Consider the following 62,750-nt stretch of genomic DNA (forward strand, 5'->3'; position numbering starts at 1 on the left):
GAAATTTTTTTAAGATGTATTATTTTCTATTACTAAAGGTAAACATGTACCTATTTTAGATAAATAGCTGTGCAAGGCTTATATTAAGACGTATACTTCCACACTTTCATATTCCCTAATTTATTGCTTAATTTCAACAGTTTTCCTGTTTACCTCCATTTTTTCTAAAGGACATGCGCTATAGCACTGCTAATTCTTAATTTTTCAATTTTAAAAATTATTAACTTCTTACTAAAGGTAAGAATGTTGTTCTCGAACCTTTTTACATACATATCTACACATTTCCCATTTCTTTCCAATTTAGTTATATATCACAATTTTTAGTTAAATCTGTATTTAGCTTTTACATTATTATGGGTTGAATATTATTCATTTCCTTTGTTGTACAACTTGTTATTTTCTCTAGAATTAATTTTTTTTCCAGCTACCTCATTTTCTAGGTATTTACCACTAATTTGACCCCAAGGCTCCAACTTCAAATCTAAGTCTCCTCTCAGAACAAACAAACCAATCAAATAGTCCGTTTTAACTTGGAAACCTCTCAGAATTCTCTGGCCTTTTCCAGTCAGAACTACGCAGCTGTCATCTTGGGACTTTTCATCTTCTCTCCCATTTCCTGGCTACTATGTCGTCTTTCTTGGTTTACTCTTGGTGGAACCCATCTTCTAAGTAGCTTCCTAAGAAAGAGTTCATAAGGCAACTTCCACCCTCACTCCTGGATTGATAGTTTGGACATAGAATTTTAGTTTAAAAATCATTTTCATTCAGAATTTTAGATTTTGCTCTATTATTTTTAGTTTTCAGTGTTGCCGTTTAGAAATCCAAAGCTATTTTGATGTTTATTCTTGATATGTGACCTTTTTTTTACTTGTAAGAAGCTATTTGGATCTCCTTTTTTCCCACGATATTATGAAATTTTAGCATTTAATAACTCTATCATGCTGGTTTCTCACACCAAAAATGTTGGTGTTATCTTTACCCTTTCTTTCTCTTATTCCTGTATCAGTCCATCAAAGCAAATCCTTTAAGCACTTTTTTCAAAATATTTGGAATCTGATCAATTTTTATTACTTCCAGTTTCACTATTCTGGCCCAAACCACTATCTCTTATCCAGTTATGTAAAGACAAAGACTTGACTTTACTCACTGCCCTAGCAGGTAGAATGGGTTTTCCTCATATCCCTATGAGGTAGATACACATAAAATTGGTGATTTGTAACTAACATCTGGGTATAAAATTCTTTCTTTAAAAATTTTGTAGGCATTTCTCCTTATTTTAGTCAAGAATATTGCTTTGGAGGAATTCGAGGACAGATTTTTTTTTCTCCTGTAATGTGGCTTATCTGTGTGACTGCTCATTTAATAAAAATGACACAGAGTGGTAGAGAAAAATACAAGAGTTTCTAGTAATGAGATAGAAGCATCACCCCCTTCTCTCTTGGAAAGCTGATCAAAAGCAATAAGGAAACAAACAAATATATAGTCCATCTCCTGTGAACTAAGAAATAAAACCCTAAACCCCAATACACTGGGAAGAGCTGCCAAAAGCTATTAAGATGAACTAGGCAGTTTCATAAGGGAGAAAGCAGAGATGATGCCTGTGACTAAAGATTTTAGAAGGAATCAACAAAGTGTATTTCTCAAAGCATACTTTGCACATTGTTTGGAACAAAAAGTAAAATTGCATATTTGCAATATTGTGAATATGGCATACAGATCGGTGGCAGCAGCTTCTCTGGACCTTGCTGGAGTACAAGATGTAAAAGAGGTGTTAAGTGAGCAGTCACACAGATAAGCCACTTTGAAGGAGAAAAAAAATCTGTCCTCAAATTTCTCCAAAGCAATATTCTTGACTAAAACAAGGAGCAATGCCTACAAAATTTTTAAAGAAAGAATTTCATACCCAGATGTTAGTCAGTTTTCTTAGTTGCAAACAGGGAGTCCAACTTTTTCTGTAAAGGGCCAGATACGAAAAATTTTATGCTTTCTGGGCCATATGGCCTCTCACAAATACGTAACTCTAACAGTTTATCAACCATAGAATACATAAATGAGTGTGGCTGTATTCCAGTAAAACTATTTCTGGACACTGAATTTTGAATTTCATAAAATCTTCACATATGAAGAATTCTTAATATTCTTAATTTAAAAAAAAATATATAGGTCGTGGGTCATATTTGGTCCATGAGCCGTAGTTTGCAGACTCTTGGTTGTAAACAGTAGAAACTGGCTTGAAGCAGGTAAAAAAGTAATTTTTTAAAAAAGAATTTTGTTTAGCTCACAATTGTTGGAAGGCTGGTAAACCAAGAGGATAAACTTCAGGGAGGATTTGCTAAAACCATCATGTTAGCACACAGGACACTAGAGGGAAGTACTGCTGCCTCCATGACCCACCAATGCCACTTCTGTACCAAGAACACTGGGAAACAAACCACTGCCCAGGCAGAAAGGTAAAAGAATGTTCCCACCCACACCAAAAGAGCAACAAAGGCTTCCTTATATTGCTGAACGCAGAAGTCTTTTCCAGAAACATCTGATTGAAGAAGGCTTGATTATATGCCCCTTTCATCGAATGCTAGGGACTTTTCTGGGTTCTACTTCAGAAAGGCAGGACCAATAAAGCCAGACTTTCCAGCATGTTGAGAGTTCAAATGGTACTGGTACCATATAAAGCCAACAAACACTTCCTAACATACAAGAACTCCGAAAGTGTGAACCGTTCTTAGAGAATGATTGAGTATTTAAACTCTAGGACCAAAACTTAAACAAATATGAGGATAGAACAGAATGTAAATATTAAGTCCTGATTTTTAGAAGAGGTAGATAGTGTAAATATGACGTCTTTAAAGGCTGAGGTGAGGGTTAAAAGTTATTTACAGCTGATAAAAAGTCTATTAATGGAATTTAAAACATTTTACAAAAGCCAACAGAGATAAGAGCAATCAAGATAAAGTGATAGACATGAGAAGAGAGAAGAGGAAATTTACTAATTTATTGTTCAAAGGAAAAAATATTGTTTAAAAGGTCCAAGGTTAAGGCTATTACATAAAGTTATAGAAAAAAAGATGATATAAACCTAACTCATCAGAAGAAACACTTCTGTGTTTTCTATGGTTCTGTGTTGTCCATTTGGCATCCATTTAATCACAGGCCAGACTAATGACCAAAATTGTTTATGTCTCCCCTGTGATCCAGCTTTGTGGACATAAATACTCCAACCACAAACCCCAATGTTTCATTTCCTGCCAAATAGGGCACTTCCCCACCTAACGACTTCCCACTGCTATAGCAATAAAGGCCTAGGATTCACTACTCTCCTGCCTCCTGGTAGACCTTGGTATATCCCCTTGTGGCCCTCTGTGGCGTGGTGTGCCCCTTCTCTCAGGAGATGTAACTAATAAATTTTTTCAAAGGCACTTGTCTTTTTGCCTTTTTCAACTTACCATACCTGATTAAAACAAATTCCAAGTACAAATTTTAGAACAGAAATATATGAAGCAAAGCAAGAAAAATTATAAAGTTTTTAAAAATAAAAGCCTAACATATTTGTGACAGAAGTAAACCTACACCAAATAATAAATGCAAATGGGCTAAGCTCACCTACTGAAACAAAGACTTTAAGATAAGATCACAAACTCTTATATGTAAGAAACACCTAAAACAAAGTGAGGGAAAGTTAAAAAAAAATTTTTAAGCATATATAAAGGTGTACTAGGAAAATGCAAACAAAAAAAGAAGGGTGTGATCTTAATATAAAAAAGACTGAAATCAGAGCAAAGCTGATTAAACATTTATTTTGCTAGAAGGAGCAATTCATTATAATTATGGCTTTGAACTAAATAGCATTAGGAAGCGGAAACTACAGGAGATACTAGGAAACAGAAACACATTGATAGAAAAACTGGTTCACTTCTCTCAGTTCATGGTAGTCAAGTGAACAAAAACTAAGATTATAGAAGATGTGGATAACATAATTAATGAAGTGGATCTAACTGATAAATACCAGTCTGCACCCCGAAAACAGAATACACCTTTTCAAATACTTGTGGAAATTGCCAATGTTTACCAAAAATAAACCTTAACAAATTCCAAAAACTAAAAATATTAGACAATATTCTCATCATAAAGCAATAAGATATTTAAAATTCATATGTAAATAGATTTGAGTCTAGAAATCAAGACCAAAAATTTCATGACTTGTCTATGAACTAACATTAATCCTGGGAAACTCAGAATATCACTGTAGATCAAAGTTGGGTGGGTGGTGGGTGGAGCTATTGTGAACAGGCAATAAATGGAGTTTGGGCCCAAGTCTGTCAGCGGCCCAATGGGTCCCTGAACCTACCCTATCATTATCTGAGTTTCTAAATGCATAACTGGAATAGACATACTTATTAACCGACAGAATCTCTACTTGGCTCCCTAATTCATGGGTCAGAGCTATTATGATAGGAATACCAAATATTATGATAGATCAGGCAATGCTAAATTCTTGAAGGAATCAGAGATTACTGCCACAAACTCTTCTGGAACATTAAGGAGTACATTATTTAACCCACTTCATTATATAAGATATCTTAGAAAAAACAACAATGGAATATTTTAAAATACTCTGATTGCAGCTGCAGTTCCAAATATAGTCTCTTTATTAGAGCAGATCAATAAGCCCCTACAATTTGGTATGCGGCTATAAATTTGGCAATGTTATTTTCTCTATTCCAATAATGAGAGAACACTGGAAGCAGTCCGCCTTCACTTGCCAAGGAGAACAGTATTCCTTCAATGTCTTATCTTGGTTTTATGACAACTCCGATTTGCTGTCTCAACTTAGTATACAAAGACTGTGACCATCTCACCATCCCATATGGACCAGATGAAATGTATGGACCAGATGACATTCTGGTCCATACATTGATGACATCATGCTGCTGATAGGATGGCAGGTGAACAGGATACTCTAGATGCCTTGGCAAGTCATCCATACCATAAGCTTAGAGACAAACCCTATGAAATTTCAGGGGCCTATCTCCTCAGGGAAGCTTATGGGGTCCAGTAGTCTGGAGCATATCAGAACATACCCTGCAAAGTAAAAGTCAAGCTACTGTACATTGGCACGCCCTTCTGCTCTGAGACACATGACTTTGTCAGCTTCTTTGGATTTTGGAAGCAAGATACAACAGTAGGTATGCTACTCTGATCCATTTATTATGTAACCCATGATACTAGTTTTGAGTGGGGCTCAGAAAAAGGGAAGGCTGGTTGTGGCCACAGTACAAATATCTTTGTGATACAGCTGTGCTGAAGTGTAGGTGTCAGATTATTGTGCAGTGCCTGGTCCAGGCAGGTCTTAATAAGGGCAATCACGACACAGGCCTCTGGGATTGGAACATACCAGGCACATTCCTACCTGAGGGCCTTCGCGCATGCTGCTTGTTTTGTCTGGGATGCCCTTCCATCAGAGAGCCACATGGCTTATCCCCTCAAGTATCATCTTCTTAGTAACATCTCCCCTTGTAAATGCAAATGTCCTTTACAAAGGGTAACTTTTACTTCGTTTTCAGAACTTCTTTTATGTACTAGAATTTAATATCCATAGGTGTATATTATAGGTTCTATTAAATGAATTTTTCTTTCTAAAATCACCCTCATTTTTACCAAAGATAGCCAAATTAAGACCAACTTATTTGCAAAATAAGTCATTTCAATAAACTTGGCTTGATTATATAAGTACAATAAGAATAGCAAGTGATCATTCAGGCTTTGCTGGATTTTTCACAAGGAATCTTGGGATTGAATTTACAAGGTCTCTCAAACCCAGAAAAGCCAAGCCAAAGACTTGCCATGACTTTGCCTGCAATTCCTTTAGTTTGGGTTATTTCCTCATGTCTCAAAGTCCCCAAAATATCCTGAAGTTCCTGTACTTGCCAGGAAGTAACCTTTCTTATTCACCTGGCAAAGTTGCTTGGAACCACCCTGTAAGCAAGGTACCAAAGCTGATTTTTCCAAGAGTTCTATTGGCTCCCAAAGTCAACCCTAGTTCCTTAGAGTTGTCTGGTCATATCCACAACTAGATATGTCTTTCTCAAATATGACATTCTAGACCGAGCCTTAGTAATATGACCAGTTTCCAATTGTGTTCTGTGACAAGGATTACAGATTCTCACTGAATTTATGCAAAGAACAATATTACCATGAAAATAAGAATATTCACTGATTCAGTGGGAGTTTTGAATTATGGAGGGATCAGGTAGAGAGAAAAAGACACAGGTTTCAATTCTGTTTACAAAGGTGTAATTTACCAAATTGCTCTAAGTCATAGATTGTTTAAGAGAAACAAATTTCCCTATATCTGGAAAACACGAATTTTTTAAATGAGCACTATTTCAAAGAAAAGTCATAAAAATTATAACCATCTTCATCAGTTTATTCAGTCTCATATGACCAATTTTTGTTTATATCGAACTTCTATTGGCAGATTTATGAAACCATCAGTCCTGCAAACTTTTATCCAGTTCGATGGCATAATCTCAAATTTTATCAGAAACTTGTATTTTAGAGTGTTAGAGTCCTCTCCATGAATCTCTCTATAAATGACAATGACTAAAATGCCCACCTATATAGTTAAGGGTCAGGTGAGAGTTCATTTTAATGCAATCGATAAGGAAATTTGCTTATTTCTGTGGCATACAACATTTAAGGAAATAACCAGGATGATAAGTGATAACATTATACCAGGACATATCAGAATTTTAGAAGTCCCATACAATTTTGGACCTTATATTAATATTTGCCCATACAATATACCATAGAAGTTTATCTTACTTATTTGACACCCCTTCTCATGCAGTTCAACACACCAAACAAGCCTAATTTGTTTAATATTTGAGAGAGAAAGAAAACAAGCGGGGGGGGGGGGGGCGGGGAGAGGGGGTGGAGAGAGAGAGAGAAATTCTTTGAAATGTTCCAAGGGCTGTCTTTAGGAAATCTCAGTTATTTTCAGGTTAAGAAAAAGACTTTATTTAAAACTTAAATTTTGGGACGTTTGTCAAAAATATATCAAAAGGTTTTAAAACACTTGACTAAATAGGATCATAGGTCATTATGAAACAATACTTAATTATTCATTTAATTAAAGTGAAAATAAAAGATTTTAAAGACAAATAAAGAAGGCTGCATCATTGTTAGCAAAACTCAGCTCTTACTATTGAATAGATTCAGTTTTCTTAAGTAATCAAGGATCTCGTTAAATAACACAAAACACAGAATCTTTGCTTTCTAGACAAAAAAAAACTTTTCACAACATCTTATCAGGAGCGGATCAACAGTCTCAGAAAACACTGTACTTTTATCAGATGAAAGATTAAGTTTTAGCTTTGCACAAACACACCATTGATGTTAAAGCTTAATTTTTAAAATGCTTATAACAGTTCAATTTTAGCCAGCTTGATTATACAAGGTAAAACTCTCTTTCACTTTTTGCACACCCTTAATTTGCCCTTTATAACCAGAAATTCTAGCTTAGACAATATTACTCTCATTTTCCTTAACAAGATGTAACTCCATACCTCATACCTTTTTTTTTTTACTGAAAGTATGTTATTTCTTTACATTCAAAGTTGTTTCCCGTTATTCCTAACAGTCTCAATTACATATATCGGCATTTTTAAACCCTTAAAGCTGTAATTTCTAATGAAAATGAAGTAATTAGCATTCTTTAGACTAGCAAATTATAAATACATTTCATAATCTCTAGAAACGCAGGCTCTTTAACTGGAAAATATATTTAATAATTTTTAGAAACATATACTTCCTCAACGAAGCATAAGACATATTCAATAACAGATACAAATTTATCTTTTAGTTTCTCTGTAATACAAAGCCCCAAATAGGTAAACTTGGACTTACTTAGCAATTAATGTTTCAGTATTTTACCTTGTTTGGAAATTATCTGAATAGTCAATAATTTCCATCACTGAACTCAACTTAGCAACACTTTTAAGGTTTCAAATTGCCAAAAAATTTTGGGTTTTGGGAAACCATTTTTAAATACATAAACTATAACACATACATGTTGCTAACAAGCTTTACCTAAAACCCTTTTATTCTACTGCTATCTATTTATTAATCCTTAACAACTGTTTAGATTATCATGAAAACTTCATGTTAGACCAAGTCAGCCATCATTTTGTTATTTTTGCTGACAAATTTCTAAGCCTAAAAAGTATTATTTACTCGATAACTCTATTTGTTTTAATTAAACCAACAAATTTAAATTTTTAGTTCTGAATATTTTTCCCAAATAACATGAATGTGAAAAGCCTTTGGGTTAGTTTCTGTATTTCTGAGATGTTCTGAATACCCAAATCTTAATTTATATAAGTTTTTGCTTGGTTTTAAGCAAATTAAATGGAGCTCTTTTATAAATTAGCAATACCATTGGGGGACAGAAAAATATCATATATCTACAACACACACACATACACACTTGAACATCTAAATAGATAGTGAACAAAGGTCTGGTATAGTGAGAAAAACACTTACAAATGGGATTCCCCTCTAAAATGTAATTGTCTTTCAAGAAAGAGTTACTTGTAACTATTTTCAGAGCTTACAAGTAAGCTCTTATTGTTATTTGAAAAGGTTTTCGGAGTTTCTCCCATGTCTGTTTCTTGAAATTAACCAGTCTAAAATATCCCAAAGAGGTACTTTTGGTTGTGGCAAATTGCTCTCCTTTAGCAGCAAGAACCCTTCAAATTCAATTTGATACAGAACCAAGAAAAAGTTCAGCAATATTACAATATTAGTGATATCGCGATAACTGTAATGTATAATTACTATATGAATATTTAATGTATGATATTAACCAGTTAATTAACAATAAACTATTACTTTGGGTATTTCTCTAATAAGTTTCTTAACCCCTCTAAGACTAGATATCTTTATCCGTAAAAAAGTAAAAGTAATAATGGAACCTTAGAGTTGCTGAGATTAAATGGGGTAATGCACTATATATAGGGTGGCTATCCTTTTCAAGTAAACAGTAATTGCTATTATCGACATTTTCTAAAACCCATATTTTTGGCATACGCAAAGCTCAGAAGAGGAAAAAGAGCTGGGAGTCAGCACTACTTCCCGCGGACCTCGTTACTAATATTCAAACCTCCTTTGCCAGTGTCCCGAAAGCGCCGCGCACACCTTGGGTCGGGGGGGGGGGGTGTCTTTTGCAGGCCAAGGGTTTGGGAGAGTTTCGTTGTGGAGCCTGAAGTCACCTGACCTCTCCCAGCCAAGTCGACCCCACGGTCACCCCACCCTGGTCGTTCCTAACTTTCTGAACACCTCGGTGCGGACTGTGGCGGTGAGACGCAAGCAATGCTTACGAGTCGCTACCCAAACCTAAAGGGATGAACTACAAGCGCCTCCTGCTGCCGCCGGGGGCGCTGGGGAGCCCAGCGGCGACGGTGTCGCAAAAGTGTCGCGAAGACGTCCGTCCGCCCTTGGCGGCTCCAGGCCACCTGTATAAGAGAGCGTGCTGGGGTTTGAAAACAAGTATGGAGGTTGGGGAGATCCAAAGAGGGTTTGGGTACTCAAGAGAAAAGCGGCTGTTTAGTGCCCCAGGCTGCTGAGCTCTCGGTGCCTGTTTCTGCGCGGCGCGGCCGCAGGGCCATGCTGGCCTCGCGTGTGGCGCGCGCCTCGTGGGAGGCCTTGCGCGGCGCCGCATGGGCGCCGAGGGCGCGGCGGGGCAAGGAGAGCGCCCTCGGGGCCCTGCTGTCGCCCGCACCTTGGTGCCTGGGGTGCCTGGCGGAGCGCTGGTGGCTGCGCCCCGCCGCGCTCGGCCTGCAGCTGCGTGGGGCATTCTCGCGGGGTCACTGCTCAGGCGCGGGGAAGGCGACCCCCGGGCCCACTGCCGGAGGGGGCGCGGCCGCCGAGGCCCGGGGCGGCCGGTGGGGCCCGGCGAGCGCCGCCAGCCTGGTACGTACGGAAAAGGAGGGGCGACCCAGGGTCGCGTGCCGGCTCTGCGGGGCTCGGTCCTGGATGCGAATAAGGAGCTCTGGCCGGTCTGGGTGCTTCCTTCTCAGAACTTTTAAAACGTTACCTGAAACGAAGTTACGGGAAGGTTATTCGGTTGGGATGAATTTAAGGGGTATCAACCGGGTCCACCTTCAGTCTCGGTAGTCAGATTAAAATCCTCTTCTATCCGCACCAGTTGGTGGACTGGCTCCTGGATGTTGCATTGGTAAAAATAGCCTTCACTTGTTTTATTATTAAAAGCCTATTTTTAATTTTCTGAAGGGACTCCCTAAGTTTGGGGCAAGTTTGGGAATCATCAGAAAGTTATACAGGCCTTTTGTTTGCTTTGCAGGTTCGATTCGCTATTATTTGACCTTTGGCAACTTTACATATAAGGTGAAGGATAATTTATGTCCTAATTAAAAGATCCTTTAATCTCTAATTACAAGAAAAGATTAAAACTCTCTCTTTGAGATAATGGAGGGAAATACTTGTCCACTTACCTGTTGAAATACTATCCAAGTAGAAGACACCAGAGCATAAATGTGGGAGAGCTTTTGATGTCATGTTAGCAAGACTCATGCAATTATTACATCTTCAATTGTTAGGTCTTCAGTGGGCCCCTGTACTGCTTTCATCTGTTGTACAGCATGGCTTGAGGTGGCCACATCCTGGCAGGGGTCTCAGCTCCACTAATAGCTAAAGCATGTTAAGGTTGGAATGCTGGATGCTTTGAGGTTGCCATATGCTGGCTGAAGTCCTTCCCAGAATGGCAGTAGTTGGTCGAGTATGCCACAGGTTATCTGGTTGGGTAATCTGAGATTAGCTCTCTTAATTTTAATTTAGAAATTTTCAAATTGAAATGGTTAAAAATTAATGAGGTACTTTATTTAACTGAAATAGTTTATGTGGAGTTTAAAAGAACCCCTTTCACTGTCTGAACAACATTCTATCTGGTTTATTAATTCAAATGAAACGATTTGGCTTTTTGCAACTTTGTGTTTAATTTTTCCCCATGGATATCTCTGAGATTAATTTTGAGCCTCTTCCTTCTGACCCTTTGCTTTGTTGTTTTTCTCAAACTATCTTTTTCCCTCTCTGAGTTGTGACATTGAATCGGTATTTGACTTACTCTTCACCACAGTATAGTTGCAGACTGACTTTTTTCTCTGGATTCTGAAACACTGTCACCTTTGAACTTAAATTTGGAATATGTTCCAAGAATGTTTCTATTTAATTACGGTATGTAATGTGGTCTATTTTTAATAAAAGGTCCCTGAGTAGAGGTTTGTGTTGCTGCTTGTTTGGTGATTGTTTCCTGGATAATTTGAAGTTTTTATGTGGCTTTCGATGACAGTATTCTGCCCCCTAACCCCAGTAACCCCATTATTCCTCCAAACCGAGGTGAACATTTCTTGCTAGGTTCCCTTTAAAAACACAAGCTAAGTATCTTTGGTGAACTCTGTTTCTTTTTACAGGTTTGTTCATGGAATTTTAAAACATGTCTTTTAAAGTAGAAACTCACTTTTTTTAAAAAAAATCAAGATTAAGGTTCAGGCAAATTGGTTACCATTTAAGAAAGGTTATCTAGGGTTAGTTTTGTGCAGAGATAGTCTCATGGGGTAGACTTGGCAGCCTTGAGTCAGTGGAGAAAAAAATCCAGGCTTAGGAAAATACATTTTCTTATTATTTCTGTACCCCATTGTGCTGGGTGTCTTAGCTTCCTTAGGCCGAGGATTTTAAAGTTGAAATACCCTTTCATGAAACACATTATGTTTGGCAAGGAAGGAATGTTCTTCAGAGAAGCTGCCAAGAAGTCCTTTTGTTAGTGCCAACTTCAAATAGCTTGGCTCCAGATGAAGTTTCAAGGAATCATAAAGCTCTCACAGGGGAGGTGTGAAATCTCTTGGTTTCTTGTTGGGGATCTTACTATTTCTATGGCTATTTTGAATACATTACTGAATTTCTCTTTATTTCCTAAGGATCTCAATCCTTATTTCTAGTTCCATTTTCTTCCAGCAGTTCTCCAATTTAGTAGTGAGGTTATGGAATTGAATGTTTTTGTTTTCTTGTCGTTCGTATTTCCATACACACTGTATTTAGTAGTCTTTTGATGGGAATCTGTAGGGGAGTGACGGAGGTTATTTACAATAAGTATTTTTAAACCAAAAGGCCCAGGGTTTATTGTTGTTGTTTCTGACACTTTCTAGACTGTCTACTTGAAGTAGGAGATCTTGAAGTTTCACTTAATCAAGTGTTTTTAGTTTTGAATTCTAATGGTGAAGTCATATATCAAAGGCTTGACTTATGTGGTAGAGAATATGTTTGTTCTTTTTCTCTCTAGGAAGAAAACCTACTGTATATATAGTAGACACTTTACGTTTGGGTACATGACAGATCATTTGTATCCTTTGCAGTTTTAGAGCACATCTGTACAAAACAGAATGGATTTAAAAACTCAAAGTACTAACAAAGTACTAAATTTAAAGTTTATACAGCTTCTAACTCTTAAGTTGATAGAGCGTATTCTTCTAATGTATATAGTTATTTAAAGTATCAATTTGTAGTATATAATTTAAATTTTGTTGCCTTTGTGTTTCAGTATGAAAACCCATGGACAATCCCAAATATGTTGTCAATGACGAGAATTGGCTTGGCCCCAGTTTTGGGCTATTTGATTATCGAAGAAGATTTTAATATTGCACTAGGAGTTTTTGCTTTAGCTGGACTAACTGATTTGGTAAGTTGTGCAGGCACTCCATCTGTTTTGTTCCCCTTCCAAATCCCAGGGCCTCTGCCTCTGCCACACTGAAATAGCACAGCGTAGTCCACTTTTCTTTGTAAGGAAATCCTCAAGATGAATTTCACCTGGTACTTTGTGTAAGGATTTGTCTTTAGCATCTATATGGGACTCTGTTATTCTTTATGTCATTTAAGGAAGGCAGTAGAGATTGTAGGGAGGCATGAGAGGGAGATTTTTACTCTTGATTTTTAACTTTTTCATAAAAGAAAAACTCTTAGAAATTCCCAAAGAATCAAGTATTTGCGTTACAGATAGAAATAGTCTATGGTCATGCCTCCTTGAACAAGCCCAATCCCATCTGATCTTGGAAGCTAAGCAGGGTTGAGCTTGGTTAGTACTTGGATGGGAGACCACCTAGGAAGACCAGGTGCTGTAGGCATAGAAAATAAAAAAGATATAAAGGATTGAAGCTAAGAAGGTTCTTGTAATCTGTAAGGTCAGCCAAGGGTTGCCTCACCTAAAAAAAAAAAAAAAAAAAAAAAATCTAGAAATGAAGGATCTGTGAGACTGTTTTTCTATTTATTGTGATAGAAATACTCTCATCTTCAGCAACAGTTGGTTTTACTGGTGGAGAGGGATACATTGGGCCAATTTTTGTGATCATGGAGGTCGTAGAGGTCAGAGCTCTTTTTAGGTTTATGCTGGTGGGAGGGCATAGGCACCGCACAGATTAGGTCCTTGATTTCTCCCCGCCCCAGTTCACACCCCGTGACCACTCAGCATTAGGCATCCTTCTTCTACTCCCCCAGCAGATGAACAAAGGTGAGAAAAGCTCCTTGATACCACTGTTTGGGGGTGTTATTTGGCCTGTCGCAAATTAGAACTTAGAAGATAATTTTATAACAGAAGGTTGCATTATGTGTAAAAAGGCGTTCATAGACTGACCAGCCATCATGATATATAACATTATTTGTGTTTATAACCTACCTTGTTTCATAAGGGATTTGAAATGGATTATAAAACGACATGTCCTACAAAAACACAGCTGAGAGAAATAGGGAAAAGGTAGAGGAAAAATTTTAAATCAAGGCAAAGTTAGCATGTAGAAATAGATACAATGTATTCTTTTGTAAGACTGGTTTAGATCCATATGAGCACCCAGATAAGCAGTACTGATTTGGTGCCTCTTCAAACCAATTTATGTGTGAAAAGCCTTGCTCAATATTTAATGAGAAAAAAGAGAAACTCACTTTCTATTAATAAAAGTTGTATAGGATCTTTCTTTGTAACATCAGCTGTTCCCTTTGAAGTTCATAGAAACAAAATTCCACCTGCCCATTGACTGGTGAGCAGTATGGAATTAGCTGAAGATTTTGCAGGTAAACAAAGGGAGGGCATTTACTTTGTTATATGGCATTTCCAAATATGCATCAAATATAGACTCTCAAAATGGCTGCCACCTCTGTTTTTCCAGAGTTACCTCCCGTTTGTCATAGCTTCTCCCCATTCTCATAATCTTTTTCTGTGCTTTTATCTCTGAAGCCTGAAGGCCTCTGCTGATTATTAATATATTCTCCAATGCTGTCCAAGGACATTATACCGATAATGGATTTTTTTTTTTTTTCCGTAACAGACAGGATCTTTTTCTTGTACTGGATTTGATCCTTTTTTTTGTTTGTTTGTAGTTTTTTTTTAGCTGCCACATAAGATTGCAATAGTCACTGAATAGGAGAACCCTCATTTACATTTTCTAAGTATGTAAGATGATGTGTATGGAAACCTGAGTTTGCTGGTACCATATTTCACACTTATTCCATGGAAGTTTTGATGCCTCCAGAATGGCCGTTAGGCAGATGGCTGGACTCATGGAGGGTTTAAGCAGGGGAATGACAAGGTTTGATTTATGTTGTATATGGGAAATAAGTGGATTATAGGAAGGCAAGAGCAGAAGCAGAGAGCCTGGTTGGGAGCCTTACAGTTATCTATGGGAGTGGTGGTGGGAGTTTGGAGTGGGAGAGAAGTGAATGGGTTTGAGGTATGTTTTGAAGATAGAGTTGATAATGTTGATAGGTTGGATATGCGGGATGAGAAAAAAAGGAGTTAAATATAACTGGTGGGCTGTTTCTGTTTTTTTATTTTCACCAAGCAGGTACTTGTAGGTTAATATTTTCTGTGATTAGCAACACTTAGGGTAGGGCAGAGTTTGTGGAAGAATACCAAGAACTATTATGGTTGTCCCTATAGAGGTATCAATTGAGTAGTTGAATATGGTAGCTTGGAGTTGGAGGAAGTCATGATTAGAGATAGATTTGAGAGTTATCAGCATATAGATGGTCAAGTCTGGTGAAGTTATCAAGGCCAGCTGTCCCCAACCTTTTTGAGACCAGCGACCCTTGCTCCTATGAGAATCTAATGCCCGATGATCTGAGGTGGAGCTGAGGCAGTGACACTCGCGCTGGGGAGCAGCTACAAATACAGAGGAAGCTTCGCTGGCTCACCTGCTGCTCACCTCCTGTGGTGTGGTCCAGTTTCTAACAGGCCACAGACTGGTCTGTGGCCAGGGAGTTGGAGACCCCTGTTCTAGGCTGTGATGAAAGAGGAGAAGGGATCAGAGAAATGAACAGTTAGTAGAGCATTAGAGAAGGAACCGGTAAAGGACACTGAGGTAGGAATAGCTGGTGAGAAAGGAAGAAAATTAGACAGTGAGGTGTCCCAGAAGTTAAGTGAAGAAAGTGCTTTAATTTGTGATGATGTCAAGCTAAAAATGTAGAATTCATTGGTGACTCTTATGAGTACCATCTTTAGAGGGTGGGAACAATCAGAGTGGGTTAGTGAGCAAATGCGAGGTGGTAATGGTAATAGACATTGCTTTGAGGAAGTTTTGCTTTGTGGAGCATAGAGAAAGAGGGTCAAGGAAAGGTAGTTTTAAAGATATACATACTAGGGAAAATTATGTCGTTAATTAACTAGTTAATTAAATGGGCAGAAAGGGAGAGATTGATGTTGCAAGGGAAGTGGGGAAGAATGGTGGCATCTCATAAGGAGAGGGCCTGGGAACAGGAAAGGCAGAGAGAATGAATGGATGCCGGTAAGTGGTAGATTAGAAGTGGGAATATGATGAATTGCTGACAACCTGTTTTTATTTTTCAAGGAAATTATAGACATAGTAATGAGTTAGAGTAGAGGCTTAGGAGGGATGGAATCAGTTTGAGGTAAGAGCAGACAGTGTGAAAAGAGTAGGTAAACACAGTAAGCAGGTGTAGGGTTGCCAGACAGTATTGAGTGCCCATGGGAGATTTGTGGTCATGAATTTGAATTGCGATCGGTCAACCCATTTCTGTGTTTTCCTTGATCAATGTTCAACTGCTTGGGTTCGGGCTTGTCTGGAATATATGGATAGCCTGCTTAAAGAAGAGTGGAATAGGGTGTGGTAGGTATTTGCAGAGCAGTGATGTTGACTTGGAATCTCATGTAAGTAGAGGAACAGTGAGGATGAGAGTGACGATGGTGAAAAAATGAGAAGTTAAGTTCTCTGAGATTAGAAACAGCTGAAAGCCACATCTTCCAAGGCCCTGATTCCAAGTTCTAGACACTGTCTGTTAGACAGCGTTACATCTAGTCTGCTTAGGAAGAAAATAGGTTGTTTAATTTGTGGTAGTAATAGCTAGTAACTGCTTTTTTGGAGGGTTTACCAAGTGTCAAGTACTGCATAAGTATTAATCACATTATATGCTGAAGACAACCAACACCTCTGAGGTAGATAATACTGTTTCTGTTTCACAGATGAGGAAAACTGAGGCTTAGAGAGGCCAAATAACTTGCCCAAGGTCACAGTAAGGTGGAGAACCAGGATGCGAACCAGTTTTGTTCTGCTGCAAAGAGCAAGTTCTTAACCATTGTCCTGAGATACTGCTGTTTCCTCTAACTCAGATATGGAGACGTGGAAGACTTATTTATCCTATGAAATGTACCATGTTAAATTACATCTAAGTTAATTTGACATTTTCCCTCGGAAATAGGACTAGAAAATTCAAACATTTCTTGAAGCTTAAAGTTAAAAAAAAAATGAGTAAAAGCCAGGTAGGGACTTGGAAAACCAAAGACTATCTGCCTTGTTTAATGAGGGTAGGCAGTACTTGGATTCAGTCCATTTTGTGGCCCCAGGGTAGGCCTGGAGATCTGGGGTTTTTTTTTATGGTAAGACTTTGAATATTTAAATTTGGCAACTAATTTATATTTTTAAAAGCTCTGAGCAGGTCATATATAAAACTAGCCTACAGGCCCCATTTGGCCCATTGGCAATCAGGTATGACCTCTGGTTTAAAATATTTGTTTCTAAGAATAGTGAATAAGTACTTTTGTACCAAAAATTTAAAGTAGGCCAGGTATAGAGGACTGAATTTTTTCTTCAAATACAGGTCATGCTAATATAGCCAGTCATGGAATTAACAGTAGCACTTAAAAAAAAAAAAAAAGAAAATAATAAGAGTCGAAACTTGGGGATTTGGATCACATCACAGAAAACTAGGTAGGAGTTAAAGAGTCTCACAGGTAAATGGTAGTTCTTGCAAGTAAAAGCAGCTGTTTGGGCTGCATTGAAAATTCAGCCCAAGGCTCAAGAGGGGCTCCTTGTTCACTCTATCAGTCATGCTTTCGGTGAGTTTTTGGGTTCATCCCACAAAGGGGCATTATGAAAACCAGAAATATAAGAAGGCTTTGAAAAAGAAAAGTACTGTAGAAAAGTGAAATTATTTTCAGACCAGTTGGGAATTTAAAAGCTAACCATATACCAGTGAAAGAGTGAAAAGGTTTGGGGGTAAGAAATTGAAGATTTTATTCACATATTTTGAAAGTATAGCTGTTATTCTGGTATCTCTTCAAGATATCTACTCTGTACTTATTGTGACATTTATTTAAAAAAAAAAAACTTCTATTTTCAGTTGGATGGATTTATTGCTCGAAACTGGGCCAATCAAAAATCAGCTTTGGGAAGTGCTCTTGATCCACTTGCTGATAAAATACTTATCAGTATCTTATATGTTAGCTTGACCTATGCAGATCTTATTCCAGGTAAGAACGCCGTCATGCGTACTTTTTAATAGCACAGGGAAGAATGACAGTAAGCTTAGGATTTCTCTTGATGGACAAATAATTTTGTTTCAAAAATATAATTTTCAACTTTAAATTGTTTCCCTAATTTTGAACTATTGAACTGTTTGGCTCGTCAAGCTTTAGAGTTTATATCCTTGTTATACTAGTAGAATCTGATGTTTTCTTAATAAGATTGTTTATAGTTAAAATTGAGTAAATATTTCTCAGTGCCAATTCCTATTAGTCTAGAATGTTTTGAAACTGTTATATTTTCTTAGTGCCTAGGTTTTTGAAAACAATTTAAAGTTTTCCTAAGTACAATTTAATCGTAATAATTGAGAGCTCTGAAACCGTTAAGATTTTTTTAAAATTTCACATTATTATTACTTAGACACTATTATGCAGTTTCAAATCATACATATAGTATGTACATTATATGAACACTCTTTTTAACAGAATTTTATGATCTTGCTTTGTATTTCGCATGTGTTTTCCTGGTTGTTCATTTTCTACTTTAGCTGTATTTCTTAGTTTTTCACCCTCCTTCAGATTAAACTCTTTATTTCCAATATTTAAAAATAGAATCTGAGAACAAAAAACTACCACATGGTCTTTAAATAGCATGTTAGATTGGCATTGGATAGAAAGAAATGTAGGGGTGTTTCAGTCAAGTATAGTTTCTTCAGTCTAGACATTCTGTTTCTCTTCTATCTGTAGGCTTTTAAATTTCCATATTAAATTTAAAAATAAATTAGACTTATATTTATGTGCTTCTTTGAAAGTCAGAGTTGTGTGTATATGATTGGGGGTGTTGAAGGGGCAGGGGTAGTCTCATTCTAATTACTATAAATAATTTGTAGGAGAAATGGGAGCATTCCGTTGATATTTAAAACTCCAATGATTTTGTGTACTTTTGTGCCTCCCATTTTTCAGAATTACTTTCTTTTCTTTTTGTATTGTTTTACAAAGGTTAGCCAGGTATTTCCCTATTAAACATAGCATCGTTTCCAGGTTTTGGCATTATGGATAATGTTGCTGTGAGCTTTACCTAAGTAATGAGTGTAGATTGTTTTCCAAGATGAAACTTCCCTTCACTATCATTCTGGAGATTTCCATTCTCTCTTTTCCGTGTTGAGTCTATTTTTCCAGGCTTCCATGGCTTCTTTGCTAAGGTCCTGCTTTTGGTGGGTGGAGTGCAACCATTGTTTCTTGTGCAAGATTGCAGCATGGCGGCCAAATTTTTAGAGCTCAAAAATATCTTTATTTTAAAGACATCTGAAACGTTTGTTACTCTACTCTCCATACTTGATTGAAGTTCAAACTGGGCATAATTTTCAATTGCAGATTCTTTTCACTGAGCATTTTGAAGACCCTGTTCTGTAGACTTAAAGATTCCATGTTGTTGTTGGGAAGTCTCATGCCATTCTAACCTTTTCCTTTATGTGTGATTATGTTTTGTATTGGAAGGCTTTTAACATTCTTTTTTATATTTTCCTAGTTGATGTTTAAAAAAAAATTCTGTCTCTTAAAAATTAATTTTTGAACTGCTTCTGAGGTTAATATTAGCACTTTTTATTGAAAAGTGTGTACTCTCTTACTCTCTTCAATATCCATATATACATGGGTTCATATCTGGGTCGTCTCTGTTTTCCTCCATTGATTGGTCTATCTTTGCACCGATACCATCCTTAATTATGATTACTTTGCTGAAAGTCATGATATCTGGTAGAGTTGAATCGTTTCATTTTTGATATTCTTATCCTTTTCCATTTGTATGCAAATTTTAGAATCAGCTTTTCAAATTCTCCAGAAAATTTGTTGGGATTTAATTGGAATTGCATTGAACTTATTAGATCTATATGGAAGAATCGATATATTTGTAATATTGAATCTTCCATTCCACAAATATGAGGTATCTGCTCTATTTAGGTCTTTTAAAAATGTCAAAATGTTTCCTTTTGAAAGGTAGTATTCTTAGATTTATTTCTAGGTACTTGATAGTTCTTAATGTTTTTATAAATGGTAGCTTTTTAAATATTTCATACAGTAATAACTGCTAATCGATAGGTAAAAATCACTTCTAATGTTGATTTTTGTGTCTGGTAAAACTTTTGAACTCTTATTCTGATGATGTAAATGTAAAAGTCTCTTGGATTTTCTGTATCCTAAGTTACATATTGTCTATAATCAATGACAGTGTATGTCTTCTTTTCCAATCCTTTTACCTTTTCTTTTACTTGCCTTACTATGCTACATGGTACAGAGTTGAATAGGAGTGTGGTGTCTGTGTCTTATTCCCATTCTCAAAGGGAATGCTTTCAATATTTCACTATTATATATGACATTTCCTGTAGGGTTTTGTAGATACCCTTTTTCAGGTTAAGAAAGTTCACTTCTTTTGGGAGTTAGAGTTATTATAATAGGATATTGATTTTTATCAAATTCTTTTTTCCTTCATGTATTGTAGTCATATTTTTTCCCCTTTAGGCTTTTAATATGTGGTGAAGTACATTCTTGATTTTCAAATGTTAGGCCAGCCTGAAATTCTTGGTTCAAATCTAACTTGGTCATGATATATTTAAATATTGCTGGATTTGATTTGCTAATACTTTGTTGAAGATTTCCTATTTAGATCCACAAGATTGTCCTGGAGTTCATTTCTCTGAACACCCTTGTTAGGTTTTAGTATCCAGTTTATACTAATCTCATAAAATGAGTTAGAGAGTCTACCTTTTTTTTTTGTCTGTCAGGAGACGTTTGTGTGAGATTACAATTATTCTTTCTTTCAGTGTTTGGTAGAACTTTTTTGTTTGTTAAAGCTATCAAAGCCTGGAATTTTCTTTGGGAAAGAATTTTAAAATAGGCGATTCAGTTTTTAAAAAAATCATAACAGGATGATTCATTCCAGTTTTCTGGTTCATGTTCTGTCTGTTTTGTACGTTGTGATGTTTTTCTAGAAACTTGTCCATTTCAGCTACGTTAAAAAAAAAAATTACCAGTAACCATTAATAGTATCCACATTAATTTTTTATGTTTATAGATGAGGTAGTGTGTCCCCACTTTTAACCTGATTATTAGTTATTTGTCCCTTACGTTTTTTTCCTGAATTGTCTTGCCAATGGTTTGTCAGTTTTACCAACCTTTTCAAAGAACTAACTGGGCTTTGTCATGGTTCTCTGATATGTTTACTACTTCATTAAGTCTTACTCTTTTATTTCTTTCTCCTCTTTCTTTGGGTTTCCTGTGCTGTTCTTTTCCTAAATTCTTTAGATGATTTTGTCTTGTAGAAATATAATGGTAGTCATATATGTAATTTGAAGTTTTCTAGTAGCTGTGTTGAAAATAAAAAGAAACAGGTAAAGTAATTTTAATAACATTTTATTTAACCAAGGAGATAATACTGTCAGTTCAATTGTATTCAATAAAAAAATATCGAGTTTTTTTGATGCTGTGTCTTTAAAAGCCAGTGTATAGTTTTCATTTAACAGCACCTCTAAATTCAGACCAATCACATTTCGAGTGCTTATCTTCATGGCAAATGCTGTTGTATAGTATAGGAGGATATTTAACTCATTGCTTTTCAATTAATCTTTTCTAAAGTTTGCATTTAAGGCTGTATATTTTCCCCCAAATACCCCTTTTACTGCATCTCTTATGTTGATAATAGCATTTTTTGTCATTATTGAGTTCAAAATATTCTGTTTTCATTATGACTTTTTCTTTAAACTGTGTGGCAATAAAAATGGATTCTTAATTTGTAGGATTTCTTAGGTATCTTTTTTGTTACTGATTTCAAGCAAAACTACCTTGTAATCAGAGAACCAGGCTCTAATTGTAGGTCTTCAATCTAAGTATACAGTCAGATTTTATAAACATTTAAAGCATACCTCAAATGAATGTTTATTCTGTATTAGTTAGGTATGATGTTATATATGTCCATTTGGTCAAGTTTTTAATTCTGATGTTTAAATGTTTCTTCACTGACTTCCGTTTTTTTTTGAGTCTGCCTGTTCTGTCATTTACTGAAAGAGTAGGTTAATGTTTCCTACTGTATGTCTAATTTTTCATTTTTCTTTGTACTGTTTTTTGTTTTGTGTCTTTTGAAGTCATACTATTAAGTGTATATAAATTAAAATTGTTATGCCTCCTTGGTGAATTGAATGTTTTTACTTGGAGTAACATCTATATCTGTAATAATGAGTTTTGCTTTAAAGTCTCTTTTGTGAAATATTACTACATATAGTTACACTAACTTACTTTTGATCATTGTTTGCATGATGATAAATATTTTACTTTCAACTTTTCCATATCTTTATGTATTAGATATCTCTTATAAATAATACTTAGATAGGTTTTCTTTATTCTTTTCCAGTATAAAAATATTTTACTTTTCAATCAGAATATTTAATCCATTAACATTTACTGTGAGTACTAATATTTGTGTAGCAATCTTCCATTTTATTTTATGTGTTTATTTGGCCCATATGTTCTGCCCTACTTTTATATATAGTTTATCATTACGTTTGTTTTCCCTGTACCAGTTTGAAAGTATTACACTCTTGTTTTCGTTTAGCTATTCTCAGAATTATAACATTCATCCTTATATTGTCAAAGTTTATCAAACTTTGTGCTCATTATGGGTACTGGAAGGGCCTTAGAATACTTCACCTCCCTTTATTTCTTTCTCAACTTAGGTTATTGTTGTCATACTTTAATTTATGTATTTCTTAAACCCTCATAATATTATTTATAAAATCAGTGTTCATTAAGATTTATCTTTATATTTATTTTTTTTGGAGTTTATTTTATTTGATGTATTTTACACCTTCCATGTGGAATCATTTTTCTTTTGCATAAAGTATATCTCCAGAAATTCTTCTAATGCAGATCTAGTACAAGTGGCACATTCTTGTCTATATTTCTCTGTAAATATTTTTATTTTGCCTTTTTTTCTTTTTTTGTTTGAGAACATTTACATTCTATCCCTTAAGCAAATTTCAGTATAATAGAAAGTTATTAACTATAGTCACTGGTAACAAATAAAGATTTGAGGCTTTAAAACAGATTAAAAATTTATTTGGGGTCTTAAAGGATTCAGATTTTAAAAATGTAGATTAAGTTAGCAATCCAAACTGCACTCTAGAGAGAGTAAAAACAGGCAGAATTTATTAAGGCAAAAACCACAAAGTGTATCTTTTATTCAAATGAAGGATTCAGCTTAAGTTAACAAGGATTGGTTGATTCCAATATGTAAATGAGGGAGGCAGAAACTACAAAGAAAGTAAAATTTATATGTGTCTGTGTAGCAGTTGTTATTCCAGGATGTTTATGACTTGACCTTGAGCTGAGTTTAGCAACATGGTTAGCAATTAACTAGCAGCAAGTAGCTCAGAGAACTAAGGTATAAGATGTGTATACGTCACACTTCCCTAATAGCCTCCTGACTCTATTTTAAGTGACTCTCAGCAATGTTTATTATTCCGTTTGTTTTTCTTATTATCATCACCATGTTGTACATTAAATCCTCAGACCTTATTCATCTTAAAACTGAAAGGTTATACCCTTTTCTGCCCTTTCCCTGTTTCTTCCACACTCATCTCTGACAGCCACATTTTTACTGTTTCTATGAGTTCAACTTTTTAATTAGATTTCACTTATGACACCATGTAGTATTTGCCTTTCTCTGTCTGATTTTGCCTCTATTCCTGAAGGATATTTTTGCCAAGTATGCAGTCCTGGGCGGGTAGTTATTTTCTTTGAGCACATTGAACATATTATTGCGTCATCTTTTTATATCCATTGTTGGTAACAGGAAAACTGGTAGTCCATGTCTTTTTTGAATGAAATCTTTTTACTTCGACTGCTTTTAAGATTTCTCCTTTGTCTTTGGTTTTCCACAATAATATTTCTGAGTATGATTTTTTTTTTATTTATCCTGCTTGGAATTTGTTGGGCTTTTTAATCTGTGGATTGATATTATTAATCAGTTCTGGAAAATTCCTTGCCACAATCTTCAGATCATGCTATGCCAGTTTTTTCCTCCTCTTTTCAGACTGCAGTGTACCCATGTTAGACTTTCTCCAGTGTCTTTTAAGTGTCTTAGCCTCTTTTCTGTATGTTACTTCATTTTATCTTTCTGGGCTCCATTCTAACCTCTTACCAATGTACCCGCTCATTCACTTCACTAATTCTCTTCAGCTGTGCCCAATTTTTCTTCTGTTTTTCAGCTATAGAATTTCTGTTTTATTCTTCAGACTTACTAAATCATCTTTTATAGTTTTGAGTTCCCAAATGAAAATTTTGTTTTTATGTCCCTTTGAACATAGTAAGTTTAGTTGTTTTATAGTCTCTTATAATTCTAAAATCTATCTTTTGAGGGTCTCTTTCATTTGTCTACTTTATTGAGTTTATGGTAGCTTGTGTCTTTGGTTATTTTTGACTGTTGAGACATTGAATTAATGTTCAAAAAATAATTTGGAGAAATATTTTGATGTCTAGGATGATGGTATTACTCAGCAGAGAAGGTTTTTTTGTTCAGTTTTGCTAGGTGCTTTGGAATGCTAAGAGGCTGGGACCACCTAGGCTGTCAGGTGATGAGGCATTCTTATGAGGCCTAATTTATTTGGTAATATCTCCTCTCCCAATCCTGTGGGAATAGTCCTTCAGATCCTGGCTCACAGTTAGGAGTGGTTTATCAGAGCCCAAGGCTGACAGCTCTGGGCTTTGACTACTATCTCCTAGACTCCATGAGGCTACCACCACACATTATACTCTTGTGTGTTCCTTCTATGTGTTGGAATAATGGCTTTGAGTGTCTAGGCTTATTTTTCTGAGTTTTTTGCCTGATACCTTCTTAGCATCATGTAAGCCTTTTGCTTTCAAAACAATTTTTTTTAAGGATTGTTCCAAATTATCAAGTCTGATGTTAACGGAAGCATAATCCCAGGATATTTTTATTATTCTTGTGGTTTTCTGAAATTATGCAATGGTATATGCTCTAAATTTTACTCCAGTTTGGTGTGAGTCTTTCATTTTGCTGAGTACTTAGTAGGCCTCTTCAGTCTGAAAACTCATGATCTAGTTCTGGAAATTGTATATTATGTCTTTAATAGCTTTCTACCCTGTTTTCTTGGTTCTCTTCTTTCTGGAATTTTTTTTTTTTAATTAAGTTTATTGAGGTAACATTGGTTAATACAATTATATAATTTTCAGGTGTACATTATCATTTGGCACCTGTATATTCTATTGTGTGTTTACCACCCAAAATCCAGTTTCCTTCATCTGCCATATATTTGATCCCCTTTACGCACTTCACCCTTCCCCTTTGCCCCTATGTTTGACCTCCTTTACCTTGTCCACCTCCCCCCTCCTCTTCCACCCCACTAGGAACCACTAGTCTATAGTCCATGTCCATGAGTCTCTGTTTGATTGTCCTGCTCATTTATTGCTTTTAGGTTTATATCTCACATGTAAGTGATATCATGTGATTTTCAACTTTGTCTGGCTTATTTCACTTAGCATAATTATTTCGAGTTCTATCCATGTTGTCGCAAATGGCAATGTTTCATAAAAGAGTCTCCTTTAAATTTCATAGATGAGTGTTATCATTCAGGATATCTTCTACCTACCTATCTGTCCTACTTGTTTATACAGTTATGTAAAGCATAATAATGTTTCAGTATACAGTTATGTAAAGCATACTAATGTTTTAGTCAGTGATGGACCACATGTATGTAACAGTGGTCCCATAAGATTGTAATGGAGCTGAAAATTTTTTATCGCCTAGTGATGTCAAAACCATCATAATGTCATAGGGAACAACACATTACTCATGTGTTTGTAATGATGCATGATGCTGCCGTAAACATATCTATTATGTTGCCATTCATATAAAAATGTAGCAATACAATTAATGTATAGTACATAATACTTAATAAAGAACTATGTTACTGATTTATATATTTACCATTCTATACTTTCTATTATTGTTGTAGAGTATATCCAACAAAAATTTGCTGTCAAATATTATGCTGTGTTACACTGGCCACAGCCTCATACATCTTGTGTTTATTGTGTCTCTTGATCACATCATTTCCTCTTGTGCTTGTTTTGTGCAGTAAGTAACATGCTGTAAAGGCTTGTAGCCTAAGAGCAGTACCATATACCATATAGCCTGTGTGTGAAGTCAGCTATACCATCTAGGTTTGTATAAGTACACTCTGACGCTTGCACAATGGTATTGTCTAAGGACACATTTTTCAGAACGTATCCCTGTCATTGAGTGGTGCATGACTGTATGTATTTATATTTTTGAGAGGTTTTTTTTTGACCCCCCTATATTGTATCTGTTTCATTCGTTTTCTTTGTTTGTTTTGGTCTTGCTTTTACAGTGGAGACTTTACTGAAATATCCGATGATCCTTGGCTGCTTGCTTAATTTTAGTAAGGCATAAAATGTTAATTGAGCTCCATCTGGGCATTGGTGGAATTTGTTGGGTGATGTGCTCTCTGCTAGGGTGAACAGGCGGGAACCAGGCATGGCTCAGAATTCTCAGTACTTTTAGGTCTAGTCTATAAATAAGAGCTCTTTTTGCCGCCAGTGTTTTAGGAGCTAAGCTATGAGAGGAACTTGGGAGGAGGGAGAGGTGTCTCAGTGTTCAGTATGTTGACCTTAACTTAATCCCACCCACCAGCACTGTTTCCATCGCCATATCTGTTGCCTCCTTTGCCATCTCTGTGCTTCTCCTGAGCATCCCTTTGTGAAGGACTTAGGTTTCAGCTCTTCCCACTCTATTAAGGTACTTACTACTAGAAAACGCAGTCAAAACTTCGAAATTTGTCTCCTCTACCTATTCTCTTTGTCTTTGTGACTTTATATTCTTTCATTCCTTTACTGTCATTTTATATGGGTTTTGGAGAGAAAGATGTGTATATGTAGTCTTGTATCATCTTATATTTACGCTGCTTTTTGGTTAAAGTTCTGTCTACTTTGATTTGAATAGCCTTGCTTCAAGAGTAAGACATTTTACTTTTTTCCTCAGCTAGATAGTAAATAATTCTGTTTTTCTTGCTTTTTCTCTGGAAGGGGAAAGGAGGATGGAAACAAACCCTTTGTTTTGTTACGTTTATAATAGTATCAGATGTGAGTCCAAGTTAATTTCTACTTATGTGCATTTTTGTCTTGCCACCTTTACCAGGTAGTGGTTCCTTTCCATGTCATTATGTTGTTTACAGTTTACTATACAGCAATTCTTATTGTTGGTTTAAATCAATTTCTGGAATGATCTGTTAACTTTATTATTTTCAGTATAATAGCCCATGATACTGATAATGACCACATTTAATTTGTAAAGGTGACTTGATTTTATTATTTCCCTTTAACACTACTAAAGTTTGACCATGATGCACCTCCTTGTGGTAGACATGAACTATATTTCAGACCGAGTTAGTAAGTAGGAAGGAAAACCTTGGAGTAATCTCTTACAGATTTTATACCCCACTGCCTGCACTAACATGCTATCATACTCTGATAGGCAAAATGAAAGCTACTTTAGTCTTGGAAGCAAAGCAAAGGGAAGGGAAGGCTGGGAGAGATAGCGGGAGCTTAGAACATTCAAAAGCCTGGAAACTGGATAAAATTGCCCGAAGAAGCAAAGTAAGAGCCCGAATATATATTGTCGGTTGGCAGAGGCCTTAGAGATCACCTGGTTCTGCGAGATCCCAGCCTGACTGTGCATCGAATCCCCTAGGGTGCTTTCATCTGTGCTTTTATGAAGCTCTCTCAAGGTGATTCTCTGAAGGACATCAGTTTGGGGAACCCCTGATCTTATTAACAACCTTTCTACCACCATACTGTTACAGATGGTAAACTGAGTCCAGAAATGCTAATTCCTAGTCACATTGCTGTGTTGGAGCCTAATGCAGTGCCCTGAGCATGGGCTATAAATTCCATAGACCCAGGTTGTATTCCTAGCTGTACTACTTACTAACTGATGACCTTGGCCAAGTTATATCATCTGCCTGAGACTTGTTTTCCATATTTGTAAAATGGAGGTAATGATGGGGCCTACTTTTTGGAGTTGATATGTAGGTTAAATAACAGTGTATGTATGAAATGCTTAAAACAATGCCAGATGCTCAGTAACCCATGGTAATTTTGGCAGTTAATAGAACTAGAATCCAAGTCTTTGAATTGTCTTATTTCCTCTTATGCAGAAATCTCTCGTTTAGAATTAAGTCATATTCTTTTGCCCTGGTGGTGATGAAATACATTAGCAGGTGTTTGTTTTCTTCCAAAGTTATGGTTAGGAGATTTACTGTATGTAATTTGCATGAGTTTGCTGCATTTCAAAATCTGATTGTTAGATTTTGCCAGCTAGTGATTGCTATAGAAAAGTTTTTTTTTTATATGCACAGAAATGCTTCTAAAAATCATGGCTAGCTGGCTTGTTTTGTTATTTAGCTCATATAGTTGCATCTTCTGTGTGTTCCAAATACCATGACTTACTTGAGTGGATAAGCATTTTCTCTTGGAATAGTCTTGTCACCCAGGACTAGGCCAAGGATCAACACTTACATCATGGCTATGATCAGATCAGAATTTTAAATGCGTAATTAGTGAGATTTTTCTCAAGTCACACAATCAGAATGTCAAAACTGGAGAGGACCATAGTATAGCCTCAAAAGTAATTCACAAAAGAGTTGTTTGAAAGTAGTATGGAAGGGATGTGCACGATCCTTTTATTTTAGTAATTGAAACATTTTGAACTGAGTTTTAGTCCTAGGATTGTTTCCCCTTTATTTTAAAAAAAAATTTTTTTTCTTATAAAAATGATACGTTTCATGGTTAAAACTTCTGCAGTGGAGAAGGATATAAAAGTGAAACAAGTCCTCTGCCTTTCCATTCTCATTCAACAAAAGAATAAGTAAGTAAGGTTCCTTAGGTCTCCATCTGAAATATCCTCTGCTGGCTCAGAGGTCATGTTGTAGAGTCTAAGGAATAATGAGAAAACTATTGACAAGTTTAATTCATGTTTAGTTAAGAATTCATTGAACGAATGGTGTAGGAGAAAAATTAGCAATTACTTGGGTAGGAACTGGCCAGACAAGAATGAAAATATTTTGTTTCTCCCCAACAAATTTTACTGTTCATAAAATAGTCTAGAATGCAGAAGCAATCAAAGGTCCTGAGACGCCAGATTGGTTGAGTCCTGACATCCTTTGCACCCTCTTTACCATCGCATCCCATGTAATTCCAGTGAGCATAGTGATCTTCCTTCCAAACTCACAAAGCTGAGAAAGAAAGGAGATAGTGGGACTGAGTAGAGCTGATACTGATAACTGCAGCTTAAAAACATATGCAAGAAGAAAAAAAAAGAGGCCTTGAAGATCAACATTCTGAATGGCGTATATAGATTTTAAAAGCCTTAGTCTGTTCTTCACTTTATTTTGAGGGATGGTTAAAGAATATAAAAATCAGTGGTTCACTGTAAGGGCCATAAACCATCAATAGGTGTTTATTGTTAAAATTTTTACTTATGAGAAATTCCAGTTTATGGTAAGGCTGAATGAGGAGTTTCATTGTATGTGTAATGTCTCAGTAATTTTTAAAATCCCAATCAGAATTATTTTATATTTGATTTTCAGTTCCACTTACTTATATGATAATTTCAAGAGATATAATGTTGATTGCTGCTGTTTTTTATGTCAGATATCGAACTCTTCCAACACCGGTGAGTTTGTTACAAAAAAAATATTCTTTTATTCTTCGTTATAACTTAAGGTAAAAAACAAAAAGCACTCCTTTGTATACTGAGTTTCACTTTATGGGAATAAATTATGGCAATTATTTTTTGATCCATTTACAAAGAATTTTAAAAAACAGATTAACTGTCATCTCACTGTGGTGGTTGTTCAATGAACACATAAATAATCAGTTTTTAAAAAGCATGTTTTTGTTTTTAGTCAAAATTTTTTCAGTTGAGAGCACATAAAACCCAGACCAGCGAGCCCCATCCCTAGCAACAAACTGTTAGGAGTTTTTGTATAACCAGGCCTCCCGTGCTGTCTCATTTAGCCTCTATTATGGATTATTTAGAACTGCCAAATCACAGTTGTATGATCATAGAATGGGTTGTTCGCATATATGTTCATTGGTTCTACTAATGTCTGAGCACGTAAACAAAGCATAATAACCTCATCTTTCGGTTCTCAGGCCGCTAAAAATAGCAGTAATGTATTCCTTTTTGTTTTTTAGTTTATAAAAGAAAATAATGATAAGGATTTATTGAGTTTGATTTATAAAAAGATATAGTCAGGCAGACTTTATGATGGCTACAGTGTTAGAATTTTATAGGAACTGAGAAATCTGTAAGTTTTAAAAATCCATTTTCAGTAACCCATGTATAATTTATAAAGAATGTAAATAGTGCTCAGGATAATAAAAGAAAGTGCAGATAAAGGGTTTGTCTAACATAGATTCAGGCATGTTGTAAGCACTCAGTTACGGTTACCTACATGTAATAAAATGTTTGTTTTAAACTTGAATGATAAATAAACCTTCTCTCTTTTGTCCTCTCCAGCGAACACTTTCTAAGTATTTCAATCCTTGCTATGCCACTGCTAGGTTAAAACCAACTTTCATCAGCAAGGTAAGAGACACCCAATGTCCTTTTAAGTTATTCCCTTGTAAATTTTTATTACAATGAATATAAATCTTATTCTAGAGCAGCCAAAAATGAGACAGGTTTAAGTGCATTGACTATAGAGGATAGAGAGTGGGGTCATTACCCAATTTTTTTGTCCTCCAAGCTTTTCGGCTCTTTAGTATATGCATGTGTTTTGTATTGTTGGTCTGAGAATTTAAGTCTTTGAATGAAGTAATAGGGCCACTGTTTAGGGAAGGTGGAAGGAGAAGAAAAGTAATTGCATTTTGATTGAGATACAACACAGATTATGAAAGTGTCTTTCTGGTTTCACTAAACCCCTCCCTGTGGTGAAAACATCATATAATTAACAAGGTCTTTGACTTTCCACGATCTGTTGTTACATGCAGAGGGGTAGGAGAAAGTTTAATTCACCAGTAAATAATTGCTATTCTTAGTTGTCCATCCAGTTTTCTGAGCCCTCCGTAGAACAATAACTATATCCAATCTTGGTACACAGAGAGGACATTATTAATGCCTCTCTAGGCACATTTGTTTTTCAAGTGGCCTGTTAAGTTTGCCCTAATCATTCTTCTGTACCATCCCCTGTGGCAGAGGTTTCACGGTTAGGGATGCCAGTCATCTCTGGCACAGAGTGGTGAGATTACTTATACCGCAGACTTCTTGGTATGGACTTTAACCTACATACCTGGGATTTTTTTTTTTTTTTTTTTGATTCACATGACATGCTTGTATCAAGCACAGCAATTTGAGTGTACTGCTACATAGAAAGTAGCTCAAAGAGGTACAGGGGCAGATGCCTCAGATCCTTGAATTTGCAAGGAGTTCTCCAGACAGTTTTTAATTACTTTTTAAACTAATTGGAATCCTTGTAATTTTGCTGCAGAATGAGTGATAGAACATAGGTGTTTCTCCAGCATATCACCCACTGATTCATACTTCACGTGCTCCCCCCAACACTTCTCTCATTGAGCAGTGAGAGTCTCCAGTGTTTGGTTGTTTTCTTTTATCCTCACTGCTGCCTTTTAGGGTAGAGAAACCTACTCATTTCCTCCAGAGAACTTCTCTCATGGAGATGAATGTATTTGATTTTTCTGACCTCATAGGTTTGACAGGTAAGCAAATGAAGGGAGCATGGAATAAAGTGCCTGGAAATCTGGGTTCTAGATTGGGATCTTTAACCTGCTCTGATTGCAGGCAAGTGAAAAAGTGGCTTAATTATTTGCATATCCACAGGGCTGTTTTAATGAGCAACATTAAAATTTAATGTTGCAGAGAACTTTGCAACATTATCAAATTGCTATGGAAATTCAAGATAGTGGTTATTTTCTGATAGTTGTTCTCCTCGTCACTGTAAAAAGCAGCTGTGCAGACAGATGGGCCAGTTAGTGAAGTTCACCCTTTCATGGGAATGCCAGCTTCTGTGGCAGGGATGTTATAACATCAAGCATGCTGAGGGTATGTTGTGTTACACTGTGATGGGCTGGCTATGCCTTTGTCTCATGAGCTGGAAACAGGATCTGGCCGGCACTGTTCATATATGACTCCATTTTTTTTTAGGTAAACACGGCAGTCCAGTTAATCTTGGTGGCAGCTTCTTTGGCAGCTCCAGTTTTCAATTATGCTGACAGCATTTACCTTCAGATACTGTGGTAAGCTAAATATAGAATTACTTTGTGAGAATGTCAACAAAATGGCTAATGTTGGCAGTCCTAGAATTACTTTGTTTTTATAGTGTTTATTGAGCACCAACTGGGTAAAGCTCTGGGGTATATTTTAGGATCAATATCATTCTTAAGCTTATTATTAAATATAGGATGTAGAAGTTATAGAAGCTTTCATGCAAGTTAAAAGAGATGAGAAGTACAGATAATGTGTTGGGGTTCAGAGGAAGGAAAGAGTTGTAGTTTGGAAGAAGAGGGAAAACTTTAGGAAGGAAGTGGCATTTTGAGCCATGATGTCTAGGTGAACTTTTTACAGGAAAGGCCATTCAGGGGAAGGACACCCTGAGCAAAGTCAGAGGGTGGCAGAGTCTAAGGGAAAGTGCATCCAGTCTAGTCAAAGGGGCAGAGTGAGGGAGACGCTTGGAGAAAGGAGTTTGAATTTCATCTTATTGTGCTTAATTGTAGCCTTGAAAACATGTCAAATTCAGATTTTTTCTTGAATGAACTACGTAATACAACCTCTCTGATTTTCATTTTCTGCTTCTTTAAAGTGATATAAGAATTTAAGACATTTACAAAGCAATCTGAGTATAGAAATTTTCTAGGTTTCTTACCATATTCTCCAGTATTTTAACAAATATATTCCCTGCATATTTTGATAGTAATTTTTTTAGCAACTGACCTTGTTATCCAAGTTTTTCTAGAGCATCCAACTTAGTTTTCAGAAATAGCAACTTTTCCTACTTGTACATTTTGTTGGCTTATGAATATTAGTTTTAGAATATTAAACTGGCATGAACAGCTTTAGGATCAAATGAAAATTGAATCTTGATGGTCCTACACCTCACCTGGTAGAAGCAGACGTACCTGGTGCACTAAAAAGTTAGCCTGTTAGTTGCAAACATTCAGCAAGCTGTGAGCATCACTGATGTAATTTCAAGCAAATCTGGTTGCACTGGTAAATTCACTTAAGAAAAATCAGTAAAGAAAGCTGAAATTTATTTTAAATGGCTTAGATATTCAGGAAATAGAGTCTGATACTCTAAGCAGCATGGAGCAGTAGAAAGAGCACATGGCTGTAGAGTTGAAGCCAAGCCAGGCGCAAATGTAGTTCTGTGGCCCTGAGCATGTTCTCTGGGGCTCCGTTTCCTCCTCTAGAAGGTGAGGTGGTTGTGAAAATAAAATGAAAGACACCTAGAGTGATGTCTGGGTAAAAATGACAGTTGCTAATATCTTTAAGGGTTATTAACTAGATTAATGATTTGACATTACTGATTCAAATGAAGTCTTAAAAGCAGTGTATTTAAATTCTTGTAGTTAAAAAAATTACACCACATAGCCTTTTTTACTTTTTAAACTCTTTTAAATGTATTCTCTATCATTCTCATAGTTATTGATTTTTAGACTTGACAACTAAATTTCCTTTCCTTTCATTAAAGGTGTTGCACAGGTTTCACCACAGCTGCATCAGCTTACAGTTACTATCATTATGGTCGGAAAACTGTTCAGGTGATAAAAGGCAGATGAAGGTCACTCATCATCCTTAGCAAGGAAGCAATACACATCATTGGCACCGGGGCCCATGGAAATCTATAGGAGTTTCCCTAGTTTGGTGTTCAGCTTGAAAAAGGACTTGTCAGAACAAACCATGTCATCACAATTTAAGTAATGTGCATTGAAAATAAGTTTGATCATGGGCATATGTGAAATTTCCAATGTATTTTTAAATACAAATAAAACTATCATTTAGAATTTTTTTATCATAGGTTTCTTGATTAACTTTAAGGAACCAATTATTCCAATTATTGTCAGTCACTTTTTAATATTAAAAAAAAAAAAAAATAGACCCGAGCATGGAAGCTGGAAAATTGCCACTTTTCTTCAATAGAATTTAGACTGCTCACAAAGCACTAGGGAATTTCCTGGATTTAAACATATATCTTCCACAACTCAGCTACACAGTTTTATGTTTAATTTGATCGGTGTACATATTAACAGTTCATATGGTTAATATTTAATCATTTAGGATAATGACAATAAAGGTAGCTTAGTTGTGGATGAAGTAAACTTGTAAAGAGATTATAAATGCTATAAGTTTTGAAAATATTGAGATCAAAATAGAAGATATTGAAGTTCATGTCGAATAGTCTTCCAACCTCTCAGGTGCCTAGTTTATGTATCAGGATAACAACAGAGGTAGTTGGATTATGAAAACATATCCATGAGCCTACATCCTCCAGGAGGCAATGAATTATGCCTTTCCACTGTATTTCTAAAACAGAAGTGTTTGTATGATATTGGAACCTGTACTCATATGTTCTTGTAAATAATATGAAACTGTATATTTTTCAAAGGTTTTTTAAACTTTGGGGAATATTATTTTGTTAAGATGTTAAAGAAATAAAAAAGCTGGGGAAAAAAAAGTGTTACCTTTATCTTGGGCTGTTTGTATAGCATACTATAAGCCTCTGTCGTGTAAGTTTTCGGATTCATAAAGTCATTCCACATACATCACTAGCACTTTTATTGCTGCCCATTGTCCCAGTTTTTAACCCAAGATGTGGAATCGTACGGCAGGATCATCTAAACATAGCCTGTTGCGCTGTTAAGCAAAATTCATGCCTCTTGGCATCAGTTTAGTGTCCTGTTGCCTCCTGGTTCTGGCTTCCTTTTTCCAGACTAGTTACTAAGCAGCCCTTGTCTTGGAACAGACTGAAACCCGCAGGCCCGGGACACTGCCATTGAATCAAATGGAGGTTAGTGGGAGGGTAAAGAAGGGTGGCATGTAGCTGGTCTTTCCTTTTGGAACCTCTTGTGTAGTCATCCTGGGAGGTGATGAGGCTGAAAGTAGAAGCCTGGACCATCCAAGAGGTACACTTTACACATGTCAGCACTAGCGAAGTGTGAACACACAAAAATGGTGTTCAAAAAAGAGAACTTGAAATAGGGTAGTTATGGGAAAGATTAGGATTTTATACTTTGTTATGTTTATCTGTAGCTATCAATGCTACTGTTTATCAGTGCTATTGGTGTGACATGGGTTGGACTCATTCTCTTTAGAAAAGGTATTATCTGGTTCTGGTTATACTTTGACCACCTCAACCCTTAGAAAAATAATCCAAGTTTCCTTGGGTTTTTGGATCCTGCGTTGTTGTAAAACATGTAAATTCTGAGTTTAACAAAACATCGGAATTATATTAGGCATGTTTGAGTGTATATTTATGCATGCAAACTGAAAGCATGGCAGAAATTCATTTTGGTGCCCCTACATAACAGATATTAATCTTAGTAAGCTTAAAAGGCATGTCTGAAAACTATGCTAATTAGTCACATTTTTGGATTTCATTGTGCTTTTTTTTCCTTTACAGTTTCTAATCGGGAGCTGGTAGACATATTTTAAATAGCTTAGTCCTTGGAGTTTGGGGAAGCTTTTTCAAAACTTCAAACATCTAGAAATATATAGTGGTTTAGTTATTCAGGTCAAACTTGAATATGCTGTTTCTGCAGCAGGGTTTTGTGCTTGTAGCACTTTTTGAAAACAAAAAAAATACATGAGACTCAAACGTGATTTTTTTTTTTTTTTACAGTAGAAATAAATGCTGTTGTGGGTTTGTGTCTCCCTGAAAGATATGTTCAAGACTGACATAGTGTGTTACATGTCACATATCTCAAAGCTGGGGGAAAATAATAGAAAAGGGAAATTTGGACACACACAGAATGTCATGAGACAACAGAAGCAGAGGTCGGAGTGATATATCTGCAGGGCAAGGAACACCAAGGATTGCCAGCAGCCACCAGAAATTGGGAGGGGCATGGAACAATTCTCAAGTCTCCAGAAGGAACCAACCCTGCTAATACCTCGATTGTGGATTTCTGTCCCGAACTGTAAGAGAATAATTTTCTCTTGTTTCAAGGCACCCAGTTTGTGGTAATTTGTTATGGTAGCCACAGGAAACTAATATAAATGCTAATGTAAAAAAATTAAAACCTAGCAATATGACCCCATTAGAGTTTGATAAAATCACCTTTTCTCCTAAATTTGAACAAAAGTGAAAAAGTGTAGTAAGGCATATCCAACACTCAGATACAAATCATAAAGGCATCGTTTAATGCAATTGCGAGCAGAAAAATGCTTTGGTCTCTAGTCAGAGCCTTGAGGTTCTCTCACCCATTTCTTCTAAGAAAAATTTCCTGAGAGCTCATTCTGCTTCCTTAAAAAAGAGTTCACAGTTCCTTTATCCATTTAGGTGAAATTCAGTAAACACTTTAAGGACAGCCTTTTCCTGTGTTTCACGAATGTACCCAGAGGACTGTGGTTTTAACTAAAAGCTAGAGAAGCACATTCTTTGCCATATCCTAGAATGCAACTACGAAACCCAGAGGTCCTCAGGAAAAATAACCAGTTCTCTTTTCCCTTACCCCCACTTCTCAGATTAAGAATCCACTGGAGTTGATTCCTTGAATATCACGTGCTTTGCCTATAGGCTTGACCGTGAGTGAACTTCCCTAAAATGACTTGAGGATGTTCCTTTCAGTATAGTATAAAGCTGGATTGTGGAATTTGTTTTATCTCTTCCACACACAATACTAGTCTACTAGACACTGAGAGGCTGATTTCTACAAAAGCAAACAACCAAATAAAACAACACACAAGAACGCCCCATCACAATAGAAGTCGTCTGGTGTAGACTGCCACATTTTTGGAAACAGGCAGTGAAGTAGAAGGAAGACAAGTTCCTTAGACTGAGAAACTAGCCTGGCAAATTCTGTGTGTGTGTGGAAGGAGTGCCGGCTTCACAAGAATTACAGACGTTCAGAGCTGATAGGATAGGGCATTGTTTGACTCTGTGTCGTCTTTTCTGCACACCAGCAGTTAGTTCCGCAATTCGACTTCAATTGGTGGAGGGAACTGGGCTAATTGAAGGTCTGGAGCTTCAGCGGATAGTCAAAGGCTGGGTTCTTGTAAGCCACCAGGTGTGTGTCATAGTGCTGCCGGCGTGTCGCCGGGCCCCGGCCCCGTCTGCAGAGACACGCGGACAGCAGCACGGTGCTGACGAGCAGCAGGCCGCTGGCCGCGCACAGCCCCGCGAAGACGAGCACGAAGCTGGGCTTGGTGGTGAAGGCAGCGCACGGCCGCCACGGGCCCGTGGCCTGCGGCTGGCTCAGGCCGGCTCTGTTGGCCGCTAGCACACACACGCGGTAAGTGGTGCCTGGCGAGAGCCCGTACAGGGGGTGCTGCCGGGCAGTGGCGTAGATGTCCCTCACCACCGACTGGTTCCCCGGCCAGCCCTCCAGAGAGTAGTGGATCTGGTAGCTGCGCACCACTGAGTTGGGGGCGCACCAGCGGACGAGTGTGGACGTGTCCGTGGTCTCAGACACCCCCTGCAGCTTGGGAGGGTCTGGGATGGTGTCTTCACTGCTGAGGCCTGGACACCGGCACCGCAGGTGCCTCTGCAGCTCTGCACAGGGGGTCTGGAGGTGCTTACAGGGGTGGTAGTCACAGGGGACGTCCTCTGGAGGGGCTCCTACCTCCTCCTTCTTCCTCTCCTCCTCCTCCTCACTGGAGTCATCCAATAGCAAGATTGGAATTTCACCTTCGGAAGGTCTCGGGTGGAGAGCCTGTGGGGTCGCCTGTGTCCTCCAGGCGGGCTCGGGCGTGCTCACTGGGTTTGGGGAGGCAGGGAAGAGACTGGGGTGTTTGCCGGCCCATGGGGTGGAAACAGCTGAGACATTAGGGTCAAGGACAAGCCAGGTAGCATGTTCTCTGCGCTCTGTCTCAGCTGTGTTTGCGGCCCTGGGCGGATTGGCGGAGTTGCTGGAACCTACTGTAGAGATGGTAGTGGGGGTGGTGGCCCCCTCTCCAACAAGGCTGTGCGGCCATGTAGCTTGTGTGGGGGGCCCCACAGCGTGGGAGGGGGCCTTGGTGACACTCCGTTGGCCTCTTGCAGCTTGAGGGGAGGGGACCGTGCCCCGCAGGATGGAGGGACCCTGTGTAGATGGCGCATGGGTGGAGCGGACAGAGGAGGGTGGGTTGGAATCAAGGAGGGTAGTGCTTTGGTCAGAATGGCACACACTGGGCAGCTGGGAGAGCAGGAGAGGGGCTGAGAAGGCACTTTGGGATCCTGCAGCTGGTGCACACATAGTGTCTGCTGCCCTAGAGGGGAGGCCAACCAGTTAGAAGGTGTTTGGCATCAGGGTTGCTCCTGTGCTGGGCTTTGAGTCCTCAGTGCAGACTATGCTCTGCCAAAACCTTGTCAACACATCTTCCAGGTACCACATGCCAGGTACACACTAGACACGTACTACCTCTCTCTGCCCTTCTGGGCAACCTGTGGAGGAGGTGCCTATCATCACTCCCATTGTGCAGGAGGAAACGGAAGTGCAGAACGAAGAACTAACTGCCTATATAGCATGGTCAGCAAATGGGGGAAGGACTGTGAAAGGCAGGCCCAGATTCTCTAAGTACAGTGGGCAGTTCTGTTCTCACCTACCTGCTCCCGGGCCATGAATACTAGTAACGACACACATACCAACTAACATTTTCTGAGTGCTTACCACTTGCTAGGGACAATTGTTAGCACTTTACTGTATCGGCTAATTTAATTTAATGAAGTAGGCACTATTATCCCCATTTTACAGATGAGGAGGTAGAGACCCAGAGAGGTTAAGTAATGCAGCCAAAGTGAACAGTAATAAGTGGTGTCGAGAGCATGCACTCTGAACTTTTTCATTAATACAAAGCGAGACCCTTCACTGCAAAAGGCCTGGGTGTTTGACTTCAGAGATAATGTGAAGGGGCAAGGGGGGCAGACTGAGCCTTGCTTGATATCCAGGCTTGGGTGGGAGGTAAGAAAAGAACCCCCATTGAATGAGAGTGAGCTGCAAAGAGGACAGGTTAGCTGTTGGAACTGGTTTGACGGTGCTCAAGACCAGAGATGTCCCCAGCCCCATCCTTTCCTGGTGGCTAGCCTGGGCATGTCTCCCCACTGCAAAACTAGCTCTTTCAGCCAAGAGCCAATGAGAAGTCTTCATAGGACTCCTGTCCCATGGGAGCTTTGTAAGCTCACTGGCCTTGAACTGAATGACACAGGAGGCCAGGTTCTGTTTTGGGGACCTAGGAGGGTCCAGTGGTTAAGAGCACAGTTTTGGAGGAAGATGAATTCCACCTTCTCCGCCCAGCAGCTGCATGAATCTAAGCAAGTATCTCCCCCTTTTTGGGTCCCAATCCGTCTGTAAAATGGGGCACTGCTAACATTGCTTCGACATTGACAAGCCAACTGTTCACAGAGTGCATTTCTTTTTCCTACTGGGCACAGAGCTGGACTACATTTCCCAGTGTCCCTTGCAGTTAAGCGTGATTTGCTGACTAATGTTCCATCAGGATATGTGAGTGGAAGTGATGAGCACCACCTCCTAACCTGGCTCATTAAAATGTCCTATGTCTACTCCTCCCTGCTGCCCGCCCCTCTGGCTGACTGGAAGGGAGGCAAAGCCTCCATCACCTGGGTTCCTGAGTGTGACAACATGGGGGACAGCTGCCCTGCCCGATACTGCCAACCTTCCCAGCATGGATATGTGAGCAAGACATAAGCTGCAAGAACTTCAGCTCTGGGGGGCTGACCCTCACCCCTCAGTCACCTCTTTTGTAAATATGTTACCTGCTCAGGACAATTCTCTTTGCATCCAGGAGGAGCCAGGACAACTCACAGCTGCAAGTGAGGGGGTTGCCAAACAAATTGATGGATAGGACCTGGGAGGAGTGCAGGGTCCAAGGAGGGAAGGAACTCAAGTTGCAGCTGAAATACACAGAAAACCAGTTAAGTCAGCCTTTTACGATCAGGTCAGAACTATTCCCAGAGTCATGGTGGTGCCATGGGGGAATTATTCTGTTAGGAGTTAGATATTACTTTGGGCAAAAATCTTAATGACCTTGGACTTCCTTTTTTTGTCATCTGTAAAGTGGAGACACCAACCCAGTCAATATCATCCATTATATGAATGATATAGATGATATGGAGACAACTCCCCTGCCCACTGGTTATATTAAAAAGAGTCTGTGATGAAGAAATTGTTTATAAATGTAAATCTCTACACAAAAGTAAAATATTGTTATTATAGACTAGTCTCAAGGAATGGCAGGAATTCTTAATTAATGAGAATCTTGGACATGTACCTTTGCAGTTGGACTGTAGCTGATGGCCCGCCACACCTGTCCATTGGAAGATAGCTCACTAAAAAGTATCTGTTAGCTGTTGCTAAGTAGAGAATTTCCCCCAAACTTAGTATATTAAAACAATAAATATTTATTCTTTTTCCTGATTCTGTGGGTTGGTTTAGTGGTTCTTGTGGTCTGGGCCACCTCAGCTGGGGCCAGAAAATTTAGGATGGCCTCACATATATGGACCTTACTTAACTGGGTTTGCTGGGGCCTCTCTCCCTGTGTTTCTCATCTCCCAGGAGGCAAAGGAGAATCTGGCTCACGTCCTAGTGCATGTCCCCCTTTAGGGGTATTCTGCGTCTGAACTGACACAGCCCTAGCGTGAAAGAAGTTTCCGTTTGTTCTTCCAAATAGTTTTTTATCTTCTTTGCAGAAATATTGCAAGGGCTTTGAGCATGCGGAGTTGGCAGAGCCGCCAGGAAGGCTCCTATCTGCTCTTCAGAGGGTGCTGGCTGTACCAGGGCACCAAAATGTCACCCACTCTTTATCAGATAGCCTCCCAGGGGAGGAAAGTGGGTGAGCTGAGGAAAGCCAAGATTAGGCCAGGCTGAGGGGGCAGAGAGGGAATCCAGCAGGGAAGGTAGAATTTAACAAGCTTCAGAGGCTTGAGAGTAGCAAGAAAGGAAGAGGCTCCCTCCTCCCAGCTGGATCACTGGTGGTGCGAGGTGGGGCCCAGGATAAGCCAGCCAAGAAATGAACCTTCTTCAAGCCATGAAAAGTACTAAAAGGGTTTCATTTGGCAGGAGGCTTATAATTTAGACCTCCAGGCTGCATGTAGTGACTGGATTTAAGGGTTCTTAACCTGAGGTCCACAGAGACAGGTCTGTGAACATGGATGGAGGATACTACATTTCACTGTCAAAATTTACCATTTGCTTTAACAATGAATGAAGGCAACAAGCCATGGGCGAATATCCAATAGAAATCATAGGTATTTCCATATCACTTTTCAGTAGTTTCTTGTCATTTATAATCATCAAAATTATCGAAGATATTAGATCTGCTGCTGGATTTTGTTATTTAAGGTATTAAATAAAGAAGCACACCACACACACGTATATTCCTAAAACACCATTTAGAAATATTTTTATAACTATAATTGGTTTCTTTGTAAGCTTATGTACTTTATTTTATGCACATAAAAACATTCTTGAGAAAGGCCTATAGGCCGTACCAGCCTGCCAAAGAAGTCCATGGCACAGAAGCGTTTAAGATCAACCTACACTGAAGGGTGGGTCCCTGAAGGCAGAGTCCCTGGTTACAAGGCCCTTGGTAAGTGGGGTAGGAAATGATGAGAACTTAACCTAAAGCTGGGAAGGGGCTGTTGAGACCAAGCTGGATCCAGTGACAGGGAAGCCAAACTTAAGAGCTGTTTACACCAGCACTGACTCTTGAACATACATACTCTCCTCTGGCTCCACTGAGAATGAATGTCACCAACACCCAATCCTAGGGTTATTCCTCTGTCCTCAGATGACTAGGCCTCTCAAGGGCATTCAGTTCTGCCCACCACTCCCTTCTCCGTGAAACTCTTTTCTGTTGGCCTCCAGGGCATCACACGCTCCCAGTTTTTCTCCCCTCACTGGTGGTACATTCGTGGTTTCTTTTCCTGGTTCTTCCTCTTCCTGATTTTAAAAGTTTGGGTTCTTTAAGACTCAGTCCTGGGCCCTCTTCTATCTAAATTTCTGATCTTACTAACATCTATGGCTTCAAATTTAATCTTTATACTACCAGATTTATATCTCTGGCTCCAACTACTCTTCTGAGCTTTAGACTCATGCAGTATTTAAGTTTATCAGATGTGGAACCAAATTGCCTGGGCTCAAGTCCTGACTCCACTGCTTACTAGCTAGCTGTGTGAACTGGGGCAAGTTACTTAATGCCTCTTTGGCTCAATTTCCTCATCTGTGAAATGGGGATAATGACCATATTCTCCCCACTTTGAATTGTTGGGAGAGGAAATGCTTTAATATGTGTCTTAAAAATTCCTGGCACAGAACAAAAGGTTCAGATGATGATGATGATGATGATGATGATGATGATGATGATGATGATTTCTGGGCATTCACACTGGATGTCTCGTAGGTCTTTCAGCATCTAGACAGTTAGATGTATGGGCGTGGTGCTTATCAAAACGCTTGAGCTGGAGATACTTAACTGAGTGTCTACAGCACAGAGATGGCAAAGGAGGCAACAGATATGGTGATGGAGACAGTGCTGGGTCAGCATGTATGGTGAGAAACGACATGCAAAAAAGTTGGAAATGGAAATAGCCAAGGACTTTAAGAGGCCTATACAGGAAGGCTGGAGAAGCACCAGGGCAGCATTCCGAGGTGAAGAAGACAGAGAGTGTTGATAGGGAGGAAAGAATCAACAAGAGGCTCAATGGACAGAGCAGTATCCACTGTATTTAGCAGCTGAAATGCCACTGGTTCCGGAGCTGAAGTGGGTGGTCAGATTGCAGTGAATTGAGAAGGGCAGGGATGAGAGAAGGTGGTCACCACTTCTGAACCAGGCATGCCTGTTTGTGTTGGGGTCTGGGTTGTCTTTCTCCTCTGGCATTCATCTGGTGAGTTTGAACTCACCTTTAAAGATGTTCTTCTACGATCTGATGGAGCTGATCATTAGCCCTACTTGTCTTATAACACAACATGTGGTGTGTGCCTCTGTTACTGATCATAATGTATTATGACAACTGGCAGATGTCTGCTGCCTACACTGAACTATGAGGTCCCTGGAAGCAGGGGCTGTGCTGTCATCATCACTGCCACCATCATCACCAAAACCATCATCACGATTAACAACGTTATTATTGCCAGTACCTCCATCCACCACTATCGCCAGCAGCATTATCGCTGTATGTTTCTTCCACCATCTCTGGGCTGAAGACTCTCAGGTATCTCCAGCCCAGGCCTTGTGATAAGCTCCAGGCTCACATATCCAATTGCCTGCTGGATACTAAAAGACCTATGAAACGTCTAGTGCAAATTCTCATTAATAATAATAATCTGAAACTCTTGTTCTGTGCCCGGCATATCAAAGCATTTCCTCTCTCAACAATTCAATGGGAGAGAATTCGGCCATTATCCCCATTTCACAGATGAAGAAATTGAGTCATAAAGGCATTAAATAACTTGTCCCTTAAGCCGAGGCAGTTTGGCTCCACATCTGGTGCCTTATACACAATGCTGCATCAGTGTAAAGCTCAAAAGAGGAGTCTGAGCCAGAGATGATTTCATTCTCATCAATGTCATCGCCACCACCATCATCATCACCATTACCATCACTATCATCAATTCACCACACTATCAACATCATCACCATCACCATTACCACTACGACTGTCATTGTTACCATCTCCTTCACCACGAACCACCATCATCTTCATTAATGCTATAGAGCATGCACCATGTGCCAGGCACTGCACTAAGCTCTGCATGGTCTGTCTTCCTACTCCTCATAAAAAGCCCCAAAGTGAAGTACTGTGATTAGGGTGGGAACCAGCAGAGTAAACAAAGTGGCTACATTGAGAGTAATGGTGGGGCAAAGGTGCCTCCTTCCCAGGACCCAGATGTGGGTGCCTAGGAAAGGAGACAGCCTGGGGTCATCTTCAAAGGGATGCTGCCCTTCCTGTTAGAAGTCAGGAAAGGAGGGTGGATATAGTGACACTTTGGACATCGCTGGGACATAGGGCACCAACCCTGGGTCCCCACTGCAAGTAGGACCTTCCTACCCTCTCACTTTTTCTCCCTAGACCCACTCAAACCCTGGAAGGGGCTTTCTTCCCACAGGGGAAAGCAGGTGGATAGAGAAATAGAGAATGCAATGCCCTCATCCCCTCTTCCCAAGGTTTCTCATCTGGGGCTTAAGGGAAACCTTACATGCATGAGAGTTTGGAGTTTCCATATTACCCTAAACAAGACTGAGTTACATGATATGTAGGCTGGACGGACTAGCTGGGACCTGCCTAAGATATTACCCAAAGGATGAGGAAGAACAAACACCCAGAAAGGATTTAAAGGAGCCATAGGAGGAAAATGAAGGTCTGGTGTGTTCTATAAAATAGTTACACCTGTTCAACATAGTGTAATGGGCATAATTCGGCCATGTGATTTGGAAACACTTACTTCTGGAGCAGAAGGAGCTGTAGGCGGGGAGTGTCTTGAAAGATGTGTGTCTGGACAGAGGTAAGTGCTGGCGAATCTTGACAATCCAGCTGTTGCAGGTCAGGGGTCATCTTGAAAATGTCTCCCTCCAGGCTCCTCAGCCTGGGCATCTTCCTCAGGTGAAGGGATGAGAGCTTCGGCAGGTCTTTGATCCACCCTGACTGAACTGAAACACAGGGGAAACTTCCTACCACTCAGGAAGGCATAAACCCGGGAGGCTGGCGCAACCTTAAGGAAACACCAAGAGTGACGGGTGAGTTTTGAAGGTCACCATTGAGCATGGGCACAGTGGCAGCTTTGCGAATCTCAGAAGCATGGGCTGTTTTAGCCAGAAGGGCCCTCAGAGATGACGGGTCCTTTCTTCCTTTCGACCTGAGGCAGCTGAGGCCAGAGAGGAGAATGAATGGCTCAAGGTCACACAGCTGGGAAAGGATAGAGCCAGGACTCGAACCAAGGGCACTGTCTCCAAGTCTGCTGCTGACCCACCCTCTCCACACAGAGACACCCCAAACTTCACACAGATATACCCCACACTTCACTCCGGTGGTTGCCATGAGTGGGGGAATTTTTGAGGAAGGTGAGGAAGAAGGAGAAGAGGAGCAAGGCTCAAGGAGGTCCAGAAATCTAACTCTGTGGCTCTCCTGACACATGGAGAAGTTTCCCTTCCCCTTGGTTTCCAGTTTTCGCTCTTTTCTTTCTTTGTCTATGGTGGAACAGGTGATCATAGATACATGAAGTGTTTTGTTTTTTTTTTTTTAAATAATAACCCGAGAACCAGAGTCAGAACACACTAAGTACAAGAGAACTGGTATTCTCACCTTCCTCTTGTGTCTTTTTTTTTGAAGGAGTCAACATTTACAGACACAAGTTTAGTCAACTAAGTAGAAAAGCCAACGAGTTCACCCTTAGAACACAAACTGCTCCACATGAACTGCGTGTTCAGTGCTAAGACCAAGACATCCCCTTCTCCATCCTAGGAGCATTTATCGGTGTGCCGGTAGAATCACGTGGCTAAAAAGTTTGCGCTCTAGACCCAGAAAGCTCACTTAATAAGCTGTGAGACTTCGGGCCAGTCATTCACCTTCCTGTTCCCACCTCTTGGAACTCAAGGAGTTCACGTCTGTATGGCGCTTTGAACAGGGACCACTTGGCTGGGGAAATGTAGCTAGGATTATCTATGAGCGGCACTGCGAGCTAGGATCTAGGTCACCACCCCTGGAGGAAGTTGACACCCCTGGAGGAAGTTGAGAGCATCCCCAGCATGCTTCTGAGAACCCAGGGCCTCGGGACTCACTCTGCGTGAGGAACGTGCTGCTGAGGTCCAGGACCTCGAGCGTGGCCAGGGGCGCGAAGGCGGCGTCGGCGATGTCCCCCTGGGTGCCGTGGCCCAGCGCGGTGCAGGAGAGGTTGAGCAGGCGCAGCGCTGGGAAGCAAGTGAAGGCCTTGGGCGGCAGCGTCTGCAGAGGGTTCCCCGCGAGCTCCAGCACATGGAGGCTGCCCAGAGAGGGCCCGGCGCACAGAGGCAGGGAGGCCAGCTGGTTGTAGCTGAGGTCCAGCGTGTGTAGCCCCGCCGGCCCGCCTGGGCCCCAGCGCAGCGCGGCGATGCGGTTGTGGCGCAGCGTCAGCACCTGCAGCTGCGGTAGGTGGCCGAGCTCCCGCGCGCTCAGGGCGCGCAGCAGGTTGTGGCTCCCGTCCAGGCTGCGCAGCGTGCGGGGCAGGCAGTTCGGTAGGCGCTCTAGGCTACGGTTCGCCAGGGTCAAGGTCGTGTTCCCCGCTGCGAAGAGATCCTCGCAGGGTGAGCCCGTGGTGTTGCTGGCCTCGCTCCCCCAGGGCCCCTGCTGAGTGATCCAGAAAAGAGGGACCCTCTCCTGAAGAGGCCCTGCCCTGCTGGTGCGCAGCGCCATTGGCGGCAGCAGCAGCAGGGCCCACCACATGGCGCGTGCCTGGGGAGAGAACAACGCGACAGCCCATTAAATCCAGCGGAAACCACCGAAGGAAAGGCAAATGTTCCCCCTACCCCCAGGCTCTGAGGGGGACCACAAGCCTTAGATGCTCCCTGGGAGGCAGTGGACTTTCCTAGCGTTACTGGGTGTGCAGTGACTTTGCCCCTACCTGCTTTTCCCCATCCCCTCCACACATAGGCCGTGGCACTTCCTGCCCTTCCTTCTCCCAGTGATGCCTTTCCCTCTAATTCCGTCTCATTATGTGGATGCTAATTCACCGGGGACCTTTTGCAGAAGGCCTCCCCCATCTATCCTGTCTGGGCTTGAACCTCCCGGTAACTCCCTTCATTTACTTGTCCTGATCCCATGAACTTCCCCAGGGAGGGGAACATGTCCTTTATTCCTGTAAACTCTCCCCAGGTGTGCAACGAATGACTTCAGCCAGGGAAAAAGTTCTGCTGGACTATAAAGATGGGACTAGAGGAAGATTTTGTCAATCCCAAGGAAATTCAGTTGCCCCAATTTTCCCCCTACAACTGATGAGTTGCAGATGAGTTGTGGTTTGCATGTGGTATGGTTTGCAGGTCACATTTTAAAATAAGATCTTGAGTTTCTTTCTTGGGAGGGCACAACTCAGAGTTGCTTTCAGGGAAGAAAGGAGCTCTCAAACAGCTGTGAGGCTTGGGAACCTGGAGTCAGACATTTTTTGGTCCCAACAAAAGCCATGTCTCCTGAGGTCAGTCATGCCCAGGAGGGACGGCTGAGGGCTACTAGGCATGGAGTTTCTGGAGTATCCAGGATTGTACAGGGCAGCTGAGAGATCAGGTGGGGGTAGATCAGGCAGCCATGGGCTGGTCTGGGGGCTGCAGAGCTACTTCTAGCAGGTCATGGCCGTGAGGTCGCCCCTTGATACTCCTTCATTTCTATAGGTGTGTACTCATTTCCCAGCTGTCTCTGCTGACCATTAGGTCTCTGGGCAACCACCCCAGCCTCCCTCTTGCTGGTTAGGGGTCAAGGCAGCGAGAAAGATCCTGGAAACTAAGGCAAGGAAGCCATGTGTCCAGCAGTATGTCATACTCACCGGAAGCTGACCTTTTAGAATCTGGGACCTCTGGATGCCCCTTTGCAGTCTTCAATCTTGTCTTATAGATTCCAAGAGCCAGTGACTTAGACAGCAGCTCAACTCTGAATTCCAGAGGGAGGCCTGTTTCCCAGACGCCCCTGCCCTGCAGCCCCACCCACCGAGAGGGCCTGCGATACCCCAGTTCCTGCAGCCCCTCCTTTCTCACACTGTGGTCTTTAGCCAACGCCTTCATTTGCTTGTCTCCTCCTCTCACTCTGGACTTGAGCCTGCCCCTTTGCATACCCAGCACCTCCTCCCAGCCCTCTCCCATCTTCACTTCACCTTACTCCTCCTTTCCAGGCTGAGAAACAGAGGGAGTCAGCTCTCCCTGGCCAAGGGGAGGGCTGAGCGCTAATGGGTACAGTGAGGCAGAGGCGCAGTGTCACCTCCCAGGAATCTGATCCTCTTGCCATGTGGTTCCCATTTTCCGGGATGGTTGGATGCTGAATGGTGAGCCAGTATGAGGAGGAAGCCCCATACCCCAAAGGAGGAAGGTACCTCAGTCCATTCGAAGGCCTGCAGAGATTTATGGGAAACAGCGGCCAGAGAGGGGGCTTCAGAGGAGTCTGGGAGAGAGGCAGGCTCAAACCAGATCCAGGGGACACAAGAAGAGCTGATTTGGTTTTTCTAGGAGCCAATTCCGATGTTTGTCTCTCATAAGTGGTGGGAATTAATAAAAAAGGCAGACATGCAGAAAGAGCATTCTCGACTCATGGTTAGGGTTATTGATCCTGGTTACCAAGAGGCCCAGGTCTCCCTGAAGCTGTAGTGATGCTGGATGAGCTTTGTTTAGAGCACATTTGTTTAGAGCAGACAGCGCCTTTCTCCCTTCCGACTTATAAAACTGTTCATTTAGTCTGAGGACCTTTGATCTGCACCTTCCCTCACCCCCAGGCCAGGGGCTGTTCACTGCCAGCCTCCTGAACACTGACCCTGAGATCAGAACTGCAGGGGTCTTTCCTCCAGTCAATCCTTATCTGAGCAGCCCTGAAGAACCCCAGGATACCTCGGAACTGGCATGTTGGATTAATTGGATAATTGCACATTCCTGGGGATCTCTTTGAGGCCTTCTCCACCCAAAGCCTCAAAATAGCCTTTCAGCCTCAGTGCCAGCCAGGGCCTTGCTGCTCAGAAGCATTCCTGCATCCATCCCAGGTTGGGGCAGGGAGGGGCCTGTTCTGTGCAACCCTGTCTGGGGCAGTGCAGTCACCACCCAGGGAGCCCAGGCCCCAGAGGTGGAAATGCTGCGCCATGGACAACACAGGAGGCCAAGTGAGAGGGAAAGGTGGGGAGGTGAGAGGACCAGTGTGTGGGTCAGGGGTCAGCCTCAGGTGAGTCCCCACCTCTGCCTTTGCTTGGTTCACCGGGTACAGAGAACACCCAGCAGGTCAATTAAAACATCAACTTCTCTCTGAGTTAGAGCTGCCAGGTCTACTCTAGGGGCAATGGACCATCTGAGGCCAGCAGAGGTCTCGGAAGTTCAGGCAGGGCTGCCCAGATGAGAGGAAGCCGAATCCATGGAAAAACTCCTGTTTGAACAGAGAGCCTGAGGATGAAGTAAGTTGGCTCCTCATGGAAGGCTGCAAAAGAGGACCCCAGGGGGTGATGTTGGAACCTGGAGAGGCCCTGGTCTTGGAACTCCCCTGAGGTCATCACCCTGCACTTGCCTAGAGCCCCAGGCCCTCTGAGCCAACTTCTCGTTCCCACTGCTTGTTGGCTAGTTCACCAATGGCAGCAAAGGGCCTGGCTGGACAGGCGGACCTATTGTCCAGGTTCGGCCCTCTGGACGGCTCTGTTGTTCTGGCTCTGGTCATACTCAACCCAGGCAGACACACCTTGGGTGGCCTGCCCAGTTAAGCTTTTGAGCTGGGGAGTCTGGTGGCAGACCTTGCATAGCAGAGTTTGCCTACCTGTCTCACTCAGGTGGCAGGTTGGCCTTGCCCCAGGGGGTGTTCTCTGCTTTTCAGCACAGTCACACTTTTTAAATTGAACACTGTCACAGTCAGAGCCTAAGGTCCTGTGCATTATCATACTGAATCCTCACCAGGTTCTGGCTGATATTCCCATGCTATAGATAAGGAAACCTCGGCTCACAAAGGCTGACTAGGCTCTGAAGCACTCAGCTAGTTAGTCTGTCTGACTTAACCACTGCTTTTACATTGTCTTCCATAGGCTTCAGCATTTGACACTGTAATATTTCCTATAAGCACAAGAGCACGTTTTCCAAATATTTAGATAGATCCAAATCATGCAAGAAGCCAGGCGGGTTGGGAAATTTCCTTTCACAGATGAGCAGTTCATTCTCAGAAGAAACAGGGCCCATTCCTTGGGGCCCTCAGGGCCCAGAGCTGAAGCAGATGCCTGAGTAGGGCCATTGGGCACCTCTTGGGAAGGCGTCGGCCACCTTCTCTTCCAGCACCTCTGAGAGGTCACAAAAAGATGAATGAAGTGTTTGTCCCCTGCAGACAAGGATGCTAAAGTCCCACAACAAAGTCCTGGGACCAAAAAGTGTATGTCCTCCAAATGCCACGCCATGCCAAAAGCCATTCCACCTCCTGCCTGCCATCACTTTACCTAAGCGGCTCTCTCTCCCCCTTGACCATTTCAGCTCACCCTCCATACCTCCCGTGGGTTCCCTCAAAAATTGACCCTGAGATGGGGACTGAGGTGCAGGTAGTTTATTTGGGAGGTGATTCCAAGCGGCATGGAGAATGAGTAAGGAAGTGAGACAGAGAAAGGAAGGCACCGTGTTAATGAGCAGGTCACTCGGCTTCTCTGGGACCCTCGGATCTTCCTGTGGCTTTCACTCCTGAGCTTGCCTGGCTTGCTCTGAGCATGGATCGAGCAACTCCAGGGAGGGCTAAAGGGATGGGCACCAACAGCCTCTGCTGTAGCACCCTTTAAGATTTTGCCCAAGTAGGCTCTCCCTTGGGGCTCACTCCTAGGTGACCTGGGCTGACTGTCATCAGGTGGATGACATGGCTCCCTAACTTAGTACTAAAATTCCTGAGAACTGGGCCATGCCATTCTTCTTGGTAGCCCGGGTGACCAGGGTGCTGTCTGGTACTTGGGACAAATGTTTAACAAATGAATGGGAAGAGTACGTGGTAAGTCAGAATGTCCTTCATGGTGCCCTGGAGTGGATGGGGCAGGATGCAAGACAGTAAACATTACATTCAAGTGCCTGAGGTTCGCAGCCCAGGTCCCTAGCATCCCAGCCTCGGAAGGGCTCAGGTGAGGGTTGAACTGGGGCACAGTGGGTGGGGTGGGGATGGAGGTGGAAGGAGAGAATTAAATCACAAAGAAATTTCTCATGGATCTTTGGGAGAAAGATGCTGTGGAAGAAGATCACGAGGTTAGAGTGTTAGTAGAACCATAGCCTACAGGGGAAAAAAAAAGAACCAGTAATTATATGCTTGGCAACACTTCTTTTTTGGCTTTAGATCAAAATCAGAGTCATGGATCCTTGGCCTTAGAAGTGACTTTAGAACTTATCTGGTTTCCTCCCTGTCCATTTTAGAGGGAGAAAACTGAACCCCAGAGAGGGAAATTGATTTGTCTGTGGTTACAGAGATGAGTCCCAATTATCTAGTGAGTAAGAGGGGTGATCTAATTCTCACTATTCTATTCTGGGCTCTGGCTTATTTGCCCGGGAGACCAAGTCTCACCTTCCCTGGCATTAGCATTGTGGGCCTTTTTCCCACAGGTGTGGCAAGGAAACATACCTAGCCAATGTCAGGTCATCAGTCAGAGTTTCAAGGGGTTCTGATCCCTGCCATTCTCATCCCATTCCCAGAACTCCAGAAATGAATACCCCTAATCCCAGCTGCTCCAGAGACTCAGAACTGGTGCTTTCCGAGGGGGTCCTGTCCAGGTCTGTTCACAACTCTGAAACCTAGGGTGGAGTGAGGGGGGCTGGCCTAGATGACAAGTGACTTGCTCAGCCCGCTGCCCCCACCCTGCCCTCCAGACTGACGGCAACTGGCTTTGCTGAGGGCTCTTCTTCTAAGTGCAGGAGTTGGAATGTACAAATTGAAAGCTGCATTCTTCTCTGACACCAGTGATAAGCCCAAGGAAGGGGAGGGTGATTGTGGGAGGATATGGTACCAGGCTGTCAAGTCTCCGGGCAGCCAGCTCTTATGGAATGGTATGCAGAAAAGAGGCTTTTCAGGTGGTGAGGACCAAGATATCTGAGTGGGCTCCGCTGATGTGGCTGAACTGCCTGTGGGGAAATGATCTCGAGGGAATAAAAGTCATGGGTTGAGACTCATGTTTATTTTCCTGTTGAGGCGTCACTCAATAGTAGCAAGGTTTCGGCACGAGGATTTGCAGAATGCTTAGAATTTTAAAAAATATTATTTGAGATCCTTTTAAAATCTGTAACAAAAAAGTTTCAATCTGAAATGAGAGGTCAGACTTTAATCTGCCACTTTATTTTGCTCGTGGCTGTAGGAAATGGGACAGAACAGTACATGGGCTGTTTTTATAAACCACATTCTGGAATTTACCACAGCCAGAGATAGCACATGTGTAAAAGGTCGTTAAACTGAGACAGAAAACTGGATTTGCATCTGGAACACCTCTACTATTCTATTTGGCACAATGTCTATATTCTTAAGCTTTTGTCTGTCTTGTATTTTTCATCTGTAAACTAAAGGAATTGGTTCAGGCTTAGCAATTCAGCACACATATCCCAAGAACATGCCAGTATGTGCCCCAGGCTCTCAGTATAGAAAATGGGGACTCACAGATTAACAAGACCTGGACCCTGCCTTTGAGTAGTTCCCAGTTTAGGAGGGGTAGAAGAAAAAACCATCACAAATAGTGTGAGCGCCCGATCATGTCGCCGAGGTCTGGTTTTAGAGCTCTGTTAGCCTGGGGGCTGTGTCCAGCTTGTTCCCTGCTGCATCCCAGTGTCTGGTACTACCTGCACATGATACATGCTTAAGAAATATTTGCTGAATGAATGAGTGTCTACTAACTGTGCCTTCTGCTTTTTCTGTTACTGGTCAAATATATTTTCTTATTTGGGATCTTCTACAGAAGAACAGTCAGAGTTTGTGTTGTGTTTTGTTTTGTTGTGTTGTGTTGTGTGTTGTTTTGTGTATTGTGTGTTGTTTTAAGCCATCAGGTTTGTGGTAATTTGTTACGACAGCCATAGGAAACTAATGCACGAAGGATGAGAGAAAAGAAGGTATCAAGGATGATCCCTAGGCTCTAGGACCTGAGGACTGGATGGATTGAGATTCATTCACTTGGGTAGAGAAATCCAAGAAAGCTACAGATCTAGGGTAGGAAAATCATAGGCCCTACTTTGGCTTTATTAAGTTTGAGATATCTGGGAGACCTCTGAAGGTGATGTTGAGGAAATAACTGGAATTCTGGGGAGAGGTCAGAGCTGGAGAGTTAAATTTGGAGGCATCATCATATTGATGGTGCTTAAAGCCAATAGATTGGTTGAGGCCATCTCGGGAAAGTGCATAGAGAGGGAAGAGAAGGGGACTAAGCTGACATTTGAAGGAGCTAGCAGGCTGAGAAGGAGTCACCAGGGAGGTAGGAGGAAACTCAGGAAAGTTTGGAATCATGAAAGTCGAGAAGTTGAGAGAGAACAGTATTTTATTAAGGAAGGCATGGACAAGCAGGTTTTGAGAGGCTGCATAATGGAGGACATTTTTGACCTAGATAATGGTAGGGTTTTGGGGGGATTAGGAACAGAAGCCAGAGAGGAGTGAGTTAAGGACATTAGAAAGTGTGTGTTAGTCTTCTTAAATTTTTGGAGAAGTTTTACTGAGCAGAAAAATGGGGCAAGGTAAAGTTCAAAATCTAAGGTGAGATATACTGTTGTAGTTATTGACTGCTGCCTAACATGTACCCCAAAACTTAGTGGCTTAAGCAACAAAGCTTAGTGGTTTATATTCTAGTCCATGATTTTCGTGGCTCAGGAGTTTGGTCCCAGCATGGCTGGATGGTTGTTTTGCTACACATTCCATCAACTAGAGTCACTGGTAACATTCAGCTGTTAAATGGGCTGGTTTTGAGGGTTCAAGATGGCTTCACTCCTAGGTCTGGCACCTTGGTGGGGATGACTAGAAGGCAGGGCTCCCCTGGGACTGTGAACTGCAGTGCCTAATTGTGACTTCTTTGGCATGGTGACCTCAGGGTAATTGAAGTTCTTATATGGTAGCCTCAGGGCTCCAAGAGAGAGTGTCCCGTGAACAGGACAGAAACTACACAGCCTTTTGTGACCTGCATTTAGAATCCACATAGTATCACTTCTTCTGTAGTCTATTGGTCAATCCAGCCACAAGCCCACCCAGATTTAAGGGAAGGGGAGAGACCCGACCTCTTGATGGGAAGCAGTCAAAGAATTTGCAGCCATGTTTTAAAACCCTCCTAGACAGAAAACAGGTTTGCAGGCTAGAATGCACCAGGAGACAGGGATAGGTGAAAAATGCAAAATAAAGATGAAACTATAGAACTAAAGTTTTTTGGGGATCACAAGGGGATAATACTCAGAAGGCTGGAGATTGGACACTTTTCTCATTGAGGCAGGAGAGAAGACAGACACAGAGGGCAAATGCAGAGTGAAAAGAGGCTGTTCCCATCTGATGACTTCACTCTGCTCAATAAAATATAGGTGAGCTCAGAAGCTGAGGGCAAATGTTGAGGAAGCTTGAGAAGAAAGTATAACGTAGTGATTTCAGAGAGTTAGAATATTAAATATGTTTCGAAAAGCAAATTTTAACAGTGGTGGCTTTCTGTCATTACTGAAAATAATATAGATCATAAATAATGATTTATTAATCCTTAATAAAATTAATACAATTAATTTATTGGTGATTATTAATTGTCAGGCATTTGGATAAAAACATTCACTGGCTCTCTCTACTAATGGCTCCATCTGCCAAGCTTGATCTAATACCCGCCCTTTTCCCAACTTGGCAAAGTCATACTCATCCTTCAAGGCCAAGCTTAAATGTCCCCTTTCTGTAAAGTCCTTCCTAATTTCCTCCTGATTCTAACAAAATCAATTATTCCCTCATTTTTTTTTGCTCTCATGTATCTTTTTTTATATCAAGAATAATACTTATTATACAGCATTTTAGAGTTATTTGCTCAGACATCTGTCTCTTGGTACATTACAAACTCTGTTTAATATACCATCCTTAGCAGCTAACATAGTTCCTGGTACATAGCACGTGATTATGGCTGAAGGAGTTACTTGTCTCTCAATATCTATTACTATCTTCTTTACCACTGATTTTTAGTTGGGCCCATGGCTAATTTGAATAAAATCCAAATATTTCAACCTCCCTTGTAGCCTACTGAAACCATGTGACAAAATCCTGAAGATAAAGCAGCCATGTTTGACCATGAGTTGACTTTGTGAGTGGAAGCTGTGCATGGCAGAGTGAAAAGATAAAAGGATGTGGGTCCTTGACGTGTTTTATGAGTTTTAGGTGGAAGAGAGAAAAATCTCTATTATTTTCAATTTTCTGTCCCTTGTAGCTAAGCAATTCTGATAGAAGTCTATACATTATATATTTAAGTTATATAAATTATACAATATTATTTAATATAAATTACAGATATTTACATTATGTAGGTAGGGCCTGTCTCACAAATCTGTGTGCTCTCATGTCTGACAAACTGTACCCATGTACCTCGCCTATCCTCAAATGTATTTTCATTTGCAGCTCCTTATCCTAGAGTGAACTTTGCTTAGTTTTAAGCAATAAATTATTTAACAGCTTCTTGCCAAGTATTTGGCTGCCCATTTGCTCTCCTGATGTCTACCTGACTCAAAGAACCACTTATAAAAGGAAGAAAAGGTCAGAATAAGAACATTTTACTCAGTGTCTAAAAACTGAGCTCAGCCCCTAAGGAAAAGTTACTTCTCTCTGGTGGGATTGACATTAATCATATAAGTAATGGCAAGACCGGAGCCAACCAGTCATGGGGATAGGGATAGATGGGGTTGTCTCCAGTCAAGGTCTGGTGTTTGTTCTGTTAAGAAGGAGGAGCTCTTTCTTCCCCTCCTGAACCCTAACTCTGACCCAGATTTGCACTCAAATATCATTATTATTGGACAAGTGGACCAAGAGTTGAGGTCTGAATTTTTTTTTTTTAGTAGAAATTTTCACTCTTTTGGCATTTGAAATCTGGTGTAATATAATTGGAGGAAGAAAAATATGTCCATGGAGTTTTGGTAGTCCTTACCCGACTATGTTCTGGGAAAAATCACTTCAGGTGTATTATCGCAAATAAAGACAACCTCGGGTTCTTGGCTCCAGAAGCCTTGCTGTTCACACAGAAATATCAAGAGTAGTGCTAAAGAGCATAGCTTAAGTCAGAAGGTCTGAGTCCAAATCTTCACTTAGCACATTCTAGCTGGGTGACCTTGACAAGTTGCTTGACTTCTGTGTACACAGTTCGGTTCTAGTTTGTGCTGTAGCTGGCTCATCCCTGTCAGAAAGCTGAGTGTTTGAATCTCTTCCTAATTCTGTGTTCACTGATGTCAAATAGTGTCATGTTGGCTGTGGTGGGAGTCTTACACTGGGAAAACTGGAAAATTAGGTCTCCCTCTCATTCATAGAATTATTAAACATTAACCAACACACCACTGAACATTTCTTAATTTTTACACTGGGACTGATGATGTCTACTTTACCCAGAGGTTGAATTGAGAGGACTCACGGGAAGCCCAAGTAATAGCCCTTAATATGATTTAGCTTTCTGATTCTTTTGGCCATGTAACATTAGCTCTATGACTGTTAAGATTACTCTTTGGGAAGGCAGAAGCCTGATTTCACTTGCTCTAACATTGGTTGGCATAGCCATTTAACTTCTTGGTATCCCCTTTTCCCCTGGGGTATATTTGGCTGTCATAACCACCTGTCAATCTGCCCTGAAATTTGAGTTACAGAACTATGTGGTCTGACTCAGATAATGGATCAGTGTTGGCAGAGCGATGCCAGAGATTTGGAAGAAAATTATATGTATGATGCAAATACCCTAGATTATTACATCATAGTGGGGGATGCATCTCAACCTGGTTATGGGTGAAAACGTACCATAATCAAAGAATGCTGGAGTACAAAGGGCTAGAAGAAACCACACAATCCAAACCTTGTTTTACAGATGAGGAGACACACATTCAAACTGAGGCTTGGATTTTCCTCTACTGTGGTTCCGATTTCCTTTTGGACCAGGCTAATTCTCTTAGCTTTTGGCTGTGGTGAAAATATGATCAAATTCAGAATCTGTATAAGAATTTTCTGGATAGGATCAGAAAAACAAGAAAGAAAATATCTTAAATGAGGATACAGATTGGTGCAGCCACTATGGAAAACAGTATGGTGTTTCTTCAAAAAATAAAAGTAGAATGATCATACCCAGCAATTTCTCAGCTGGGTATTTATCCAAAGGAAATAAAATTACTATCTCGAAGCTATATCTGTACCCCATGTTCATTGTAACATTATTCACAAGAGCCAAAATATGGAAATAACCTAAAAGTCCATCAACAGATGAATGGTTAAAGAAAATGCGATACACACACACATACACACACACACATATATGTATGTATATATATATATAATATTATTCAGCTATAAAAAAGAAGATTCTGTCATTTTCAATAACATGGATGAACCTAGAGGGTATTATGCCAGGTAAAATAGTTAGACAGAGAAAGACAGCATATGGTTTCATTTATATATGGAATCTAAAAAAAAAACCCCACGAATTAACAAATAAAACAAAAACAGATAAATAGAAACAGATCAAAATGATGGTTGCCTGAGGGGAGGGGATTGGAGGATGGGCGAGAAGGCGAAGGGGAATATAGTCAATAATATTGTGATAAGTTTGCATGGTGACAGATAATTACTAGACTTAGTGTGGTAATCACATTGTAAGGTATAAAATGTCAAATCACTGGATTATATGCCTGAAAATAATATAATATTGTATGCCAACTAAACATAAATTTAAAAAATACACAAAAATGCCCTGGAATACAGGATTTTATAGACTGGAAAGACATGTCAAAATGTCGACAGTATATGTCTTTGGATAGTATTAGTGTGGATAGATTGTTTTTTCTACTTTTTGTAATATTCCACCTTGTGTTAGTCAGCTATTTCCCAATAATGCTGCTTAACAAACTAACCCAAAACTCAGTGGCTTATAATAATTAGAATTTATTCCCATACCAACAGTCCGTGGGTCAGTTGATCTAACTAGGCTTTGCTCCAGGCCGTGGTTTAGGTTCAGATCCGCTGCATGTGTCTCATTCTGTGCCCAGGTGATTACCTGGGGGACTTGTTCTCACAGAGGGTGGCAGGAGTGCAAGAGGCCAGTCAAATTGTACAAGCACATTGGAGGCCTCTGCTCACATCATACCCTCTAACATCCTATTGGCCAGAGGAAGTCATATGGCCAAACCCACATCAATGGGGCAAGAAGCCCACAGTGGGAGGAGAGCGAGTATTTGCTGCACAATAATTTATCACACAAACTATCACACTTCTTTGAAAAAAACTACATAAAATAAAAACAACTAAATTTTATAAATGAAAATACGTTCTCACTAAAGATAATAGCACTTCACATTTGTGTTGCATTTTATAGTTTTTAAAGCATCTTTACATCATTTTCTCATATATTCTTTCCAACAGCCCAGTGACATGGTAAGGAAGGCAGCATCCCCATTTTTAAAGATATGAAAACTCTGGCTGCATTTTTTCCCTAGAACTGCCATGACAAATTACCACAAGCCTGGTGGTTTAAAACAAAAATGTATTCCCTCAAACAGTTTTGGAATCTAGAAGTCTAAAATCAAGGTGTCGAAAAGACCATGATCTCTCTCTGAAGGCTCTTGGGAAAATCCTTCCTTGCCTTTCCCAGCTTCTGGTGTTGCCAGCATCCCTTGGCTTACAGCTGCATCACTCTAATCTCTGTCTCCACCATCTCCACTATCTCTACCATCACGTGGCCTTCTTTCTCCCTCTCCCTGTATATCTCTCCACCTCAGTCATATTAGATTTATGGCCCATCCCATTTTGTATGACCTCATCTTGACTTGATTACATTTGCAAAGTGCCTATTTCCAAATGAAGTCTCACGTTCACAGGTTCTGGGTAGACATGAAGTTTTGGGGAACACTAGTCAACCCAATACATTGGCTTGCAGAGTTTATGGCATTTGCACACTTCCTTGACAATTCCTCCAGTGTCTGGCATCCTCCCTGCCAAAGCCATGCCACAAGTCTTAAGCCAGAGCTTCTCAAACTTTACTGTGTACACAGATCACTTGAGGGTCTTGTTAAAATGCAGTCTGATTCAGAAGGTCTGGGTAGGACTCGGGGGCTGCAACTAGGGTGAGGCAAGGAGGTGCCTGGAGTGGCATTGTGTGGCCCTTACGGTGAGGGCCTCCTTAAATGCTGTGCCCTGGGTGCCTCACTTGACTCACTCTGGTCCAGGTCCTGTGAGATTCTGCATTTCTATAGATGCCGCTGGTCCAAGGACCACACTTTGAGTAGCAAGGCCTCACATTGCAGTCTGTGAATGTTCAGTATTCAACTCTCAGTAGCAATGGGGGTACTTTCTGTTTTGAAGCTGATTGTGTGGGCTTCATAACTTCTAGAAAGAAACACTGGTTCTGCTACACTATTTAAGATAACATTGGGTCATATGGGTTGGCCTGGCTGCCAATACTGGCTCTTTGAAAACATTTTAGGAAGTGGTAGCACGGAGATCCAAGGCCCCTTTGTAAGCACCTTGTCAGACCTCCACTCCCTCCCGGTTCCTGGAATACCCACTGTTAGGGCACTGGCTCCCTGAGCTTCCACAGTGCTGCCTGCTGAATATCCTTGTTCTCTCCTATTGGTCATAGTGGGTAGAAGTGTGGTTTCCTGCCAACCCATCACCAACACGTGTACATATGTATTGAGCCCTGACCCCAGGACCTCTTGCAACCCCCTACTCTTTTCTCAAATGTCTCTGTGTGTATATACATACATATTCACACGCATATAATTTCTAGACATTTAAACATTTTTTGTAACCTCACTTGCCTTCCTGTTATGGCTCCTGTTTGGGGCCACCAGGATTCTGAATCAGACTACACAGGCTTTGAACCCTCCCCTCCCTCCAGGCCCTGGGCTCCTCTCAATGGCTCTGTCTCCTCCCCAGGGCATAGTTTTGTGTCCTAGGGGTTTCAGGGAGCAGCTGAAGGCCTCCTGCTTAACTTTCTCTGGCTGAAATCATATCCTGCTAAGTTTCCAGACAACATTTTATGTTTGGAGGTCCCCTAAAGGGAAGTGGCTACTGGATTTTTCCTCTGTAACAATTGAAGAAACAGAGGCATACAGGGACACAGGGGAATTATGGGTCTTCAAAGTCATGTGGCAAGTCAGAGGAAGGAAGTAAATCTGTTTACGCTAAAGAATCTTTTTCAGTTATTAGTCAGGAGCATTTGTGATTCTAAAGAAAACCTCTAATTACCATTGTGCTTAGCCGTGTTTTAATCTATAGGGGTTCAGGTAATTGAGTCTTGATACATCAGGAAATGTGTGGGAAATGTGGAGAGACTAAAGGAGGCTTTTCCTAATTTATCTAATCTACTGTTATCCAAAGTGACTTCCTTGGAATTCTGGGTTTTTATTAGAATCCTAACTTTCGTTCAGCGAGAAGCATTCCTCTTTAAAGAAGTCTGAGAACCTATTATCCCAATGACAGTGGGAGTTCGAGGTCAGCACAGGCATTTTTGAGTGCAGATAATGGGAGCAGGCTAGGCTGTCTTTTTATTTTTTCTTTTGGTAGCACTCAGTATTTCCACATTTCAGTGAGGTAAATGGTGTTGAGAAAGCGGGTGGGGAAACTTTAACATAAGAAAGGCCCAGGTGCCAACCTTTAGTTTTTCCATCCACGATTTCTAGAACTCAACAGTCCTTGGAAGTAGGAGGCATAAAGGGCAAAAAGGGGCAAAATAGCAAAAAAGGGCAAAATAGCAAAAAGGGTGCTCCCTCCCACCCCTACCCCTTTGGAGAGATTCTGGTGTGTTAGAGGGGGAGGGCAGGAGGAATAAAAATCATATGTTTGTGTGGGAAAATGGTGAAAATGAATGAGATGTTAAACATACTGAAGCAAAAAAGGAGTCATAATTATTTTGTGATTTTATAAAATAAATATTACAAGATATCTTGGCTTCTACGGCCTACAACTCAAGAGTTTTCAGACGACTCATTTGCTTACTTTTTTGACCTTGGGACCGAAAATGAAACTGATAAATAAAAAATAAATTCAGTATCATAAATAAAATACTAACTAGGCAACTCATGTCTCTAGTTTCCAGATCTTTCTGATTCACCTGTATGTCCCCCAGCTAACTTTGGGGCAGCCAATCCCCTAACACTTCTCACTCTCTCCTTCCAGAGAGAATAGAGGGCATTGACTCAGGGGATGACTGCACAGAGGCTTGAGGAGGGGGCAGGCTACTCTACCCTGGAAATGGAAGGGTAGGGTTTTCTGGTTTAAGCTTGGTGGTTTTTAAAGACAAATCTGGCTTTGAATCTCCATTCCACTGTTTACTGGGGGCGTGACCTTGAGCAAGTTACTCTGGTGCTTTTTTCAAAAGGTAGACCTGGAACAAGAGAACTCACGATACGTCAAGAAATCTGGTGACAGTCAATGAGAAAGGAGTTGAAACCAACAGGTTTCTAAGTCAATTTCACTGGGGAGAAGGAGCTCAAATCTTGGAATTTTGAGGAAAACACATGTTAAAGTTGTACTTTTTTTCTTCGTAATGGAGAAAACGTTCACTTTTTTTTTTTAGAGACAGCAGACCAGAGAGAATACACTAGACCATATTCAAATCCATATAAACCATTTAATTAAAAAACTTATATACATATATAAAAAAACCCAGATTATCCAATCTAGTGTAGATAAAGCAAATGGGGTCGAAAGGCACACATTAATTTAAAATTTCAGCATAAGTAGTCAGATGACCTTTTGTACCCAAGGTAAAAAAAAAAAAAATCTTTAAGTTGCTCTTTGGAATAGCAGCAGTTAAGGTTTTCTTGTCACACTTGTTTATTTCCTTGGGATGTGGCTGTGTAGTCATGGGGAAAATGTTCCCTGAACATTTGGTTAAAGCTACTCAACTTCTCTGAGTGCACTTGTGGAAATGTCAGACAACCCCGAAGAGCTAAGAAAGAGGATTGTACTGAAGGTCTGGCTTTGCTAAGTTCTGCAGAGCTGTACCTGGCAGCAGACAGGTGAAATGTGACATCAAGGAGCATTATTTGAATGTAGGGCCTGAGTTAATCTAAAGACCTGACTAGGTTCTAAAATAACAGAGCCCGGGACTCTACACGAATGACCAAGTTTAACATAGTAGACTCAGCACTAGTTTCTGTATAAAACATTTCAAACTAAGTTCTTTATAACATACGCCATATTTTCCAAGTGCCTCTGCCACCTCTGAGCTTTCAGGAAGGGCCTGAGAAGTTCAGCTGGTTCCTGAGGAGTCTTCATCAACTTTCACCTCTAAGGAGAGGCTCAAAGAGGAGTTTCCAGTGACAGCTTCTGGCTCAGGGCCTGGGGTCCTTGTCCAAGGCTGTCTCAATGCAGTGCCAGGAATTCTGGGGATCTTTCTTCTCAAAAAGCTTTGTTGGAAAATAAAGCAGCAGCTAGCTGATGTTTTCTTGCATCTGAGATCCAGCCAGGCCCCCTGAAATGTGCATCCTAGGGACCTTCAAAATGGAAATCGAACCTCTGCCTTACCTTGGCAACCCAAGTCTTTTGTGTGACAGAACATATCTAAAAAAATAATGAAATACCTTCTGATATTCCCTCTACCCTTGGTATTGCTTTTTACCTTCTCAAAATCCACTCCTCCCAACGCTGACAAACCAAAACAGAAAATGACAACCGAGGCAACTGTTAATTGACCCACGCTCATGTCTTAAGGCAGAGAGGAGAGAAGTCTACCATTGGCTTTTGATTTACGAAAGGCAAGGCCTTTATGCGGGAAGGCCAAGAGTCATATAAACAGACACCAAATTCAGGAGAACACTGATGAGCGATAAGAGCAGGCTTCCTCGCCTCTCAGACCAGCC

At 40.5% G+C, this 62,750-nt stretch overlaps 2 protein-coding genes and 1 pseudogene across 4 annotated transcripts; 2 read left to right on the forward strand and 1 right to left on the reverse strand.

The window, feature by feature from the left end:
• Positions 1-9,464: 9,464 nt before the first annotated feature.
• CRLS1 (cardiolipin synthase 1) lies at positions 9,465-34,283 on the forward strand. Of its 3 annotated transcripts, XM_036229657.1 has the most exons (8): positions 9,574-9,969; positions 10,361-10,404; positions 12,611-12,748; positions 17,692-17,821; positions 29,488-29,573; positions 30,423-30,491; positions 32,067-32,158; positions 33,610-34,283. In XM_036229657.1, exons 1-8 carry the CDS (start codon positions 9,717-9,719, stop codon positions 33,695-33,697), a joined length of 900 nt encoding a protein of 299 aa, XP_036085550.1. In that variant the 5' UTR covers positions 9,574-9,716; the 3' UTR covers positions 33,698-34,283. The 3 variants fall into 3 exon arrangements, with proteins under 3 accessions (XP_036085551.1, XP_016008346.1, XP_036085550.1); XM_036229658.1 differs by lacking the exons at positions 9,574-9,969; positions 10,361-10,404 and adding an exon at positions 9,465-9,546; XM_016152860.2 differs by lacking the exon at positions 10,361-10,404 and having other exon boundaries at positions 9,553-9,969; positions 33,610-33,919.
• LOC118610542 lies at positions 13,072-13,190 on the forward strand (annotated as a pseudogene).
• Positions 34,284-34,803: 520 nt separating the features above from the next.
• Positions 34,804-47,790, reverse strand: LRRN4 (leucine rich repeat neuronal 4). Its single transcript, XM_016151667.2, has 5 exons — positions 47,579-47,790; positions 45,849-46,497; positions 44,516-44,720; positions 39,829-39,966; positions 34,804-38,324 (listed from the first exon to the last, which is right to left on the reverse strand). The coding sequence occupies exons 2-5, from the start codon at positions 46,486-46,488 to the stop codon at positions 37,085-37,087; spliced, it is 2,223 nt and encodes a 740-aa protein (XP_016007153.2). The 5' UTR covers positions 46,489-46,497; positions 47,579-47,790; the 3' UTR covers positions 34,804-37,084.
• Between the last annotated feature and the right edge of the window lie 14,960 nt (positions 47,791-62,750).

The sequence above is a fragment of the Rousettus aegyptiacus genome, unplaced genomic scaffold (assembly GCF_014176215.1).
Source record: "Rousettus aegyptiacus isolate mRouAeg1 unplaced genomic scaffold, mRouAeg1.p scaffold_m13_p_12, whole genome shotgun sequence".
NCBI classification, from domain to species: Eukaryota; Metazoa; Chordata; class Mammalia; order Chiroptera; family Pteropodidae; genus Rousettus; species Rousettus aegyptiacus.

Coding starts and splice junctions, on each gene's coding strand:
- CRLS1 (XM_016152860.2), top strand. CDS start 9,664: ATGCTGGCCTCGCGTGTGGCGCGCGCCTCGTGGGAGGCCTTGCGCGGC. Junction 9,970..12,610: donor CGGCGAGCGCCGCCAGCCTG/GTACGTACGGAA, acceptor TTTGTGTTTCAG/TATGAAAACCCATGGACAAT. Junction 30,492..32,066: donor AACCAACTTTCATCAGCAAG/GTAAGAGACACC, acceptor ATTTTTTTTTAG/GTAAACACGGCAGTCCAGTT.
- LRRN4 (XM_016151667.2), bottom strand. CDS start 46,488: ATGTGGTGGGCCCTGCTGCTGCTGCCGCCAATGGCGCTGCGCACCAGC. Junction 44,721..45,848: donor CAGCACGTTCCTCACGCAGA/GTGAGTCCCGAG, acceptor CCTGTGTTTCAG/TTCAGTCAGGGTGGATCAAA. Junction 38,325..39,828: donor AAGAGAATTGTCCTGAGCAG/GTAACATATTTA, acceptor CCTCCCCTCTAG/GGCAGCAGACACTATGTGTG.